This window comes from Panthera pardus, unplaced genomic scaffold (assembly GCF_024362965.1).
Source record: "Panthera pardus isolate Hobbes unplaced genomic scaffold, ASM2436296v1 HiC_scaffold_11, whole genome shotgun sequence".
Classification (NCBI taxonomy): domain Eukaryota; kingdom Metazoa; phylum Chordata; class Mammalia; order Carnivora; family Felidae; genus Panthera; species Panthera pardus.
The window spans coordinates 6,560,354-6,631,520 of NW_026526666.1; the positions used below are offsets into that span (position 1 = coordinate 6,560,354).

The 71,167-nt window shown below is 50.6% G+C and overlaps 1 protein-coding gene across 3 annotated transcripts; it reads right to left on the reverse strand.

The window, feature by feature from the left end:
• Positions 1-14,438: 14,438 nt before the first annotated feature.
• TENT5C (terminal nucleotidyltransferase 5C) lies at positions 14,439-35,992 on the reverse strand. 3 transcript variants are annotated; one of them, XM_019457991.2, is made up of 3 exons: positions 35,858-35,992; positions 34,106-34,229; positions 14,439-20,054 (listed from the first exon to the last, which is right to left on the reverse strand). In XM_019457991.2, the coding sequence occupies exon 3, from the start codon at positions 20,027-20,029 to the stop codon at positions 18,854-18,856; it is 1,176 nt and encodes a 391-aa protein (XP_019313536.1). In that variant the 5' UTR covers positions 20,030-20,054; positions 34,106-34,229; positions 35,858-35,992; the 3' UTR covers positions 14,439-18,853. The 3 variants fall into 3 exon arrangements, with proteins under 3 accessions (XP_019313536.1, XP_019313537.1, XP_019313538.1); XM_019457992.2 differs by lacking the exon at positions 35,858-35,992 and adding an exon at positions 35,176-35,343; XM_019457993.2 differs by lacking the exon at positions 34,106-34,229.
• Positions 35,993-71,167: the final 35,175 nt, after the last annotated feature.

Here is a 71,167-nt window from a genome sequence, read left to right on the forward strand (position 1 = left end):
AGGAGAAAGGAGTCCGGGAACAGTTGTAGCCACCTAAGTCTGGAATCTCCAGGGCTAAGGCATGTACTGTTAGGTCGGATGTCCCTGTTCTAGATTTGTCAGCTGCTGGGCTTCTCGGAGCCTCCGGCTCAGGACCTCTGGCCTCCTCTCTGACCTGCTGGCTTCCAGAGCTGCTGACATAGGAGTCCTTCACTGTGCAGGCTGCCCGATCCCTGCTAGAGCGAGCCGGACACAGTGAGAACCGGTCACATGACTGCCCAGAGCCCAACAACAGAGAGCTGAGGGCCGGGGAGCCAGGACAGAAGGGGCTGTGCTCAGAAGGGCAGCCCAGTAGGGTGGGAACGTGGGAGCTTACGGGACACACCAGCACCAGCCCAGCCGCTCCCCATTTGGAGAATAAACTCCCTCCAGAGAAACTTGCCCGTTGTGGCTCGCACACTAAATTCAAAGTCATAGACAGGATGTATTATATAACCAAACGCAACTGTTCCTCTTGGCGTCACTCCAGAATTTCATTATTAAAAACAGCTAAGACCATTTACTGAGTTATTACTACATTCCAGACATTCTGCTAAGCACTTTATGTACATATCTGGGTCAATCTAAGTCAATCCTACCTGCCGCTGAAGTATTTTTACCAACCGTTGAGAAAACGAGCACACAGGGAGGTTTGGTAGCTGTCAGCATTACCCGGTCGACACAGGTGAACCCAGGTCTGGATGGCTTCATCCAATCCACGGAAGTAGCCACAGCAATCACGCTTGCTTCTTGCATGGGGCAAGCCCACCATGACCGCTGCCTGTGCATCTCAGTAGCCTCCTCCACCGTGCCATACTTTCCCCCCAGTGACATGGTTTCCAGTGTCCCGCTCTCCCCATAAACATCCATCTCCCTAGCCTTCATTTTCTAGGGGCTACCTCCATAGCTTGGTGTGAACAAGCATAGCTCGTTTCTGTGCAGCCTCCCACGAATACAAATGCTGCCAATGCGGGGTCCCCAGTGAGCCCCCAAGGAACCCAGCTTTGGGGGACCCCAGGTCAGTTCTCAGACTTGTAGCACTTTCCATAGGTGTGTCTACACTGATGGCTACAGTCCAACACTTGATGATCTTAGTAATACCGCCAAGTTACCAAGAACTGATAAAATTACACCCGGTAATCTGTGTGTCTTAGACAAATATTTAATCTCCCTCTGTGTGTTTTCTTACCCACAAAATGGTGATAATGCTTGTATATACATCACAGCATTGTGAAGATTAAATTAATACATGCAAAGCACTTAAAATTGTGCCAAACTCATTTAGTGTTATTATTATCATTATTGGTGTTGTCAGTGTATCACTCTTACTGAGGCAGGAAAGTATGCAATGACTGTTTAAAAAATGTTTATTCTGAGAAGAGAGAGAGAGAGAGAGCGGGTGAGGGGCAGAGAGAGAGTGAGAATCCCAAGCAGGCTCAGTGCTGTCAGCACAGAGCCTGAACGGGACTCGATACCACAACCTAAGCCTAAATCAAGAGTCAGGTGCTTAACTTACTGAGGCACCCAGTCACCCCTGCAATGACTTTTAGAGATAATTCTGTCAACAAGGTAAAAGTTTTGAAGACTAGAGTTAGTCTTTGGATATGTAAGAGAGAAATTGGCCCAGTGACTCCCATTGCCTGAGATGAGGGACAGCCTAGAGACAGCACCATAAGGCCACCAGAGATAAGAGATAAAGGACTGGGGAGTCATTCAGTTAGCTTGATTGCTCTCAAACTGCCAAAATAGATTCCCTAATTAGTAATACACCTTCTTCCAGTGTCTGAAAGAGATTGAATGACAGTTAGATGAAGCTTTTTAATCAGAAAAACTGCACTGATATTGTGACCTCTTTTTCCAATAATTTCATTGTGCCCTGCCTCCTCCCCTTTGCTACACTTTCCAAAGACAGATCTGGCCTTCCGACCTTTGGGTGAGATCAGGCATGGCCTCCCCTGCCGATTCACTGACTCTATCGTTCAAGGTCCCATTCTAGGGGCAGGGGTGGGGAGATGACATGCCCTGCTGGCTGGCTCCATCAAAGCTGGACCCAACCACAGACAGAAGAGTTGTGCATGATAGTATTTGTATCCGACCACACTGTTGTGGAATCTACTTATTCTGAACACTGCAGGAATAAAGGTTTTTTAAAATTAATAATTGGTTTGATTCAAAAGACATCTTTGGACTTCCACTTCCAGACAAGAGGAAATAAAAAGGACCATCTTTGCCCCCTTGGCTGAAAAATGTAAAACCGGACAACATATGTGAAAGACACTGGACATCAGGCAATGAAAGGTAGTATGATTCCTAAGAGATGGGAAACAAAGGAATCGAGCCCTCTGGCTGTCTCAGCCCACTGGCAGGAGAGTTTCCACGCTGCCAGTCAGGAAGGAGGAGGCCAAAGGGAGCTGAGTTCTGGAGATGGGGCCAGGAATCTGGGGGAATGCCAGGCAGAGCACCAGAAAGGAGAGAGCTGCGTAGGGAGGGAGCTCCAGAGACCTGCAGAGGGTCTCCCTCCGTCTTCAGCTGAGTACTGAGCAGTGCATACATGTGGGGAAACTACTCTGGGCTGGGGAAGAACCACCCAAAAGGATTGGAGGGACGAGCTCCCTTGCTCCACAGAGCCAGGAATTGTTCCTAGTCCATCAGCCAGCGTGTAAAACCTTGTCATTCAGGGGGCATTGGATGGAGAACTGACATCAATGATAGAATTGGTAGACAAGAACATTTGAAAAGTTATGATACTCTCAGAATTGCTAAAGCCCAAAGCACTGACAACACCAAATGCTATTGAAGACGTGAAGCAACGGGAACTCTCACTCATTGCTGGTGACAATGCCCTGTGGCACAACCACTCTGGGAGACAGCCTGGCCGTTGACTACAAAACGAAGCCTACTTGCACAATGTGATCCAATAACACGTTTGTTAAAACCCACAGAATGTATACTGCAAAGAGTGAGCCTTAATGAGAACAATGGACTTCAGTTAATAATAACAATGCATCAATACTGGCTCATCAACTGTTAACAAGTGTTCCACACTAATGGAAGATGGCAATTCATAATTGGGAAATGGTGTGGGGGTGGGCAAAGAAGGGAGAGGGGGTGAACAGGAACTCGGTACCTTCTGCATAATTTTTCTATAAACCTAAAACCTAAAACTGCTGTAAAAAAAAAAGTCTTGTAATAAAAAAAAAAAAAAGATAAAGAACAAAACTCTAGGGGTGTATGGATGGCTCAGTCAGTTAAGCGTCCGACTTCGGCTCAGGTCATGATCTCACGGTTTGTGAGTTTGGGCACCGCACTGGGCTCTGTGCTGACAGCTCAGAGCCTGGAGCCTGCTTCAGATTGTGTCTCCCTCTCTCTCTGCCCCCCACTCCCCCTCTCAAAAATGAATAAACATTTTTTAAAAAGAACAAAACTCTATTATAACTCTATTTCAATTCTCAAAAAGACAGAGGAAAGATTGACTACATTAAGTAAAGAAGCAGAAGATACAGTAAGAACTGAACTTCTAGAAATGACAACTACAATGTGAGAAATAAAAAATAACCTGGATGGGGATGGGTAGGAGAGGGGAGGTTTACGCTCTGCAGAAGGTGGGTTGGAAAGGCTCAGGATTTGGGGATATCAGCAATAGCTAAGGGGATTCTGGGATGCGATTCTGAAAGTGCAGATTAAGTGAAAGTCTACACATCTTGCTGTGAGCCAAGCTCGTGCCTCCAGATCTCAGCATGGCTGAAAGATTCATCTTGGGAAAACTGGCCCACCCTGGAGAACATACCTCCAGATATCCACAGCGGGCATGACAGACTGAGCATCTGTCTATTCCCCTTCCAGAGACAGCTAGGAGACCATAAGGAAGCCTTGTGCATCGGGTAGAGCTTCTCCTTCCGGTCTAAGTGACTCACTCATTCCAAAATGAGAATGGACAGCCGAAGGTCATCTGCCTTCTGAAAACAGCCACAAAAGTGAAAGATGGGATAAGACACATAAACACAGAAAAGGAACTTGGAGAAAGGAGGGTACAAGGACTATGAGAAAATATCAGCAAAACTTCCTAGTGCTATTCTTAGAGTGACAGAAGACATCACATCTGTGACATAGCAGTAGGAAGCTCTTTAACTTTCTGAGGTTGGTTACACTTGAGGTGGGGCTGAGGGGGTACCAAGAGTTTGGGGTTGGCTTGGGCGAGGCAGAGAAGAAAGCTGAATTGGAAGGATGGAGTGAGAATATTCTAGGAGATAAAATGCAGTGACTGATGAAAATAAACAAATGTGCCACATGCCCATGAGTCTACGGAATGAACTCTAGAACGTTCTTTGTGATGACACTCACGTTTGTAAAGGGCTCTGTAACCGTTCTGTGCCCGCACGTTCAGGCCCACACCCTCTTGCCGTGTGTTGTCTGGACCACTGCTGCAGCCTCCCTGTGGGTTTCCCGACATTTCCCATCTCAGCTCTGTGCCTCCATCCACCACACAGTGGCCACAGCAATCTTTCTCACACTCAAACCTGGTTGTGTCACCTGCTCAGCAGCTTTCAATGGCTTTCCATTGCCTCCCCATTCCCCGACTGTGTGAAGCTGAATGGACCCATCCTGCAAGGCCCAGCTTCAGGGCACCTCTGTTGAGGGGCTTTTCTCAGTCATTCCCTTCTGTTGAGACCCTAGTATTGTCTCCTCTGGAAATTGCCCCTTCATTTCAGGATGTGACACTTGTGTGTTTTTACACGGTGTTTCCAAGAGTCCATGAGCCCCTCACAGGCAGGGACTGCTTCTCACCCATCTGAATCCTCAATGCCCAGTACAGTACCTGGCATGTGGTAAGCACTCCTCACTCAGTCACTGGATAGAATTGACCTCTTTCTCCCTCATGAGAAGGTTGGGCTCAGAGAAAAGCCCCAGGTATACTCATTACCAGCATGAGTAAGGGTCCTACATCATGTCAGCCCTTCTCGGACTCCTTCACAGCTTTTCACAAAGGTCCTTGTGGCTTTAGGCTCAGTGCGGAACTGTGGGCTAAGGCCCCTAAAGATGGGCTAGTCCAATGTCTGCATTTTGCAGATGAGGAAACTGAGGCCTAGTGAGGGCCGGTGTCTTGCCCGAAGCTCCGTGAGCTCACACACCAGAACAGGACGTGGTCTCCTGGCCTCTAGGCCAATGTCCCGCCAGCTCTCACCCCATGTGTAAGGTGACTGGTGAGAAACTGGTGGCTGTTTTCCAGCTAAAGTGAGTGCCTCACCCCATCTTCCCTTCTCACCACCGTGGACGTGTTAGTGGAGGCCCCCAGGGACAGGGCAAATAGGAGGCAGACTTGGAAGGGGATTTGAGAATAGGCGAACTTGACCAGAGCGGGGCGTCCATCTGAGGAGAGGGGGATGTGCAGACCACCGGGAACCTGCTACCACTGTGATCTGTCCTGGGCTCGTGAATGCCACAGCCAGTAGCGTCCAGCAATGATGCAGGTGTGTGTCACCTCAACAGACGGGTCCTCGCTGGGAACTCTCTCAGCAGATATGAAAACTGAAAGAGGAGATCCTGGAAAAAGCGAAGCAGGGCATCTGTCCCTGGATTCTGTGACCCCAACCTGGGAAGGGTCAAGAGGTCAAGGAGGTGGCCTTGAGGGAGTAGTGACAGCAACTGTGGGCCCCGCCAGTGAAGGCTGAGATGCGAGGCAGCTTCTAGAAGCCAGAGCAGGGCGCTGGCCAACTGTCTAGGGGACCATCGGGAGCCAGTCCTCTGTCCACTGTTGTAGTTTAGAATTCTTTCTATATGTATTTTCCTTTTGTTCTCCCTTAACATTTAGTAAAATGTCCTTTTGAAGCATCCAGCTTGTCTCGACTGGCTTCGGGGCACCAGGGACATTTGGTGGTGTCTCTGCAGGAAAGAGTGGCTTCCTGAGCGGAAGTAGCAGTGTCCTGAGGACAGAGGCTCCTGAGGGCCCGGAAGAGCTGCTAGACCACCTACCCTTCCCACCAGAGGATTCTCCTTCCACAGTTAAACCTCCAAGACTGGGGATTTCATCACGGGAAGTGAAAATCTCTTACCACCACCCTCGGAGTGGAGTTCTTGGGCTCAGTTGTGTTCTAGAAACCACAGATCCTCTTAATTCTATTCCTATTCGGCACACGGTTCCTCTCCAGGCACATGAGTTTTCAAGATCTGAAGTAAAAATGCTATGTGTTAACAATAGTCAGCTAAAACCCCAAAAACAAAACTGTCTTTCCACACCCTGACCTAATAGTCTAAGGAAATGACAGGCAGATTGGTCTCTCTTATTGAATCTGTGTGGGCAGGCCTTTAAAAAACTCCAAACTAATTCTAAGTGTGGGCATCTAGCTTGTTGGTCTGATGTTTCTGGTTGCCTTGTTTTCTTGCTGAGAACTGTGACAGGGGACCCCATCTTCAAGGATTTTCTGTCCCTGGGGAGGTCATCTTCTGAGCCTAGGATCCTGCCGTCCCTGGTCCTGTGGTATATCTCCTCCTTAACCCTTATGCAGTGGTATCCAAACTCCAGAGCACACGGGAAAAATCTGAGAACATTTCCCTGGCCCTTTCGCAGACCTACTGAATCAGAATCTTGGGATGGCATCCTGGGAGTCTGAATGTTTGACTAGCACCCCAGGTGACCTTAACCAGGCAAGCCGAGTACCCAAATGATGACCACTACTTTACTGAAGAATTGTCCTGGTTAAACACACACACACACACATACACACACACACACAGGCTATCATTTATTAACCATCTCCTTAGTGCTAGGGTCTTTTCACTAACTTTATCTGCTGCAGTCCTTATACTAACTGTAGCAGGTTACCATCCCCATTTTTATAGTCGAGGAAACAGAGAGGTTAAGCAAGTTACCAAAGGTCACAGAGTTGGGAAATGACCATGCAAAGTCCATCTGGCTCCTCAGCCCTCACTCGGGTCTCATTCTCACTGCCGGCTCCCTCCTGAATGGAAAAGTCAGACACCCAGGAGGAACCAAGCACACAGGGAGTGCACCCAGGTTCCCAGCCTTTTCTGGGAACACAGGAGAAATTGTGACCCTGAGAGGGAGAGGCGCTTCCCCAGCTGGCTGAGAGGTACAGTGGAAGGTGGGCCGAGAGGACCATCTGGGGCCCCACTGCCGTGACGCCCACGTGGCTAGAACCTCCAGGCCCAACTTCACAGTTGGGGTGACAGCAGGTCATGCTAGCAGGTGCAATAGGCGACCACAACCAGAGACCGGGATGGGAAGGGGTGGAGGGAGCTGGCATGAGGCTGATAATACACAGGTAACAAGACTGGCAGTCTGCAGCCCCACCTGTTTGAAAGACATGGGGGGGAGGGGCAGAAAAAGAGGACGAGGGTTACGCTGCAAAGCAGCCTTCGTCTACACCAAGGGCCAGCAAACTACAGCCAGTGGGTCAAATCTCTCCTGTTGCCTGTTTTCATAAAGCCAACACACAAGAGTGGATGTGCACTTAAAATGGCTGGGGAAAAATTGGGGCGCCTGGGTGGCTCAGTCAGTTGAGCATCCGACTTCGGCTCAGGTCATGATCTCGTGGTCTGTGAGTTCAAGCCCCATGTCGGGCTCTGTGCTGACAGCTCAGAGCCTGCTTCGGATTCTGTGTCTCTCTCTCTCTCTGCTCCTCCCCTGCTCGTGCTCTGTCTCTCTCTCAGAAATAAACAAACATCAAAAAAAATTTTTTAAATGGGGAAAAAAATCAACCTAATAATTTTGCATGCTACATCGAAAGTATATGAAATGCAAGTTTCAGTGTTTATAAAGTTTCATTGGAACACGGTATTAAGTCTTGCTGTTTTTGTGATAACAGCAGAGTTAAATAGTTGTGACTGAGACTGTATAGCCTGCAACGGCTGAATTATGACCTATTTGACCCTTTACAGAAAGATTGCTGACAGTTGAGCTAGAAAAACCCTCATAATGCCCTCAATAAGTAATTTCTCTAGTTGGTTTCCACCACAGTGAGATCAGAAACCTGCCCAAGCTGATCTCAAATGGCTGTGCAGCATCCCTCCACCTCTTTCCCCACAGGTCCTGGCTGCTGACTTTGCCAGAAGTCACCGAATGCTCTTCGGGTGAGGGAGGCCCATGTCTAGCAGAGAAAACTCAGCTGTGCTAGAGAATGTGAGCATGTGAAATCCCAGCTTCTGCCAGCCCTGTTTCTGCCAGTTCCCCAGAGCTGCTTGGTCCTGGGTCTGGGGGAGCAGGCCCCTGGTGCGGGACGGGGGTGGGCTAGCCCTCAGGGCTCAGGCAGCGGAGGAACATCTGAAACAGCAGCTTTGGAGAGAGAGGAAACGCCCCCTCCATGCAAAGTCCTCTTTGTTTATCATCACCATTATTAGAAATGTGCACATCCCAGCAAAACCGGCGGGTCACACATTTACAAAAGAGCCTGCCACACGGGAGCAAGAGGGTTCTGGGCCTTTTCAGCATATGTAGGTTCTAATTCCTAGTACAGGGAAGTTGTTCAGTGAAAGAACAAAATGACTTCATTGTATAGTGAGTTCACTGCAGTTCTCCAGAACAGCGTCTTTCGAAAACTCCCTGTCCAACCCCAGCCCAGCGGTGAGGGAAGTGCTTCTGGAGTTCTGGGGAACTCCGTGAGCCGGAAACACCTCGGGAGAGAGGCTAGCTGGTTGTCTAGTGGGAATTATGATGATATTGCAACCCATGGGCCAATGGGCAATGGGGCGGCCTGTCAGCACAGAGCACTGTCCGGTGCCCCAGGCTCCCAGCCCAGTAGCTGGGCATGGTCCACACCGTCTTGGCTGCAGGTGTAAAAATGGTTCAGCCCGGGCTGATAGACCACTCTGTGGCTGTGTGGGCTGCGGAATGTCACTGGACCTTTCTGAGACATGGGGGTGAATGTGTCCCTTCGAAACAGCAGACCTGTATCCCGTGGATAAATGCCTAGTCGTGCAATCGCTGGGTCGTAGGGTAGTTCTATTTTTAGTTTTTTGAGGAACCTCCATACTGTTTTCCGGAGTGGCTGCACCAGCCTGCATTCCCAAGTGCTGTATTTTTTTTAATGTTTATTTATTTTGAGAGAGAGAGAGAGAGAGAGAGAGAGAGAACAAGTGGGGGAGGGGCAGAGAGAAAGGGAGAGAGGATTCCAAGTGGGCTCTGAGCTGTCAGTGCAGAGCCCCACACGAGGCTCAGGCTCATGAACCGAGAGATCATGACCTGAGCCCAAATTAAGAGTCAGACGCTTAACTGAACCAACCAGGTGCCCTTTTTATGTTGGTGCTTTAAACACCACTTAGTTTCTCTTAGTTCCCCAGGCAAACTGTAAACTCCTGGAGGGCAGAGGATGTCTCGGGGAATTGATATGGTCTCTGAGCACTGCTGCTGGGCTTGGGGCTTTATGGCAAGGGCCTCGTTTCAATAATTCTCAGCAATGCAAAGTCAGCATCGCCATCACCTGTGTCTATGAGGACAGCCGGACTTGTGGCGGTTTATGGGAGCACTGGGCAGCACGAGGCATGCGCTGGGTCCAGACCTCTGGGTGCAAAGCCCCTGGTCTTCTGTCCCCCAGCCCTTCTGCCTCTCTGGGGTTCCTCACCTCACTTCCCTGGCGCCCTGCTGGGTACAGAACTGGCTTCAGGCAAGAGGCTGGAAGCAAAACCCATGGGCTGTGGGGCTGACAGTGACAGTGAGCCCCTGGTTTGACATTCCCCCAAATAGGGGCTGTGTCTGGTTCAGTGGCGGCCAAAATCCAAAAGACAAAGAAAGAATCATTTTCCTTTCAGTAGTATCTGCAGTAGGATGGAAAATAAGGCTGCCGAAAAGCCGCTTCTGCTCCTGGTGCCAGAGAGAGAGGGGGGCTCTGCTCCCCTCCCGTCCCTGTGCTGATCACGTGACAGCCAAGGAAACTGATCCTTCACCAGCGGAGGGACAGGAGGCACGAGGACAATCAGATACACGGGGCCAACCTAATGGGAGGGAAGGACCACAGAGGGCCATTTTACAAGGGAGCCTGGAAGGGCAGAGGGGAGAGCGAGGCAGAGAAACAAGGGGCTAGCCTGGCCCTTCTTAGCCGCCCAATGCTGCTTCGTCCAGCCTCCGGCTAACCTGAGCCAATGTCAAGATTCTTTTTTTTTTTTTTTTGAAAACGTCTTTGCCCAGCTGTAGTGTTTACTTAAGGATAAGATGACCCAACTTCCACTATATTTAGCACATGAAAATCTACAGGTGTTTGACTCCAGGAACTGCTTCAGGTTTTGCTATTAGTTTTCGGAGTCCCTTCCCTGCTCGGTTTTCATTGTCCCAGAGCTCTGGGTGAGCTGGTTTCCTGATGTCTGCGCAATCCTCCCGTACTCCCCGACCCTCGTGCCTCCAGTTTGCAGGTAGTTAAATACCCCTCTACTAGGTAACTTCTTGTTTAAGAGGAAAAGAGATGTTTCCATTTCAATTCTAACTTAAAAATCTTCTGCCAAGCCACAATCCAATATAGGCACCCTATTTTAGCTTAGTCAGTTGGCTTAATTTTTCTTTTCCACTAATCCATCTTTTTTGACCCCCATTTAATATGCTGCTTGCCAACCAGGGACCCTGCAGGGGAGTCATGCCCCTCAAAGGCTCCTGTTGAAAGGCACACTTGCCCCTGTCTCTTCCATGTGCTGTCTTGAAAAATACAGGTTGAAAGCAGAATAGCATGTCGTAGAAGGACTAAAAGCTTGCGCCCCGAAGTCAGACACCCCGTGGCCCGGCCCTGGCTCTGCCAGCCGTGTGACGTGTTGGTTTCCCCTGTAAACGTAACTGTCGCATCTCGGGGCACAGGACTCAGCGCTCTGTGATATTCCCTAAACGTGTTAGCGAGCCAGCAGCACGTCACTTGCCAACCCGAGTCACAAAGCGAGGACTGCAGGTGACTCAACGCGTCTTCGGCCCTTGAGAGGGGACCGGTGTCATGGTGCACACCTGCACGGCGACGCGTGGCTTACGGAGTGCCAGCAGGGTTTATGGCGGTGGGAAGAATGGGGCCTTGGAGTCAGGTGTTCGTGCACAGGCTGTGCCCATCTCAGGGTAAGTAACCCCGGGCAACTCCACAGTGTTTGGAGCTTCCACCTTCTTGTCTAAAGCGGAGATACTGTTACCCACCCCCCAGGGTCCCCAGGTCCACAAGCTGACATTTTTGTAACGTGTACTTGCTAAATCCTAACTAAAGCCAAATGTGAGTGACTGTCACTCAGTTTCCCGTGGCTTTACTTGCCAACACACCCCCCCAGAGCAAAGGCTCCCATGCTACCCAGGTTGAGTGGACTTGCAGGCTTCAGGAGAATCAGAACCAAGTCGCTGCTGAGCTGTCACCATCTATCCCTCACACGCACCCCAGCCTCAGACTCCTTCCCAGCAGGAGCGTCTGAAAGAAGGCAGGTGACTCACTTCTCCTGCCTTCCCCTAGAACCACTTCTATTTTATCTTTATTATTATTTTTAGATGTTTATTTATTTCAAGAGAGCACAAGCAGGGGGAGGGACAGAGAGAGAGAGGGAGAGAGAGAATCCCAAGCAGGCTCCATGCTGTCAGCGCAGAGCCTGACATGGGGCTCGAACTCACGAACTGTGAGATCGTGACCCCGAGCTGGAATCAAGAGTCGGACACTTAACTGACTGAGCCGCGCCCACTAGGACCACTTTTAAGAAACTTCCTACAGTAAAAAGCAGCCCGAGGGTTGACTTGCGTTGATGAAAAAGCCCTGGGGTCCGTAGACCTGTGGTGCAGTCACGGCCACAACAGGTGGCAGATAGCTCTGAGCTAGGTGAGGGATTACCTGCCTAGGCATGAAACCAAGCCTCCTGTTGTGCCCGCCTTCCCTGTCTTTTTGGCAGCAATCACAGAAATGTGCTCGAGAGGGATGCCAGTCAAGCAGCCAAGAGAAGTGTGGCCCATCTGCTAGGCCAGCACATTCTTCTGGATAGTATTTACCCCTGGACCAGGGACACAGCCCCTGTGGTGCAGAAGCAAGCATGGGGCCTGGAGGCAAGAAGCCAGCGCTGGGCCCGGCTCTGCTGTATCGTCAGGGCAGGAGAGTCCCCACCTCTCCCTCCGCCCTCAGCTTTGGGGCAGGGCTGGGTGGTGGACCAGGCCCTCACCATGGGGCCATCTAGCTTCTGACTGGGCCCCAGACCAGGCTCCACCCCTCCCTTGCCTCTCAATTCTCCCTGCCTTCAGGTGCACAGGGAACCGAAGGCCTCGGGAAAGAAGGAAGTCGCAGGCCCGGGTAAGGGAGGAGAGGGCGTGTCACACCAAAGCTTTGGCCTTTGCTTCTCCCAAAGGTTGTTTGGTTCTCGCAGTGCTTCCTAGCATCTTCCAACAGATAGTAATCCCAAATTACAGCCAGGTGTGTTATTAGCCCACCCAACTCACTACTAGCGGTGGAGAAAAAACTCCCCACTAGTTGAAAAAATCCTTCCAGAATCCTGGGTGTTCGAGGTAGCAAGGGAAGCAGCACTCCAGCACTAAGCCATTAACGTTCGGAGGCCACACGAGAGAAGTTCCACTAAAGCCCCAGAAGGGAAGATCTGTGGGGGCGCGAGGGGGGTGGGCAGGTAGGAAGGACACGGCAGAGGGGAAGGTTGCGGCCGTAAGTATTGACCTTGCTCAGGAGGTCCAGAGCCTGCGATCAATAGTGTTGCAGCGTCCAGGACATGACGGCTTATTCCAGGGAACTGACCACCACCGCTTCCCACACAAGGTGCTCTGTGTGTAAATATTGATCTGGACAATGCCTTGGACTGCCGTGTTTTCTGGCACTAGAAGGAGGCATTACAACACATCCAGGTTAATATCCAGGACTCAGCCGTGTCGCTGCTAGTGGCCCAAGTCCAAGTCCTCCAGGGATGAAGACACCGGGTTCAACATTTGAGGCACCAGACCTCTGGCCAGCTGTGTGGGCGGCTGTCGGGGGGGGGGGGGTGGGGGGGGAGGTGTGGGGGGGGAATGAAACACACAGGTGTTGACCACGTCTGCGGAGGCGGGGTGGAGCCTCGCGGATGTGCTAACAGAAACAGCAGGTGGGGGAAGCCGGAGGTGTGACCGCCCAGGGGGGCCCTGGAGAGGCCCACTGCATGGCAGGGCTGCATGGGCAGAGCTGTGTGCCCAGAGCCTGGAAGAAGGGCCCCTAGTAGAGGAGGTGAGGGGCTGGGAAGGCAGGCTGGGGCTGTACAGGACTCCTCATGTTTTTAAGCCTGACATTGGCCCTTGCAGGGTAGGGTCTTAAGCGGGTTTGAACGTATGGGAGGGGCACAGGCACACCTGTTTTAGAAAGAGCCCTTGGGTGAGTGAAAAAACACAGAAGGGAGACAAGCGATAAGACATATGAAATGGCCCAGGCAAAGGCTCAAGGCACTTCTGCCACAAAGGCAGAAGTCGAGGGACATTTCAGAAGGAACACATGGCGTGGAGGAGGAGGGAAAGGATCCCGGAGTTGGCTCTTCGGCAAAGCTAAGATGGAAAAGTATTGCTCTCAATGCTTGTGATGGTGTGGGGAGAAGAGACAAAGTCCCTCCAACCTTCCTGAGCAGTTCTAGATCCAGAGTGTAGCCTGTGCGAGCAGGTGGAGAGGCCACACTGATGGTGTGGGCTGGCAGTGGGGTTTCAGGGGAGGAAGACCACCAAGCATGCACTCCAGACAAGTGACGGGGAAGGACCTCACACCCCTCGGACCCCAGAGAATGCTTATCCTCAGACGGAGAGGTTTGATGAGGAGGGGTGCATGAAGAGAGTTGAAGACAAGGTTGGGGAAGGATGTTACACAAAGATGGATGTTTTCTGAGGACAGTTACAGAGAAGACCATGGGAGTTACACTCAGCACAGAAGAGAGGTCATGGCAGGGGCAGGGCTGGGGGTGCACGGGTTGTGAACTGGCTCAGAAGATTCAGGAAGCTGGTTACCAGGCAAGGTCTACAGTACATCCTCCAAACACCTACCACTTGAACACCACTGTTCACTTCTGTATTTAAAAAAAAAAAAAAAAAAAAAAACATGAAGAAACCATGGTGGCCATTGTATATAGTATAGCTGAAGTTATTTTGGTTCCCTTATTTGGTTTGGGGTCAAGGTCAAGCTCAATAGAACCTAGCCTTTAACACTGAATCAAACAAGATGCCAGTAAAGGCAGATTCCAGGACCGAATCACCGGATGTAAGCATTAGTGAAGAAGCTAGGGTAACGAAGCTCAGATTACTCAGGCACCTTGAAGGAGAGCCCCAGGATTAAGGGACTTATGGCCCCAAGGTGAGCACATACCTCTTCCGGAGAGAAAGCCTCATCTTTCAGAGAAGTATCTAAGGCTGAGAATGTTCATAACTGCCCCACCCCCCTGCCATCACACAACACGTTTCCTGAAATCTTTAGTAGGTTCACTCACCGTGGAGGACACACAAAGAAATGAGCACGACAAGGTTTTGGGGTTTTTTAAATATATCTTTATTTCTCAAACTCAAAGCTTTAATTCATTAACTTCTAATACAGTTTGCATTGACAAGTGATTTCACCTTCATCACATAAGAAGGTCAGTGACCATCACACCAAAGAGGAAACCTCACGCATCTTAGGCATCACTGAAGAATGAACATTTCAAAGGCTTTGCAAAAGCAGAATAACAAAAAGCTTCCAATTTAGTCTAATGAGTATCTTACTTTTCATCTATATCAATTTGGAAATTACTAGCTAAAAACTCTTAATTTTCCTGAAGCAGCTATTTTTTTATCCATAAAAAAAAAATAAAAAAAACCAGATGGCTTCAGTTTTAAAACGCCCACCTATCCATCTTATTTAATGACTTCCTCTTTAATGGATGGTCTTCTCACCTCCCTATACAAACACACATGACAGTTTTGTACCAACTCGCACCAGCCCAGGCAAACCTCCAAGCATTTTCTTTAGCTTACGCTTAAACTATTTTTGAAAAAGTGATAGGTAAACAAGATTTAGAACTCACAAAAACAAAACAAAAACAAAAAAAACCCCACAAAAAAACACACACACACAAAACATTTTCTTTCCTGGTCCTCACCTTGGGGGGTTTCCACAGATAACCCGGCAAAGTTGCCAGGTTTAAAATACATCCTCCCTATGTACCTCCCTTGGTCCTCTGAATGGAATTGGCTGAACTGGAATAGGTTCCAAAACCAGCTGTGACATTCTGGTCTCTGCCAGATTAAGGATCCGAATCTAACCCTGGCAAATGGAAGTTCTTGACCTCAGAGAAGCCAACCGAAGGGTTCTCCCTGGTATACAGCCCCAGTCGGACACCCAGGAAATAATGGCCCCGGTGAGCGACAGGCTCTCTCCCCACACAGGGATAGCTATCAACACATTTGAGCCCAGAATCTAGCTGCGTCGTAAAACAAGGCACCAGTACCAGGAAGTGAACTAGAAAGGAGGTGTTCCTACAGTTAGGAAGCTGCTCTTCAGCGGCACCATTTCTCAAAGTCACCAAAGCAGTGCGAGTTAAAACCCTCACCTACCATGCAGGTAAGCAGCTAGTGCTCGCACGGACGTGGAAGGACAAGCAGATTCAGGGCATCAGCGATGGGACTGTTAATGTGTCACCCCAAAAAGCGGGTTCACACACAGCTCACAGTGACTCAAGTCCCCAAGGGGGGAAAAAAAAATCAAACCGGGTGGGGTGGGGGCGCTTGGCCACCAAACCACATCTGTGAGCACACAGCAGGGACCCAGCGTCTTTCCTACCCGACTCTCCCCGCCTCCACCCCCCTGCCCCACACGCTGCCAGGTGCTTCCGAGTGTGGGCCAGGATACAGCCCACATGCAGTTAGCAGGGACCCTGATTTGAAGGTGTTAGTGACGGAGAGTTTAGTTTCAGAGTTGAAGTTGAGTGAGGAATCGTGTCTTCTTGCCAAAGTAAAATTTGAGGGTGAGACTGAAGCGCCAGGCCAGGAATTCAGACTGGGCCCCTCTGCCAACACAAGGGGAAACGGTACTGTTTTAATCTCGCTGCTGCTCAAACGGATTCCAAGCAGCAGGCCAGGAAAACAAGCTGCGTACTTGCAGACAGCATCAGAGAACTCTGTGGAGGCCTGAAGCAAAAACGGATTGCTTAGATTTATATTAGAATTTGTACTTGAACTTTAGTGCCCTTAGCCACTGCCAAGTTTCATGTTACTCAACACACAAAAGAGAGGAACCACTGGTCTCAGTACCAGCTCAGGGTACCTGGTGCTTGTGTGAGCAGTGTGAAAGGCAGGTTTCAGCTGGACTTTCCAAACACCTGAAATTCAAGGTTACCTGGTCTATTCTGAGGCTGGCAAAGCTTGTAGAACAGGTAGAGACACCACCGGACCAGGGCGGGGTTTTAAAAGTGCAGCTTTGGTCAGTGAGGCTTTTTACCCCGATGGTTCTAGAACATGTGTCTCCTTTCAAACTTCAAGACAGCTGGGCTGACCAAAAACTTCAGGTAAGCAGACTGTACCAAAGATAGTCATCGTGCAATGGTAGTAAAGAACTGGGGCAGGGGGTGGGGGGGCGCAAACCTGGAAATTTCTAGCAATTTCTGTGCTTCCCTCCCTCCTCAGAGGAGGACTAGTACCGGATAGCAAAAAAATAGAAGCAGAAAGAACTCCAAGGGCAAACTGGAAATTTAATTACTTGATGTGGTTCTCTGATCCTATCTTCATCTGGAGCCTCGTCACCCTGATCGTCAAGCCTTCTAGTACAGCAGCACTGACTTCTGTTAGCAAGTGCTTATGTTCATGGCTCCATCACATCTCAAAGCTCTGGTTAAACATATCTGTCACTTTTGTGCAAAGATGTTGCCATCCAACCACAATGGCAGCCTTTCAATGTCATGGAGGAACATGTAGTTTTCAAAGTTGGGATTCAGTCCTCATTGCCCCCCTTTTAACCCTGAAGCATGCTGGGCCCCCCTCAGTGTAGAACTGGCCTGGACTCAAAGCCAGTGAATTCAAATGTGACTGCAATTCACAGGGAAACAGGAGCTGGTTGCAGGAGCCGGTTGCCCACAGAAGTGGCTTCTATTCACCCAGCGTAGGACAACATGGATACCAGCTAAGCCTCGGGGTTCAGTCATGACCAATCTCCTTTAAGAGGACCAAGATCTCACATTCCAAAAAAAAAAAAAAAAAAAAAACCACCCTGAAAATACCATCTTCAGAAAAAGGTAAACCACTCGGTTTCTGCTAAGCCGTAAGGCAACTTCACTGCCTAAAGCAAGGAAAAAAGGAAAGCAATCACTCAGGGCTGGGGAATTCTATGGCCACGGAAGAAAGGAAAAATCAGGAGTGTGGATCTGAAGTCACTCTATAAACCAAGCTGGCTGGTGCTACTGAGTTCCTTTGCCCTTAGTGCCCTAGAGTGATGCTTTCTAAGAGATACCACAGAAGTTTCAAAACTCACCATCTACTGGGAGGGCAGCAGCCCAGAACGCCCCCATTCACTGAGCTTGCTTTAGACTGGAGATTAACACTGTTTTCCTTCTAAAGTGCAGACAAGAAACAAGTACGGTCAAATCTACCAGAATAAGGAAGACATTCTTCATGTACTCCATTCTTCCCAGAACACACCAGAATTAATCACGCCGCGCACACAAGGCCCGAGTGAGCGCGAAGCCTCTACCTCACGCACGCCACAGGGGCGGCAGGTTCAATTCCAAAGCAGTTTTCAGCCAAAGAACTCTGCCCACCACAGCAGGTCGTCCCACAGATCATTCAGCCCCGTTGAAATTCCTGAATTCATTTGCTGTCCAAAAAAGTCCGGGGAGGGGAATCGCTATTTTTTGAGTAAAGAACAAAAACAAACAAAAAGCAATCAGCCAAGGTACTCGAGAAAAACAGCTGGTCATACTCGGAATGTGACCAAAATGGGTTTCCAATTAAAACATGGGAAGACCCTCGCGTCAGTTACTGCAAGGACTCTGGACAATCCTTCGTCTTAGGAAGAGCAAAACTAAAGTGATAAGCTGCTGGGGGCGGGCGGGGGGGCGGGGGGGGGGGGAGGTGTCATTCAATAAGAATTCCTTAAAGAAAAAAAAAGGAAAAGAACATTCATGTTTCCTATTTACAATCAGCCCCTCCCCACCCCCACCACAATTCTGCTTTTAACATTATGTTCCACATTTTATTTTGTTTTCAAGTTACATTTCAAGCAAAGGTCTTTTTTTTTTTTTTTTTTTTTTTCCCTCAGCAATATCTCACAAATCCTCGTGAGAGCACAACATCTAAACCATGAACCACTTTCAACCAGATCTCAATTCTCCAGCTACCGGCTTTGGTTTATTGATGAGAAGAAATCCTCAGCTCTGCTAACAGGGAATAAACATACGCAATTCAGTCCCCCGAACAGAAAAATGCAGTCACGAGACCACTCTCATGTCCACCATTTTCTGCCTGGCTAAAATTGGTACAAGAAAATAGACTATCACCATAACTTTCACCTAACAGCTGAGAACCCCAAGTGAGGGCCTATAGAGCCAACCGTAGGCCCGAGTGAGAAACACCGCCCAGGAACTTTCCCAGATTCCATTAGCGCACAGAGCTCCAAATGTCCCCGCGCGGATGTTTGGGACGTGACATGTTAGTGTCTCTCTCGGAAAGATGTGGATGGGTCCTACTTCCTATAGCGTTTTCCAAAGTGGCACTGGAATGATGGGGTCCCTTCAGGGTTGGCTCATGATATACTGTAGACCCATTCCAATGGGTGCACAAAGAACAAAATAAGCAGAATCAGAGCTGAGTTCCCCTTTAAAAGCCAAACACCTACATCTAGAAGGAGGCTCCCCTACCTGAGAGCCCTTGCCCTATTGGGGTCCCCGCTGTGGAAACCCTCAGGTCTCAGGGTTAGTTACAGGGTAGCCAGGTAGGGTACGGCTGGCTGTAGGTAACTGGGGGGTGGGCAACGTAGTAGTTGTTGAAGTTGCCGTCGCTGACGTACGGAGCTGGCTGGTAGTAGCAGGTGACGTTGGTGGCGTTGGGGATGATGTTTTGTTCTGCCAGCACGCGCAAGGCCAGGAGGGAGATGAGGTTCAGGGTCTGCCTCCGCTCGTGCCCCATGAGGCACACGGTGCTCTCGTTCACCACCCTGCGAAGGATCATGAGGTAGTCGTACTTGCTCCTCTCTTCCTCGGCAAAGTGGTTTTGAAGGTAGGTCTCCAGCTTCCTTTGCTGTTCGAGGATGTCCGGGAAGTCGATGAAAAACCTGGAGCACATGTAACGCTCTAGAGTTTTGATCTCCTCCTGGTCCGTGGGCCTGAAGTCCCGCACCAGGAGGTTGCTGTACTTGAGCAGCCCCCCGCCCCGGATCTCTTCGGGGTTCTTGGTGGCGATCAGTCTGTTCTGCAGGTGGTCGAAGGCTTCCTCAAAGTCCCCGTACACACTCTCCCCGATCACCGTGGGGTGGAGGTGCTCAGAGATGGGGCTAGTGGAGCAGTCGTAGAAAAAGAGCAACGAATCCAAGATGATCTGAAAAGAGTCCACGCTAAACTCGAACTGGCGCCGGATGGAGTCGACGAATTTCAGCTCCACGTTCCTCCCGTTCTTGTTGGAGAGGGAAATCAGGCTCCAGCGGTCCGTGTCCGTGCAGACCTTCACCAGTTTCTGGACGTAGGCCTCCTTCAGGGTGACCGGGCTGATCTTGAGCTTGTTCACACCCTCCGGCAGGAAGTTCAGGAGGGAGCACAGCACCACATCTCTGACCAGCTGAAACTCCGCCTCTGTGGGAAGAGCCACATGAAAGATGAGGTCCAGGTCTTTGCAACCCAGGCCGTTGTCTTTGACCAAGACGTGGCCAGCCGCAGAGCCGTTCAGCCGGACGTCCTGCACTTTGATGCCCGCCTCCTCCAGCCGGCTGCGCACGGTCTGCACGATGTCCTTCAGAGTTATCTCCAAGGTCGGAAAGTTGCCTCGTCCGTGGATGGGTACGACCTCGGTCAGGACCTCATGCAGACGGCTGACCTGATCCCAGCTGAGCACGCTGGAGGACAGGCAGTCCCTGGTATTGCTGTTCTCCTCTGCCATCTCGGGGGGTGTTCTTGCAGGGAAACTGCAAAGTGAGGGGGTGAGAAGCAGAGTTAGGAGTCACTCTTACGCGGCCCAGCACCTCGAGGGACTCAGAGAAGGGGCTGGTTGATCTCTGAACGCCGTCCCGCGTGACAGCGACAACGAGTACCCACTGCTGGGTGTTGCTGATATTCTGGAGAAGTATGTGGGAGTGGTGCCTGTGCGGAGGGAGGACAGAACACACCTAAGCCTACCCTCTCCCAAATCTGAGGACCTCAGAACTCTGTCTGATGTGGGGCTGGCTGGTGTGTCTGCAAGAGGGTGGCGTGTGCGAAGGCAAGTGGACAAACTCGTTAAACAAAGCGACCTAAACACAGCATGACTCAGTAGAGGGCCTACAGGATTTGCTACTCTTCCTTTTTTTTAAATAGAATTACCTCTCCTGCTTTTGCATGACTGACTACATCTTGAACTGGCTGATAAATAAGCTACAACCCCCACACCTCGAACACAAGACCCCGCAGAGAAAGACCTCCTGCACTTCGTGAGGAGGTGAAGATTCCCCTCTGGGCTGCCTGCACACCAAGGAAAGGAAGTCAGATCAGTCCTGCTGGAACCATGGACACAGACACCTCGTGAGCAAGAATCCCATGTCCTTTTCACTCCCGGAAGTGGCCTGTCCTAGAGTTAAGCACCTCGGTTATCCAGAGTAGGACACCAAGGAGCTGCCTGAATGACAAAATTCTTGGCGACAAAGGCCGGGGTCAGCGTGAAGGAACAGCTCTGCCAGCTAAGAGGCCCTCTGCGCGAGGTGGGAAAACTTCCTCGGGTCAGTGTGATCTGACTGGATGTTGAAATCGAGTACCTCAAAGCTACCCAAAGAGAAAGAAGTTAGCTCTCAGTCCTAGGAGAAAAACATCCTGCGTCACACGTCACTTGTTAGAACCGCAGTTACCAAAGTAATCTCCGACTAAGTGATACGTTTCAGAAAATGAGACACAACAGATCTCTGGAAATCCTGATATGTAAAAACAAATACTGCCGTATTAGAAAGTCAAGGTGCTTGGGGATCCACATGTGTCAAATGTTAGCTAGACAGACGTAAGAGCAGAAACAAAATGTCAAGGTGCTATCCTTGGACTTCAGTGACAGCGCAGAGTCTTCATGCCCCCTTCACCTTCCTGACTTGCGAAGCACACGTAAAACCCATCCCAAGAACTGCTGCAGTTTTATGGTTTGGAAACCGCTGTCTTTGCGTGCACACCCACCATGCACGGTCCTGAGGTTCCAAAGTGGATTTTTAGCCTCGCGCTGGTGCCAGGAATCCTCGCCTTAATCGCTCAGGTCGGTGGGATGGTTGTCACTCACCGTTGCGGGGGGGCACCACTGGACACACCGAGACCGGCTTTCCAGGAGCTGGCCACGAAGAAAGTGGGTGCAAACACAACATAGCAATATAGGGCCATATGCACTAGAAAGAAAATGGAATGTACAGGTAGAAGAAAGGAGTGTCCCTTGATTGGAGAGGACAAGAAGGCCACAGAAGAGTTCCCTGATGGGGAGGGGACCTAAGTTGACAGAAAGGCAACATGGGCTCTGGGCTGGGGATTTAGGGGCGGAAGGTGGCATGCAGCCAAGACCTAGCAAATTGTCCAGTCTAGCCATCATGCACCACTCAAGCCACAGCACAGGCTCCCTTCACTATGTAGGTTAAGGGGCCGAATCTGCTTGGCTCGCAACAGGAGGGGCGGTCACGTGATCCAAGCAGGCTCTACTCTAGGAAGCCCAATCTAGGGATGAGCACTCTTGTGCTTGCCACAGGAGAATACTTGCCAGTGGGCAGACAAAAGTTTCCCTTCAAACCTGTTTGGACAGCGTTAAAAAGCCCTCGACTACCTAGATCATTTTACCAAAGCACTCCTAGGTTAAGGATAACAAAAATTTGTGATGAAATACTGAATGTTTATTGTGGCTAGCACTTGGCTTCAAGTCAGATTTGGGGCGTCTTTTTAATGTGCTCTCTGTACGTTTGGTTCTTTGTGGCCCCTCAGTGATCAGCATCGGTGACCAGTACGCTGCGCCTAACAACATAGGGTGCTGCCCAGTTCAGTCCAAATGGCCATGGAAAGGTCTGGTGCTAGCTTTGTTTTGAGACACCGCTAAGCCACCTGTGATTCGGTGACACAGATTTCCATCGGCTGTGCTGACCTACCTATGAAAACACACTTTGCTCTACCTTGTGCATTACCTGTTATTGTGCTTCTGAGTCTCGTGTTCACAATACAAGGTAGGAGAAGTCACAGTGACAGAGGAGTCACAGTACTCCTCTGAATCAGTACTTGGAAGAGAAGGAACAATTTATTGTGATACCTCTAGGAAGAACCTCAATGTTGCAGAGGAAAATAACTATAGGAATGACTTTTGACTCATACTTTTTTTTTTTTTTCTTTCTTTAAAGGAGTTGTGGGGGAAAAAATTTCTAAATTAAAGGCAGGACTATTGCCACCTTTAGAACAGTGGTTCCTACACAGGAGGAACATCTAAATCCAGTGAGAATCTGATGGGAGCCATCATTCCTCCTCCAGGAAGGGACTGGAGAGGGAAGGGGATGACATATACGGGAGGCTTTTCATGTATTTTTAAATCTCTAAACTTGGTTCAAAGTTAGAATCTGTTTTAGATTGAAAATTTGTAAGGTTCATATGGGAGGAGGGGCATGAATGGCCAGAAAAGTTATGAGAAACAAGAATGATGTACATACTAGCCCCATAAGAGATATCATGAAGCCACAATAATTGCAACAATGTGGTATTGGTACAAAAAGACAAACTGATGGAACAGAATTTTTAAAATCTAGAAATAAAATCCAACACATAAAGGGATTTGGCATATGATACAGGAGAGGGAAAACGTAGAGAGAAATAGTAGAGAGCAAAAGTCTAGACATGTGATAGTTATCTAGATTAAAAAAATAATAAAGTGGCTCCTTGTCTTGTGCCAAACTAAGATCTGGATGGATGAATTAGACTTAAGCACAAGAGGACGAAACTTTACGGGTTCTAGGGAAACATGGAATTTGCATACACGTACATAGAGTAGGCAATCCTTTCTAAGTCACATAAAATCTCAAAGTCACAAAAGTCTGATACCCACAAAAAAACACCTACATGGTAAAAGCACCACAAAGACGTCACATGAGCAGGCTAGGAAAATATTTGCATGATGAGGCAAAGTGCTCGTTTCATCAATGAAGGATGAGCTCCTACAAATCAGGAAGACTGGCACCCCAATGGAAGAAGGGGCGAAGGGCACGAACTCAGATGCCTGACACAGTCACCCTCACGTTAAGGGATGGGCGTGCTAAAACTTCAGTGTATCATCCTTCCCCATCAGGTTAGCAGAGATCAAGCAGCAGATACCTTTGGGCACCCTGCCCATGAGTTCTCTCTGAAGAACAGTGTGGATGCCCTGTTTTAAGTGGACGTATTCTCCATACCAATTCTACTTCTAGGTCCTTTTGATCTTATCCTGTGGGTATACTTGCGAGTGTGAACAAGGATGCTGGAGAATTATTTATGAAGGTACAGAGTCCTCAGCAGAAGGTTAAATGACTTAGTCCATGTATACGATAGCATACACTTAGATGGCAGTTGTCCAAAGAACGGCTCAATCTGTATGAATGTGAAATTCTAGTTGAGACTTATTCAGAGAAAACCAACGCTGTGTGTGTAAAAGCACAAGCCCATGCATGTACAATCATACAGACCTCTGGAAGGAAACACAAGTAGTTCAACCTGCCTCTGGACTGGGAGACGGGACCAAGAAAACTTACTTTATCCTTTTTGAATTTGGAACCTTCCCATGTATTAATTGAGAACTGTTAAAATCTCATGAGCCATTTCCTAAAATCTTTCCCCCATGAGCCTGCTCACTCCCCTGCTGCCTGATTCCTTCCATCCCTTTCCTATCACTTCCCGCCGTCTCTATGTCCACGTGCCCCAATCAAATACACATAGAAACTTCCCCTCTGAGCCTTAAATATTGATCTCTAGGTGTGAGCTGGGGAGGAGGGACTGGTTTTCTCCTAGAATGGCTTTTAGTCAAGTTTCTCTTTCCCTACTGTTCAAAAGAAGATGTCCATTGTTTGTCAAAAATCCTCCAGACTTCCAAAATAATGGATAAGCCATCTCACCTAGTGACATTCCAGGTTTGTGATCCAAAGTGTTCTTCGTAGTTTTGTAAGAATTGCTATTTCACATTTCAAACATAGTATAGCGACCCTGATGATGCTGTTACGTTGACTGCTGGCTACCACGGGAAGACCCCCACTACATGCAATCAACACTTCTCCAGGCCTCTAAGAGGTCGTGGTTGGCATCTTCTATGCCAGCTTCTTCTGACACACATGTGAACAGTGGAGTTAACTTTCAGGAAAAAGTAGTCCCTATAGAAGCATGTTGTGGAACTGGCGAGTGACAAATCTATGGTGTAGCTCTTAATTCTTCCAGTGTTCATGACTCAGAAACAGAGGAGCTCAAGCGAGCGAAGGCTCAAATTTGGGCTGGATTCATATTTGGTACTTAGCTCATTAGAAGAGCCCCAAATTATAAGTTATTGGTGATTATTACAAAGGAACTCTTTGTTTTCCCTCAACCATCCAAGCAATTTCAAATATCGAAAGTATATTTTTTAGTTACTCCAACGAACACTGGTATTACTAGAATAAATCCTCCAACTTTCAGGCCCTGAGGGCTTAGATAACGCACCAGAGCTTAGTGCGACAGTTTGAGTTTTAATTAACCACTTGAAATCAACCCTGATATTGTGAAACACACATTCCCAATTCATGAAAGGCCCAGGTTCAAAGTCAATTCTGTTCAGCAGAATTAGCAGAATAATGACTAGGAAAAAAAAAATCAGTTTGAAGGCTGGTAAATTCAAACTAAAGTGTATGATTTTCCTCTCACTGCCTGAGAAGCAGATTTATTGTATTTTTGCACAGTAGAAACTGGGCAAGGTGGGAACCAGGATTTCTCACTGATTTGGAAATTCAGGCATCTTTTTACAAGTGAGGATGGCCAATTGCCTCCTCAGTTCAAAGTACTTAATCTTCTGGAAAGTGGGACTCGTGATGACCACCTACGTCCCCTGAATTCCCTTCTCTTCTCTCATCTGGCTGCAGTGGACAGGTGGAACATGAACACTGAAAGAAAGCACGTTTGCAGAAATGACAGCAAAAGGCGAGAGGAAAAGACCAACTAAGCCCAAAGAAGATTACACCAAGTTCCCTAAGGACAAGTTCATGTCTAATTTACCCATGTTTCCCATAGCCTGGGACAGAGGCCCTCAAAGGGAGGTTGATCTGAAAACTTATGATTAGGCCTTAATTGAAAAGAAAACAGGAGAGAGAGAGAGAGAGAGAGAGAGAGAGAGAGAGGAAGCTAGCTATTTCTAGTCCTGCTTTATAGCTTATCTGGATCCCAGAAACAAGAGCGATGGAGACTATGAAAGCATGGGGAGGACTCAAGAGCACAAGCAGGACAGATGGGCAGACAGGTTGGAGAAGAGCATGTGTAACACTTCTGGGTCTTATGGTCAAGGGCTTACAAATCATCACTGAGTCCTATTTATGCCTGGTGTTAGGCACAGACACCGTCCGGAGAGTTCTTGGTACATGTGGAGATGTACATCTACAAAGTTAAGGACAGTGTGTAGTTAAGTCTTGGTCTATGATACTTAACACGAAAGCTCTAGAAGGTATGGTCCCAAAGGTTTCATGGAAATGCTGAGGTGTGAACGGAGGCTCTCAGCTATGGCAGACCTCCCATCCACTTCAGAGAGAGCTGAGCAACGCCCTCTTCCTCTGACCCTGCTGGGGTGTAAGGATACGAAGGGACCTCAAACACATTTCAACATTCCTTTGATGACAACATTTCCTTTCACTGTTACTGGATGTTACCTCCAAAGCCTGGACCTTCCTAGTAATGCTTTCCAGCTCCAGGTCAGAGACCCAACCATGGGCAATGGACCAAGCCTGGTGACAGACTACTGGAGGTGTGTGTGCAGAACAAAGACACCTGCTGTCCCCAGCTCCTGGCTGAGAGGGGACCCGTGCACCCGCGGCAGGCCTCTTCCCCCTCCAATGTCCAACAGAGGACACGAAGGAAAAAGAAACTATGTCACTGCATATAAAAACCTGGAGTTTAAGCGGAAGTGAAAAAGGATGCAAGACACAACATCATATTCTGTCTCACCAATTCTTTCAGCAACCTGAGTGAATGAGAACCACAACTCGGGTCCTCTTTTCCCTTATAAAACAAAGGTGCAGATGTGCATGCAAAACCAAGGGTGCTCAGTATAACCACTTCACACCCACTCCTAGTTAACCCTCACAAGCACTCTGAGGAAGCCACCAATGTCCCTTGCGTGCAAATTAAGGAACAAGGATTAGAAAAGATTCAGTGAATGGACTCCAGATCCTCAACTCCAGAGCTAAGGTTCGAACTCCTGGAACCAGCAACGGCTCCCACCAAGCTCGCCCGGCTGCTGGCAGGGTGGGAGGTGGGGACAGGGCAGCAGGCTCATGCTACAAGCCCACGGATGCACTGGGATGACCAGTTCTTGCTCCCCTACAGCGATCGCTTCTAGGAGACCATATTGGTCCTATCCAAAAAAGGACCGTGACACCTTATGTCCACCACATACACTGAAAAGAGCAAAGCTTGCATCAATCACCCTTTATTGCCTGCTTTAGAGCAGACTGCAGTTGAGCAAAGGACAGGAGTCGGTGTTCATCTTCAAGGACGCCAAGGTGGTTTAGAAGTGCCCTTCAGAGAGGCACCAGAGAAGGTGATTCATTGGCCACAGTGTGGGGAATTGGATTTCTCAACGAGGACACGCATCAGCTGTTTCATAATAGAAACATCTTACCAGTCCTACACACTCAGAAACCACTTACCACTTCCTCAGAAGCTCCTAGCCGGGACTAGCAGGTGCACAGCCCTCCAGGGCCTCTTCATGTAGAGAGGGCCACAGCCTGGAGACACCAGATGTGACCAGATGGCGAGCCAGGTGCCCTAACATGAACCACCAAACCCTATCTGATCCAGCTTTATCTGGATCAAATCATCTGACACGTACACCAAGGCTACAAGGGAGATACTATTATCCCTACTTTGCAGGTGAGGGGACTGGGGAACAAAGAGGTTACACAAAGTGTGAACTGTCCACGGGTGCCCTGCCGGGAAGTGGCACAAAAGCCACTGAGAGGCTTCCTAGGAGGTGGATGGTTTGGGCGCACGTCTTGGGACTGGGGTAGGGCCCTGAAGATAAGCTAGTTGCTCAGGTAGTTGTAGAAAGTAGACGGCAGCAAGAAGAAGGCAAGAGGGGAAAGGTACAAAGGTCTTTTTATAGGATGGTGGGAAGGAAGCTGGCTAGATGTGCTGAGGCCCCTGAGTGAGGCAGGCCAGATGGCAGGTACCGGAAGCAAAGGTAGAAACACTCAGAGCGTGAGTTACCTAACAGCTGTCAGTACAGAGACCCTCTCCCTCAAGGTCACCCTGGATTCGGGGAGGCATGCAGCCTGGCTGGAGCCACCAGAATTGAAGGTAATTATGGATAGAAACGGTAATCATGGCGCTCAGGTTTGTTTCAAAGGAGCAATGGCTGTGAGGTGAAGGCCTCGTTCCGCACGTTGAGGGGGCTCCCTGATGCCAGCCAGGCCACAAGGCTGTGGCTCACAGAGGGCTCAGGGACAGCTGCAGGATGCGCTCTGCTGGCTAGAAGGTCAGCAGTGTCGATCTACTGATAAAGCCACAGAACAGGACACTCTGAAGACAAGAGGGCCATTTTCTCAGATCCCAGGAACTGACAACCCAACTGGAGCTGCAGAGAGAAGGTAGGTAAGTTCGCAAGAAGGGACGGGAACCCTCGGGCTACCTGGGGAAGGAGAGCTGGAACAGAACTGAACCCAAAACAGCCTGGAACAGACTAACGAACACACACGTGCTGAAACTGAGCCTGCACACCTGTTACTTTTCCCAACCGCACAGAGTTTGGCCCTTGAGGTTCCTATGCCCTCGAGAAAAAAGCTGGGCGCTCTGCATGACCGTGGACTTGATAAACACAGCAGATCAGCGGGCAGAAAGGGAAAAAACCGGGGCCAAAGTAGATTCTTTTTTCTGAAGAGAAATCCTCCCTTAATCCTTGAATGTCTCGTGAAGGCCAGGAGTTACCAAGGCCCAGGGGGCAGCCCGAGGAAGCCCCTGTCTGCCAGCCGCCAGCCCCTCACCACCAGGGAGGGGGCCATGTTCTGACCCCTCTGCCCCAAACACGTTACAGACAACCGAGAGGCACATCAGTGCTTAATATAAACATACACGAAGTAAGACTTCACATTAGTAGGCAGCCCAAAGCAGGAGAACCATATAATGCCTTGTTTATTAAAAGGACAATAAAATATATTGTGTTAGCTTTTTCTAAGAAGTTATTTTTACAGTTGCCCACTCAAAACACCCACAAACAAACAACTGCCCTGGGCCACAGAACTGTGCCCAGAGAAGACATTTCTAAGTCGGTGACACAGCCCATCGTGCAGATGGTCTGTTCTCACTCTTAGCTTGGTCACATTCAGCCGGGCGTCTCAATCTATTTTCTCAGGGTTATCAGCACCCTCTCAGCCATTCAACACTGACGTGTACTACAGCCAAAAAATTTGGTGTGATTCCCATGGCAACAGGGGTGCTGCCTGAGCTGAAGGAAATGGGGTGTCCTGGACGGGAGCAGAAGCGGGCCACAGACCCCAGTGACCCCAGCTTTGCTCCGAGCTTTGAGTTTGGGGGTTGGGGGAGGCCCTCACAAGTTCCTCCCATCTCTGCCAGCGTACGGTCCTAGTGGGTATCAGAGATCGGGCTCTGTCCACAGACACCCGCCCTCAGAAGACTCCACGCGGAAGGCACTAGCCCGTCTTTCAAAATAGGATGCGTAAGCAAGTGTGGCTGGAGAGATAACGCTGGGAGAACTCACGCTGTGGCTGCAAAACAGAGGAAGATGGAATCAAAACATGGGCCCAGACAGTTGGGACACCACAGTTGGGAGTGCTTGAAGGAATACCCCGAAGGCATCACAGATGTAAACATTCACAAGGACAGAACACAGACATCTTTACGTGGAAGCTGAGCATAGAAGTCATGATTTTTCCAAGGTGTCAGCAAATTACGCACTACGCACACCACTCGAACTGGAAATAATCCCTGTTCAGCTTGGCGCCCCACTTCCTCCTACCAATTGCCTCTTTCTAAATCAGAGAGGCTACTGGTCTGACTCATTTAAAGAGATCTCCAGAGCTGGCCCCACCATTTTAGAGATTGACTATACTGAGAAAATAGAAGGACTCCTAAGAGGCTGTTTACCATGAGAATGAGCAAGTTTACATACAGTCCACAGGGTCCAAGGGCTGCTGGCCTCTGGGGTCTATCAAGGGTTGCATCCCACCTGACTCTCCAGCTTAGAACTTTGAACAGTTGTCAGGTTTCCAGAAGGAGGGCCTCAGTTTGCTGTCCCGTCACTAGCAGCATCCCTGAGCCTTATCAGGAAAGGGACAAGCTCTAGTGTAGCACTTATCATACTTTAGACACATACACACACCCCATTCACATATGTCTAAGTGTGAGCTGGCTTCCATGCCTGTGAGGATACTAATTATGCACAATCCATCCAGGTTTCGGTCTTGCACAGACCCGTCCCTGTAGCAGACACCTGACCTCCAGGTCTGAGCACAGCAGCAGCCTGAGTGTAACATCACCAGGCTCAAGGGTCCCTCTGGCCTTAAAAATGTGTGAAGAATGGAAATTTAGGTGGATGGGCAGCATGGGGGGTGGAGGGATGCATTAAAGTGAAGGAGAAGACCATGGGGTGTTACCTATTCCTGTACCAACTGCACCTGAGGCAGCCAAGCCACCTTGAATTTGGTATCCCTACATGTGTGGAGCTTTGCACGCCATGAATACGGCCCACTAGGATGATTAAGCTAGCATTTACCGAGTCATGTGTTGGTGTCATTTGGCAACTCATAGACACCCCTTGCTTGAAAGTTACTTCCTCTTGCATTTTCAAATTTTGGTCATTGATAAATCTTAATTGTTGATAAACGGGTAGAGTCCTGGTCCCCTGCCAGTGTCAGATTTCCTCTGAAGTTCTTTGAAATTCTATTACCTTGTAACTATTCTCTAAGAAACCACCAAAAAATGGAAGAATGAGCACTGGACTAGAAATCAAATATCCTGTGTTTTAGTCTCAGGACTGACTCCCAGGGTAAATGGGTAGCAGCAAGTTGGCCACGATGACTTCATTTCCCTTTGTTCTTCCCAGTATCTGAGGGCTTACTATGTTCCAATTGCCATTCCAGGAGTTTACGATCAGTTCACTGGTAAGCAAGAGACAAAGACTCCTGCCCTTGTGGTGCTCACAGCCTAGCTCACACTCTTCTTCCATAACTTGCTATTGCTACCTCTTGGCTCCCACTCATGCAGAATCTAAATTTGAGAGGGAGACACTGGACAGCTGGTGTGGACCCATGCTGCTCAATACCGTATCCACAAGCCTCATGCGGCCCTTGAACACTTGAAATGGGACAAGTCCACTTTGAGGCATGCTGGGAATCTAAAATACACCCTGGATTTCAAGGACTCAGTATGAGGAAAAAAAAAAAAAAAAAAAAGAGTAAAATCTCATTTATATTCTTTATGTTGATTACATATGGAGATGTCACCATTTGCCATGACATCTCCATGGCATTACAAGATCACAAATAACATCGTGGCTTGGACCCATCTTAAGGACATGGGGGGGCCTCTTTAACCCATGATGGGTAAAATTATTAAAACTCTTTTCACCTATTTTAGCTTTTTGAGGACTTCTAAAAACTTAACTGTGGCTCTCCTATTTCTACTGGACGGCACTAGTCTACCACCCTCATACAACGAAGAAACGGAGGCCTGAAGCAGGAAAGGCACAGCCGGGACCCAAACTTGAGCACTGTCACATGTCAATGCAGCCTCAGAGGCCGGGGGGGAAGGAAGACTAAAGAGCACGAGAGGCCTGGGCACCGGAGACCACAGCAGCGCTCACTCCCAGCCTGGGGACAAGTGGCCACCAGTGCCTGGACACGTGGCAGGTGCTCACTTAGTGTCCACTTCGTGTCTCCCCCTGCATCTGCACTCTTCCCACCGCAGCCACCTTACAGTTACCCCACGTGAAGGCCACAACTGGCCGAGACCACACACGGTCAGCCAGCTGCGATGCCCACCTCCCCAACCACCACGAGCACCGGTCAGGGATGTGTTTGGGGGTGGGGTGTAGACAGCCAGGCAAGGTGGAGGATTACCCTTTCTCCCACTCTCGCAAGGGCTAAGCCAGGGGAGAGAGACGTATGGCAACGTGAGGGGGTGGGAGCGGTTCGAGATTCATGGAGAGTTTTCTTCTCAAAATGGGTCCTCTGAGAGTAAATAGGGAGACAGTTATGGACTTTGTGTGTTCATCCGGTAAAGCACAGAAGAGGCGAGTAATGAGATATGAGGACCCTCAGGCGGGGTAACATCAGAGCCTCTCAGAAGGATCTAAAGCTAGCTAAAAATGTAGTTTGGTGAGACTGAGTTGTTCTTCAAGCAGCTGAGTATGAATTCTGTGAGGCAAGGTAGGGCAGTTAGGAAGACTCATCCAAGGGAAGTGGAGAATAGACGGAAGGTCAGAAGGGTACAGGTCCTGAAAAGGAACTCAGCATCCAGAGGGATGGGCAGTTCCTGGGAGCCCTTCAGGTGGTGTTTGAGGGGCATGGGATGTGCGACTGGCCAGAGAGGCTCACTACTGCTCTCACGGAGTCGCTGTCTACAGGGCCCCGAACCAGGTCAGTGACGGCAGTGGGAAACAAAAAGTTAAAAAGATAAAAGGTCAGCAGAACTAGCAGCCTAGTGAACTGGAGAGAGAAAGGCTGAGCGAGCCATGTGAGGCTGGGGTTGGGGTGGATGGGTAGGAGGGGAAGTGCCGGGAGAGAGCAGGTCCGGAGCTCAGCTTAAGGGATTTCAGCTGCTGGCCAATTGGTAGTCCCTGCCCTTCAGCTCCAAGCCCAGCTAACTGAGGCCACCATTCAGAAAAAGGCCCAGACGCTACCCGGCACTTTAGGCTGGAAGCATCCAACCCAAAAAGCTTCCGGCACCTTAACCCACCAAAAGGATATCTACCTAAAGTGCACTTCCCTCTCTGAGAGCAATGGCAGCTGAATGCTAGCAGAGCACTGTATCCAATTAACAGGAGCACTGTCTGTGCACCATGCCCGGCTCTAGGTGCTGGGGATTCAGCAGTGAGCACAGACCCCCGCCTTCCTGGGGCTCACAAGCCAGCGGCGAAGACAATCGGGCAAAAACCAAGTGCCCAGACCTTCTGAAGCCAACTCAGCTCCTCCTGCATTCTCCAGAGCACCTCCCCAGGCCTTTTCACCTATCGCTGCCTTGGCCCCTGCAGCACCTGGCATACACTGCAGCCTGGGGAGCGTTTAACTACTTACTGGCTCAATCACTGTTATCCAAGAAATAAACACTTGATGCAGTTCGGGGACCGAGACTCCGCAAGGCTCTACGACTAAAACATAGGCTACACGGAGTTACTTAAAATCAGCAAGTGTATTTTCATATTAGCTTTTTCCTGTTATTCCAAAAAGTTCTGCAAACAGTTCTAGGATAGGCTACAGGGGCCAGCTGTACAAAATCCACTGATTCTAAACAATTCCTGAGGCTTTTTCTTACATAGCTGGGTTATACAAAGATGCTTCCTCTAAACCATTTAGATTCCAAATAAGAGCTTCCTTATCATACATGCAGTAAAAGGATAAAAAGGCTTGAGACCAGAAGTCTTAGAAGCATCACAGGAGATCAGCACTACCGTTGTATCTGTTTTCTTCAAACACATGAACATTTCTTTAGACACAGAGGTGGCTGCTTCATCATAATATAGCTTATGCCAACTTGGTAGGCTACAGTCAAAACACCAAGATGGCAGAACACATTTTTCTACACTGTCTTGTGTATTTCAGTGACATCACAAAAAAGCAATGAACCTTATCTAACCAAAGTAATGTTTTATCCCAAGTAACACCTTGGACTCCATATTACTTCCCTTGAACCCCTAAACACACACACACACACACACCTGTTGTGAGACCAAGAAACCCAACACGACAAGTTTAACTTAACTCATCAAACTAGTCTTGGCCTTCCACAACATCTCCTGGTAACACATTAAAGGTTTACCACACCCATTCGGAGCCCTTGGCTGGTCATTCTTTGGTGACTGGCCCCCTACGCCAACATCTCCAAGATGAAGGCAAGGTACCACTTACTTGAGCAGTTTTAAAAAATCATGTTGTTTTCTAACTTTGTATCAAATGTGTCTGATTGCAGGCACTGGAAGAACAAGGGCACCCCAGTCCACGCTAAGTTATCTTCATTGCTAGGCGGTTCTCTGGGCTTTCAGAAGTACGAGGACTTCTCTGTTCTTTGATGGGTAGTGCAAGATGTGCACAATTTGCCCTGGCCTTGAACCCTGCGGGATGGAGGCCAAGTGGGGCCTATTGGGAAAAGCAGGGGTGAGGGGTGCTGTAACTCAGGAGGGGATTTCGTGAGCTACTTGTACTCACAGTACAGCTGAGGAAACCAAGGAGGGAGAACCACGGGTGCTCAACTAAATCACACTCATTCTGACAAACAGGCAAGATCCAAGTCGTTCCCCTCAGAGGTACCCCAACTTAATCTCTGGATACAAGGTAGGTATTGTGGAAGAAACTCAACATAGAGTGCTGCTGTCGGCTCTGTGTATACCCTGTTCTGAAACTAGGGACCTTTGTTTTGGGTAACGATTGAGAGGCCTCCTGGCGGAGAAAAAAAACTTTGTTTTTTTGTTTGTTTGTTTGTTTTTAATGTTCATGCTATGTTATGGGGCTCTCCCTACAGCTACCTGAACGATTGTATACAATCTACCAAAACCTTCTTTCTAAAAACTCCTTATTGAGATGAGAATAAATGAACTCTAAAGATATGCGTATACCTTAAGACACAAGGTTTCAGTTATCTCAAGTAAAAGCTTGACTCCAGAGATATTAAGGTTTCCATCTTCACAAACAAGAATGTCAAAGGACAGAACCCCTGCTGGTACAGCTCAGACCGCCTCCCTGAAAGCGAAGAGAAAAGTCAGCATTCTCCAGTCCACACCGCACCCCCTTCAATGGCAGGGTCTCATGTGTGGGTCTCCCTCAAAAATACCTTTGGGGATTTAAGACACAGCACAATTCTTGGTAAGCGCTCCTACCTCACCCCGCCCCCACCCGCAGCGCCCCAGGCTGCCTGGCTTGCTTCCTTGCCGGCTTCTTTGCCAAGTTACTCCCGTGGAAAGGTTAGTGTAGCCAACAATGGCCACTCTCATCACCCCACCCCCTTGGAGGGCAGCTGGGCCAAGCCAGGAGTCTACTTTAGAAGGATTTAATAATCTTTTTTTTCCTGAGGAGGTTCAGGTTCCTAACCCACCTACCAAATAGCCCGAATATCAACCGTCACAATACAAATGATTACAACAGTCTGCATAAACGCTGACTGCAGTAAGTGCACTTTAAAGCACTCCATTGCTTGCATGCTGTAACCCCATAAAAAAAATTTTAAAAAAAGTTTAAAAAGGCAGCAGGTCGCCACCTAAGACAAGGGCTTTGCCAGCCGTGCGGAAACCTTCCTCCAGACAAAAAAAAAAAAAACCTTCCTCCAGACACAGCTGATCCCTCCTCCGGGGTCCAGCCTTATCGGTTGGTTCTAGCGAGGATGGGTGAGCCGGCGAGTCCTCCAGGGAAACTTCCCAGGCTCTTCTCCGGGAAGTTCTCCCTTCCTGCGAGGTAGCGCAGTTTTGTTTTCTCTCCCACCTGCGTTCTGTGTTTAGGCGTACAGCCTCCCAACCCACAGCGGTCGAGTTCACAACCCTCCTCTGAGTCTCCTCCCACCTCTGCGATCTGGGGCAGCCTCCCGCGGCGGCCGCACCGCTGGCCAGCCGAGTCAACTCACTGTCAGCCTTTCAGTCTACACGGGTAAGCAAGTTTCATTCCTAAAAGGGGAGGGACCAGGCAGGGCACAGACCCCGTATTCCCGAGAAGTTTCCAGGAGAAGCGCAGCGCAGAAGTCACTCGCTTGGACCACTTTGCGGCTCACGGTGTCCGCAGCCTAGTGTGAATCCACGGAAAGTTAGGGATCTCTGCCCTGGTCTCAAACCCCGGGGCTTGGCGCCGAGCCGGGGCAGCGCCCCTCCCCTCGCCGGCCGGAGACGAGCCCCTGACCGCTGCGTCTCCAACTGCGCCTCCCAAAACCGCCGCGTTCGAATTCGCGCTCCGCCGGCCGGCGGCGGCGTGCGTGCCCGCGGGAGCGCAGGCGGGGCGGGGGCGGCGGGGGCGCCGTCGAGCCGGGACGGAGCTGCAGGGCCCCATCGCCCGCTCTTCGGCCGCCCCACCCGCGGGACGCGCGGAGCAGGAACTCGCCGAAGTTTGCCAAGCCCCGGCCGAAGTCTCTGGAAAGTTGTAGCTCCCTCTCGGGGCGTCTCGACTGGTCCTCACGGAGCGGGGGGGGCGGGGGAGGTGTGTTGTCGCAGGAGCCGGAGGGGCCCGGCACCTGTCTGCACCTCCCCTCCGGCTCCCGCGCCCCCACCAAGCTCTGGGAAGACTTGAGAGCTCCGCTCGGCGGGGACAGACCCCCCCGAAGGCGGAGCGCGCGGTTCTCTGGGGCCGCCCCTTCCTCGCACCTTCAGGGGAGGGGGCCAGGGACTCACCTGGGCGGCGGAAGAGGAGACGACAGAGGTAGGTCCTTGGCGAGGGCAGCCCCCAGCAGGAGCGGCGCGGTCACTACAGCCCCCAAGCAGCGGCACCGAGTGAGCGTTCTTGCCGCCGCCCCCTCCGTTCTTATACGGCCTTGCCACGCCCCCGCGGTCTACCCCCGCCCCCACCCCCGCCCCTAAGCCTGCCCTCCCGGGGGAGCGAGGGGCGGGGAGGGGCGGAGCCGAGCCCACGGGGTCCTTCCGCCTGGGCGTTGACGGCGAGGGCAGGGCGAAAGCTGCCCTCTGATTGGCTCCTCGGGTGAATGGTTGCCGGGAGACCAGTAAATCTTCGGCGGCGGGAAGGGGAGGGGTGCTGAAGGAGGTAGCACTGCGCAGGCGCAACACAGGGCGCCCGGGTTGACGCCCCCTTAACTTCGGAGTTACCGAGACTCTCTTTCTACTTTCCACCATGCTCTTTGCTGCTGCTGCTACCATAGAACTCTTCCTCCCAGGCTTTTCCCATCTCCGTCCTGCTCCCACTCCCTCTCAGGCCTCTTTCAGGCCTCTTTTTCTCTTGCTTTTCTGAGGATTTTCGCGTTGGTTATCTCTCTCTCCAGGAGTGGGGAGTGAAACTCCTACGCCTACCTCTGGCGTGTGTTTTGAAGTGGAAAAAAAAACATAGCGTTTCTGGGCCGGGGGAGCAGCTTCCCTTTGCCCCGAGCAAATTGCCTGGAGGCCATCGGGGAAAGGGCCGGCGCCATTGGTTCTCTGGCTTAGTTACCACCTGTGCGCGGTTAGTGGGCCTGCGGGCCTCGAGGAATTCGTCGCCAAGCCTGGCAACCGCGACAGCTTGGGCCCTGCTCGAAATGCCTTGTATGTTATGTAACATTGCAAGCGGGGCTTGGACACCATCCACTCGTTCCATAGCCAGCGGTGTAGAGTCCAGCTTCTAAATTCAGAGCAGTCTGGGTTGGGATCTGCACTCACCACCTATATCTGTAAGACTTTTGGCAACAAAGTTAACCAACCCTCCATTAATCTGTTTCTTCACCTGTATGACGGGACTAACAGCTTTCTGAGTTACTTAAGTATTAAAGAAGAACATAGAAACCTGTTAGTGGCAGCCTCTGTTGTAAAGCATGTGGTAGATGTTGTTTATATCAAACAGCAGCTCATGTTGTTTGTCAATAAACATTTATTGAGCTTGTACTCGTCTTCTACTGAGTGGTGGAGAAAAAGATTACTTCCCAGATGCAGTATTTCCCTATCCCTCCCCTTCCATCCCTACCTGAAATATCAACGTCTCCCAATATCTCAAGAGCGCTCGAATGGAGAGAGGGGAGGTCTCCTGCAATGTTAATACGATAGAGTATCAGTATGCATGCTTTTAGGGACAGTCACAGTGACTCCATTGTTGGACATGAAATCCGGATATATGGTCTGATTTTTTTTCTTCACTTTTTGAGGTATAAAAATTCAGTATAGTGCACAAAGCTGGTGTGTACACAATGATGAATTTCTACATATGTGTTCTCTCATGGGGCTACCAACCAGATCAAGATGTAGAATATCTCCAGCTTTCTAGTGACCCTTCCCATTCAGTGTCCCACGAGAGGTAACACTATTGTAACCTCTATCACCATAGATTAGTTTTCCAGTGTTTGAACTTGATGTGGATGAATTACATGTATGCGCATTTTTGTGTCTGGCTTCTTTCACTCAGCAGTGTGTCTGTAATATTCGTCCATTTAAAAACTTTTTTTAATGTTTATTTACTTTTGAGAGAAAGAGAGACAGAGCACGAGTGGAGGAAGGGCAGAGAGAGAGAGAGGGAGACACAGAATCCGAAGCAGGCTCCAGGCTCTGAGCTGTCAGCACAGAGCCTGACGTGAGGCTTGAATGCACGAACTGCAAGATCATGACCTGAGCTGAAGTCAGATGCTTAACCGGCTGAGCCCCCCAGGCGCCCCGTGTAATAGTCATCCATTTTGTTGCATGTGACTATGATTCGTTCTTTTCCATTGCTGTATATTACTTATATAAATATTCAGTAATTTATATACTCATTCTCCTGGTGGATGTTTGGGTTGCATCACGTTTTTGTCTATCATGAATGAAGTTGCTACAAACTATCACGTTTTTCTAGTTTCCTTGAGATATAGTTGACAAAGAAGAATTGTATATATTTAAACTGAATTACATGATGTTTTGATATACATATACATTGTGATATGGTTACCATAACCAACCTAATTAACACAGCCATCACTTCACCTAGTTACTTTGTGTATGTGTGTGTGTGTGTGTGTGTGTGTGTGTGTGTAGTGAGAGTGCTTAAAATCAACTCTTTTTGCAAATTTCAAGCACATAATATAGTATTATTAATTATAGTCACCATGCTGTACCTTGGGTCCTCGGAACTTATCCATCCAGCATAACTGAAACTTTGTACCGTCGGGCCTACATATACATGCCTTTTATGTTGGATTTATATTCAGGATTGGAATTGCAAGATCACAGAATATATACAGGTTAAGCTTTAAAGATACTGCCAAATAGTTTCCTGAAGTGATATAATAATTTGCATTCCAACCAGTGATAAGACACTGCCAGTTGCCCTCCACATCTTTGCCAGTGTTGGTATCGTCAGTCTCTTCAATTAAAAAAAGCGGGTGTGTATTTCATTGTGATTTAAATTTACATTTATCTGATGATTAGTGATGTTGAGCAACTTTTTATGTGCTTACTGGCCATGTGATACCCTTTCAGTGAAGTGTCTGTCCAAGTCTTTTGCCTGTTTGTAAAGAGTTGTCTATCTTAGTGATCTGTAAGAGTTCTTTACATATTCTGGGTGAGTCCTTTACCCAATATATGCATTACACATATCTTCTCTCAGTCTGTGACTTTCTTTTCATTCTCTGAATGTTACCTTTTGACAAACAGAAATTCTTCAGATTAAAGAAGTCTACTTCATTCATCTTATTTTTTTTTATGACTAGAGCTTTCTATGTCCTGTTTAACAAACATTTATCTGGTATAAGGCCATAAGTATCATCGCCTTTATTTTCTTCTAGGAACTGGATTGCTTTAACCTTAACATCTATGATTCATCTCAAATTAATTTTTTGTGCAGTTTGGGATCAAGATTTATTGTCCTTTTTGGCTACCCAATTAGATCAGCACCAATGGCAAGTAGTTTTGTTGAATGAATGAATGAATGGATGGATGAATGAATGAATATTGGTTGAATGAAAAATTCAGAGAACAAAGCAGCCAGTTGCTTAAAAATCCAAAATGTCCAGAAAAACCCAAGCACATGATCACAATAAACTCAATGCAAAATTTTATATTACATTGACTCTTGAACTGTTTCTATTTTTTCAGTACCTTGTGAATACCATTAACACAAGTAGCCTCAAGGTAAAACACAGTTCAGAAATTCTTACTTAGAATTTGATCTGGCATGGTTTGGTTTTGCCTTTGTTTAAGTAAAATCTTGTTCAGCTTCCTGACCGTTAGGTAACTTTGACCATTAGGGAGGAGGGGAGAACCAAGAGCCAGAAAAGAAATTAATTATTCATGTAGATGTATATATGTTTCCTTGGGCCCCTTTTTATTCTTGGGGCATTACTTGACTTTCCTAGAATTTTTTTTCTGATTGTGTTTGTTTGTTTGTCTATGTTGTTTTATAAAATACACATTGTTCTTTCTACCTCATAAAACTGTGGCATCCTAGAGCCGGAAGGACTCTCGGGACGTCATTGTCCGTTGGACACAGAACCAGATATTGAAACTGTCTTTTCAAGATTATTGGAGCCTCCTTGCCAAATTCCAGCTCCTGCTGGAACACATCCAATCAAAATAGTTTAACGACCTTTGCATTTTGAGCGGTTCACTTATCTGTACCCGGGAAAACTGAGGAAAGAAAAACCAGAGAGAGGAAGTAGTCTTTAAAATGCAGGTGTTTCTCACTTACGGCCATGACCCTGAAAATGTTTTATGTCTCAATAGAATCTTATTTTTTAAATATTTAGGGAAGCAAAGAAACTCCATTATCAATTATTTTTGTAGGGCAAAAACCTCACTTCTGTTTAGTGCCCAGATATCCTCATTTATTAGTTTCTTGAGTCTTAAATTTTTGTATTACCTTATCTCAAGGTGGACCACCATGATAAACACTTACCAAAATGCCCTCCTCTAAATATCTTATCTTTCTTATGATGACTTTTAAGTGAGGTTTCAATTGTGTACACTGACGTATAGAGAAGCACACAAATCGCAAAAGCACGACTCAATAAATTTGTACAAACTGACCAACCCTGTGTCACCAGCATGGAGATCAAGAAGCGGAGGAGCCCCACAGCACTGTGGCCCTGTTTCAAAACCACCACGGTGGCACTGTCTGCATCCTAGTGAGTGTCTGGTGGGGCCAAGGCGTGACTTGGCTTCCCACCTCCCACCTAGAACTCTTGCCAGTAAATCTCTCTCTCTTCTCAGGCTCCTTCAGGCCAATAATTTTTCTTGGGTGTTGCAGAAAGAGAACTTGGCTTGGAGTAAGAAGGTGTACATTTTATTTAGAGCAAAGCACAGGAGGAATGGACCTACGACTAGTGAGATGTGTTGGGGCAGGAGGGAGGGAACCGGCTGCATCTTTGGGCAGTGTTCTAATGGCAGGCCCAAGTATATCATGGCCTTGGAGGCCCTGGGGAGCCAAGGCAGCACGAAAAGAGTAAGATAGGGACCCAGAAAGGGGGAGAGGGTGATGGCGGCACTTCCAGAGAAAGGAAGACACCAAATATGAGTAGTACCAGCTCATCTCTCTGAGCTAGTGTCTCTAGATACCCTTCCTGCCCACCTTCCTGACGGTGGTCACTGAGCAAAGGATATAGGAGTTAGTCAGATGGCTCATATCCCTGACAGATGGCTCAACCTCTCTGAGTCTTAGCTTCTAAATCCAAAAATGGGAAGGGTAATTAACCTCTCTGCTTTGTGGAAGTATGCCCCAATCAGATGAGGGAGTGAATGCATGTGAAAGCAACTGTCCCCTCTTTTTTAAATCTTTTTTTTTTTTTTTTTTGAGAGAGAGAGAGAGAACACATGTGAGGGAGAGGGACAGAGGGGGAGAGAGATAGAGTACACACACGTGAGGGAGAGGGACAGAGGGAGAGAGAGAGAGAAAAAAAGAGAGAGAGAATCCCAAGCAGGCTCCATGTTCAGAGCCCAACACGGGGCTTGATCCCACAACACTGAGATCATGACCTGAACCAAAATCAAGAGTCAGACGCTCAACTGACTGAGCCACCCAGGAGCCCCAAAAACAGTTGCCCCTTTACAATATTTCTCTCTTTGTCAACCGTGGGCCCTTTCTCTTTTTTTTACTGTCAGGATGGCTTGGCAAGCAAGTCTGATGAGGGGGGTAAATTCTCAACACCTTGTTGTGGCTACCTTCACTTCTGGAGCCACAGATTTCTTATCCCCCTTCAGGGAAAAGGGATTCCATGAAAGTGTAAATTGTTAGCTGATCATTTCATATCTCCTGACCAACCGTGTCCACTCTGAACTTGACTTGCATTTAGATCCTGAATGTCTCTCTCGCCACCTGTTGTAATGTCTGAAACTCCTGGCACTGAAGTCCATGCCTATTGGGAAAGAGACTCCAATCATTCCCACATAGTTTGCCAGAAGAAGACGCTGCCCACCTGCTAGGAATGGCCAACTCACCTGCCAGCTGTGGTTCTCAGTGTTCAAACATTGGTCTCCCAGTGCTCACGGCAGCCTGAATTTGGAGTTGCAAGCATTCAAAAATGACTCTGGAAGACATAAGCAAAATGAAATTTACTGGGAAGATACTGGGGAGCCCATAGCATCTGTAGGCTGGCTGGAGAGTTTGGCCAATGAGCTCTGCTAGCAGGAACAAGGCTCAAAGATCATACTGCAGAACTGGTCCAGGGAAGATGCCATGATGTCCTGACAGACATGTCTCATGCGGCCACTACTGCCTTTGCAACCTGGACCACCACTGTGGCCGCCACCCATTGGCAACTGGAATCTTTGTGTCTCTTGTTTCTTCCTACCACTAGCTTCTGATTCAAAATCTGGGTGGGAGCATCTGATAGGCAGAGCCCAGATGGTGTGCCCAAGCCCTGGTTGCAAAGATGGCTCAGAAACAGATTATGTGATATTTTCAGCTTTAACTGTAGACAGTTGGCTCTACCTCTTAACCCAGGGGATTCTCCAAAAAGAGGCAGGCTGTTCAGACGCTAGATGGCCAGAACACGTACCTTTTCCTTTCAGCCTTTACAGCCATCTCTTGTGAGCGTTGCTTGAGTGAATCAGCACCCTTTGATCCATCTAGCTCGGGGACACAGACAAGTCTACAAATTGGAGGACCAGGAAATGGATTCTTGAGAAGCTTCAAGGATGGAGGCCATCCAGTTCACGCTACCCTGCCAATATTCTCTGGTCCTGGCCAAGTGACGCTTTTCCTCTTCAAAATTCTTAGAATAGGCCCTGAGTGGATGTTTGGTGTGAGAGTGAAAGGAAAAGAAAAAAAAAGAAAGAGGTCTTGGGTAACACCCGCCCCCACCCCCCACCCCACTCCCCACCAAGTCTCGGTTTCCATTCCTGGCTCTGCGTTGTATTAGCCACCACTCTAAGTCTGAGTTTACCTGTCTGTAAAAATAAATAAATAAATAAATAAATAAATAAATAAATAAATAAATAAAAGGACTTACCTGCAACGCCTACGGCTCCAGCAGTGACATGAAGGAGGTAACGAGCGTGCGGTGGGCCTGCCCAGCACATCATGGGGTTGGCTGCATATAATGACAGTGTCCCAGAGCTGGCGCTTGTGTAACAGGCGGATTTACCGAGAGGGGACGACTGTTTGCTCAGCAGCCTAGAAGTCTATAATTAGACTGTCACAACATCAGCAAAAGTACAGGATCAATGTAATCAGAGAAGAAATGGAAAAGAACACAGCATCAGTCAAAGCCTCCAGTGGGTCCCCGTGGTTTCCGGAGCACTAATCGCCCAGGCAGATTCAATGTCCCGCTTGTGGGTTTCCTCCTGGTGATGACCAGGTTGGTTTGGGCCTCCGCTGACTCCCCCTGTGAGCCACCCGCCCTCCCCCTCCTCCCTTCCTCTGCTCACTGAGTCTTCGGGATGAGAGTCCAAAGGACTTGTACCCAAAACTTAGTGGCCAAGGCTCTTCCATTCCTCACAATGTGTATGCGTGCTGGAGTAGAGGAGAGCCAGCTTCTTTAAGATGAGATTCCTGGGACCCATCTTGGCCCTATTGGGGCCCTATTCCAATGCCTTGGAATCTGCATTTAGCGTGTGAGGAGATGATGCTGTGCACGCTGAAGCTTGAAGGCCACCGGGCTGAGCTATCCTCCTGCGCCCTGCTTCTACTACACACCCAGCACGGCCATAGCAGTCAGGACGGCAGCAAGATCCAGGCAGCCAAGGTCAAAGGGCCACCTCAAAGCCAAGGAATGAGAATGGGCCTCTTATTTTCTTTTTAATCACATTAAGAATTCCAAGCTGCAGACACGTTTATCTCATTAATCCCCATGACACCTGATCTAGGGGTAACGGCCAGTGTCTTTAGTTTCCCTCAACCAAAGTGGATCGGGGCCCAGATCTACCCCCAAAGGACGTGGATCCGATGGCTTGAATCCTCTTAGAAACAACTGGATTTCAAAAACCTGTGATCCTTTATTTCTTACATGGGTTTTTAACATAAATAATTCATATTGCATTGTATAAAAATCGGAAAATGTAGAGAAGCAGAAGGAAGAGATACATCACTGCTAAGCACACAACAACATTCCCGTTAACACTTCCTTCCATCCAAGTGTGTGTGCACGTGTGTGCGCTAACACACACATAGGCAGCTAGGAAGGGGCTGCCTGATGGGAGCCGTAGCCTCTAGGTGAACGGTGACCTGGAGCCGGAGGAAAAACACGTGGCTTCTCATTCTCCGTGCTCTCTGATCTCCTTGCCTGTGTCCCCCTGTGGCCAAGCTCAAGCAGAAGGCAGGTAGGTGCAGTCCCCAGAGGTCAGCCTCCCTGAGACACAGAGTGGGGAGTTGGAAGGGAGCAGAGAGGGTCTAGATGGGTGAATGGAGGCTGCCCAATGTGCTTTCCTATGTGCATTGATGAGTGCAATGGATGGTTTTCAATTTCTAGAGTTCCAGATCTAGAAAACGCAGTGTTCTGTGTTAATTCTCTCCTTGACCACAGCGAAGGGGTGAGCTGTTATTTTGTGGTGTTGCCCTCAACACACTGAGTTGGGAGCCCTGGCTACGAGCTCTGACTTCTCTGCTCCTTTGAGGCAGAGCCAGACCTTCAGTTATTCGGTCAATGTGGCCTCCTTCCTGATGTAAGACACAGTGCCGGGCACCAGGGAGGAGTCCAGAGGACCGGCCTCCGGGAGCTCACAGCCTCACGGGGGCTGAGGGGCACACACCAGTATCCATAGACCAGGCAGAGAGGCAAGCCCCATGTGGAAGACACAAAGATCTACATTTATAATAGTGACTTAGAAGCTCAAATCTTAGGCCAATAGTGATTGCTATTATTTACTATATACTGGTGCTGTTCTAAGTTCCTTATGGCATTTATATTATTTAATCTTCCAGCAGCCCCATGAGGTAAATTGTATTATGATCCTCCTTTTGTAGCTGAAGAAACCGAGGTATGAGAATAAGCTTGAATGTGAACCCAGACAGTCTGATTCGAAGGCACGTTTTCTCAAAATCTACGTTCGACTACAATGAGTCTGGGATCAAAACTACTTGACTAATAGGGAGCACCTGGCTGGCTCAGTTGGTTGGGTGTCTGACTCTTGATTTTGGCTCAGGTCATGATTGCAGGTTTCATGGGATCAAGCCCCGTGTCAGGATCTGTGCTGTCAGCATGGAGCCTGCTTGAGATTCTCTGTCTCTCTCTCCTGTCTCTCTGTCCCTCCCCCATTTGCACTCTCTCCCAAAATAAATAAACTTAAAAAAAAAACTTAAAATAAAACTGCTTTAATAATAATTCTAAGTCATTTTTTGCCTTTTGAATTCTCATTCTCTCAGCAATGCACACTGGAGTCTCCAGAGGCTGTATGACACTTCATGACATCGGTCGGAGGCTAATGGAAAGTGTGCTGTGTGTTCTTGTGTTTTAAAACTTCCTTAGCTTGGGGGCACCTGGGTGGCTCAGTCAGTGAAGCATCCAACTCTTGATTGAGGCTCAGGTCATGGTCAAAGCGTTCATGAACTTGAGCCCAGCGGTTGGCTCTGTGCTGACAGCGCAAAGCCTGCTTGGGATTCTCTATCTCCCTCTCTCTCTGCCCCTCCCCTGCTTGCATGCTCGCACGCTCTCTCTCTCAAAAAAAAGAAATAAATAAACATTAAGACTTCCTCAGTTTGAGTGTCTCATATAGTAAATACCCATAGAAATAATTCACATAAACAAAAGTTCTTTGGTGTTCTCAGGGGGTCCTACGGGGTCCTGTGAAGGGGTCTTGAGACAAAAAGTTTGAGAACCACTGCATTACTTTTATCCTGCGGGGGTTCAGAGTAAGGGATCCCATTGGATTATTGGATAAAATTTATCACCACTAGTTTTCTTGCCTAAATCATAAGACGGTGTAAGGCAGATTCTACACAAGAGAAGAGTAGAGCCCAAAGGAACCCAGAGAAGTCATCTGGTCCGTTTTCTTGGCTTTGGGGAGGACTGTGGGCTTCCCTGCCTCTGGCCACCTTATGGACCTGCTTATGGCCAGGGTGGCCCTGTTCATCTTATCCAGAAGCCCTGGGCCAAGTCTATACTAGGTCAGGGTTCAAATTCTCCAGGGATTTGAGAGTACCCAGTTTAAAGATGGCCCTCGTAATATATGTCATCTCATTTGTGAGAAAGAGTAGAAGTGATTTTCGGTAGAATAGTACAGTTTTAATTATCTGACAAGATTTATAAAACATGATTGCAGTATGCCCTTTTTTGGTCTATGAAATGGGAGGTAATAGTAATTGCTTTTTAATTAATGGACATTGGGAATTGTAGCAAATGAATTTTAGCCAGTCATGGGGAAAGGCTAAAACCTAACACTAGGGAATAGTATAAAATCCTTGATGTTCCTTACTTAAAAGTGAAAAAAAAAATCACTCAGCCATTAAAAAGGATGAGATCTTGCACTTGTAACAACATGGATGGACCTAGAGGCTATTATGCCAAGTGAAATAAGTCAGACTGAGATAAATATCGTATTTCTCTTATATATGAAATCTAAAAAGAATAAAATAAAACAAATGAATAAACAAACAAATGGGAGAAACAGAGCCATAAATACAGAGAAAAAACTGATGGCTGCCAGAGGATAGGGTACTGGGATTGGGCAAAATGGGTGAAGTGTAGCGGAAAATACAGGTTTCCAGTGATGGAATAGATAAATCACAAGACTAAAAAAAGCACAGCACAGAGAATAGAGCCAATGGCATTGTAATCGCATTGTGTGGTGACAGACGGTAGCTACATTTGTGAACACACCAGAGTTGTGGAATCCCTATATTGTACACCTGAAATGTAACACTGTGTGTCAACTATAATTAAAAAAAATAATTGTTTTAAAAAGTGAAAAGAAAATAGGAAATGTATGTAGTGAGAATTCTAGGCTGGTGCCCACTATCCATTTCTCCTTCCCTGACTGGGGAACTGCCATGATGCTTGAGTAGAATTGATGTGGGCACCCCCAGTATCCTAACGGTGGTCCCAAGCCATCAGTTTACTTCCATCCCCTTGCCCTGGGATCATTCAGGGATGAGAAGTTATCTCACGCCTGTGTTCAGTGGTTGGAGGGAAGGAAGTGGTGAACATTCACCTCTTGTCTGGGCAGGATGATGTGTAGATGTGAGTTGCGGAATGGGTGCCATTGTTTGCTGTCTTGAGAGAAGGCGACATGTAATGAGACCTACTCACCGGCAAGAGTGGGACCAACAACTCCAGGACAGCTATGTCAGAAAGCCACACTGCCACCAAACATTTCTCTTCAGTGGCCCACAATTCCCTGTGCGTTAGCTAATTGAACTGTATTTTCTGATACTTAGCAACCAAGAGCGTCTGACATGGTAAATAACTGTTCTTTCCACCTCAGACACTGTCACGCAGAGAAAAGGACCGTCATGTCGACCAAACAAAAATTGTCAGGTCTGGCAATTTAAGGACGACCCTGATTGCATATCACCCTCCGTCAAGCTGAACTTCCAAATGACATCTCCCTTCATTGTCCCAAAGTCCCCTTGTTCCTCCTTCCACATAGGCAGTTCTCATACTACCGTTGTTTTTCTTTACAAATAAAACTGTCCTTCCCTGATTTACTGTGTAGTGACCAAGCATCAGAAGTTGTAGCCTTAGCGATGCCTGGGGGGCTCAGTCAGTTAAGCGTCTGACTCTTGGTTTCAGCTCAGGTCATGGTTTCACAGTTCGTGAGTTCGAGCCCTGCATTGGGCTCTGTGTTGATAGTGCAGAGCCTGCTTGGGATTCTCTCTCCCTCTCTCTCTGCCCCTTCCTGGCTCTCTTTCTCTCTCTCTCTCTCAAAAAATAAATAAACATTAAAAAAAGTAATTTTAGCCTTAGCAACCAACCAAAGTTTCTCAAGTGTCAGGGAAAACAGAGGCCTAGGAGGGGAGCACAACACACACCATGATGATAGTTAAGCCAGCTCGACTGCCAGTTCTCTGCAGCAGGACAAAAGCAACGGCGTTGAAGGGCATGGTTCACATGGTGGTTGGAAGGATGAGCTTCCAGATCAGACTGGCTGCGTTCAAGTCCCAGCTCTGCCTCTTTCTTTCTTTCTTTCTTTCTTTCTTTCTTTCTTTCTTTCTTTCTTTCTTTCTTTTTTAATGTTTCTTTATTTTAGAGAGAGAGAGAGAGAGAGAGAGAGAGAGAGAGACAGCATGAGCAGGGGAGGGGCAGAGAGAGGGAGACGCAGAATCTGAAGCAGGCTCCAGGCTCTGAGCTGTCAGTGCAAAGCCCGACACAGGCCTCGAACCCACAAACTGTGAGATCATGACCTGAGCCACAGCTGGACACTCAACCACCTAAGCCACCCAGGCATCCCTGCCTGTTTCTCTGAAAGCATCATTTGACCTTGCTAAATCTCAGTTGCCTTATCTTAATAAGATGGTGATAATAAGAGAACCTCTCTCATCAGGGCGTCATGAGGATTAAATGAGTTAATTCATGTTCACTCATGAGTATGTAAGGCAAACAGGAAGTTTTCAAAAAATGTTATCTAGAGACAGTCCCAAGAGACTTCCCCTCCCTGGGACTCAGTGTCCTCTCCCGACAAGGGATGGGGAATGTTCTAGAAGATCTCCAGGGTCTCTTCTAGCCTGACGTGCCCAGAGCCCATTTGTGCAGTGTCCTCAGAAGCGTTGCAGGGGCTGTTTGTCCCCAGGGCCCTCAGGGAGGACACCAACGTCTGTTTTGTTTGTTGTTGTTATTGTTGTTGTTTTCAGAAACTGTAGCAGGGAAACACAGGGCCAGTCCATGCTGGTCATCACATACATAGCACAAGAAGAGCAGGGCCATGAACATGGGCTGGAGAGTCTAAATACTGTGTCACTCTGCCCTCAGGCCCTTAGGGTGCTCATCCATAAATAGGGTCACCCTCCCTTTCTCTCTGAGGGACCTTGAGGATTATGCAAAACAAACCACCTGATGTCAGAAAGTGCCTGTCAGGGGTGCTTGGGTGGCTCAGTCGGTTAAGCATCCGATTTCGGCTTGGGTCATGATTTCCCGGTTTGTGGGTTCGAGCCCCGTACCGGATGGCTCTGCTCTCAGCACAGAGACCGCTTTGTGTCCTCTCTCTCTCTCTGCCCCACCCCTGATTGTGCTCTCTCTCTCTCTGTCTCTGTCAAAAATAAATAAACAGGGACACCTGGGTGGCTCAGTCGGTTAAGCGTCCCACTTTGGCTCAGGTCCTGATCTTGCAGCTTGTGAGTTCGAGCCCCACATAGGGCTCTGTGCTGACAGCTCCGAGCCTGGAGCCTGCTTTGGATTCTGTGTCTCCCTCTCTCTCTGCCCTTCCCCTGCTCACTCTCTGTCTCTGTCTCTCCCTGTCTCTCAAAAATAAATAAATAGATAAATAAATTTTTTTTAAGTGACTGTCATACCACGGTGCCTTGTTGATATTTGTTTCCTTCCTCCTTCTGGAGCCACCGGCCACCACTATAGGGAGTGGTGGAAAAGAGTTCCACCTGAGGTGGTGGCAGACCAGGCTCTCTCCCTAGGCTGCAGACGGCGAAGGCTTGTGTGAGAGCTGCTGGGGTCCCGAGGAGACAGGAGCCTCGCAGAGACCCCAGACAGGGCACAGCTGTCCTCACGGTGCCTGGCACCTGGCTGGGGAACGAAAATGTGATGGCAGCCCCAGGGACTCCCTTTTCTCCCTGCCCCCTCGGCGCATATTAATGATCTCTGATAATTAATAAGACATTGCTCTTTTCTTTTCTACAGGCTCCTCCCACCACGAATTCCCAACGCGTGGGCTGTGGAGAATTTAAACTCCCGGAGAGGAAGTCTGAGGGGCAGGTAGGCACCGGCAATTCTACGTGGGCACGCGTTTTCTCTCTGGTGGCTTCTAGGCTGGCCTCCCCGGGCCAGATGTGCTCAGCGGCGGTCACAGGGATGGGATCACAGGAGTACAGGTGCTCCGGGAACTGCAGGGGGTGCGGGGGCGGTCAAGAGCCTGGGGCCATCAGCTACAGGGAAGGCAGGCAGATCTACACGCAGCAGTGTGACACAGCCATATGCGGGGATAGGCTTTTCCCTCCTTCCTTTTTCATTGTCTTGTTTCGGGCCCACCCATCCCAGGCCAAAGATCCTTCCCCATCAAGCTGGTGCCATCCCCAAAGCAAAGGGATTATTGTGCTAGTAGAGCCTGGGAGCTGTGATAGCCTGTCTCCCAAAGGGCTTGTTTTTGTATGAAAGAGCCTCAAAGAATCACAGGCCTGGAGCTTGCACACTGTACTGAGCAAGTTTTGTCACCGCGTGGGTCCCAATCTTTACAAATTAGCTAAAGCAGAGGGCGAGCTGCCTGTCAGGGCCCAGCCCCTGGGGACAGGCATCCTACGGTGGCATGGAGAAGCTGATTTTGGAGCCATCTTGCTCACATCCACTGGGGGAGGTGAGACCGCTCCCTCCATCTTGCTGGTGGGAGCTGTGACAGCATGGATGGCGGAAAGTCACAGCAGGAAGGGAGTGACCCGCCGTAACCGCGGCCAGAAGAGGCTCTGGCCGTTGTGCTGAGTCAGCACGCCGCACCTACTGGGGGTACAGGATGGGGCTGTCATCACAGGGTCCCATCAGTCCTAGTGTCAGTTACCTGGGGAAGAGGTGCGTCCATCACACTGGAGACAGCCAAGCTCCTGGGACAGAAGCCCTGCCTGCGGGTCTTGACCCGAAGCGCCAAGAGAGGGCTTCCCATCCATGGGCATTGTTGGTTCCTTCATGGAGGACTTTGTTCTTCAAACTTCAAGACCATTGGAATCACCTGGCATACTTGTGGTGTACATTCCCATGTCCCAGCCCCAGAGGCTTCCATTCCGGGGTCTTCGATTTTGACGAGTTCCCCCAGTAGTTCTGACCCAAATGACCAAGGACCACACCTCAAGAAACCCGGGCTAAGAAGAAGGGTTTGCTGTCAGGGCGGCCTGGATTCATAGCCTTCCTCTGTCTGCCACTTGCTGGCTGCATGGCCGTTGGCAAGGTTTTTCATCTCTCTGGGCCTCCCTTTCCTCTTCTGAGAAATGGGGACAAGTAATACCCACCTCATCGGGGCCTTGAGGAGAATAAAGGCTATGAGGTGCCACTCTCAAAGGCATGGGAAGGGTGGACGCGGGTGACAGAATCTGTCCATGATCTCCCTTGCAGAACCGTACTTGTCAGGGGGCGCTGTCTGCAGGAAGGAACGTCACTTCGAATGTCCTGAAGAAATACCAGCTTAGGACCTTCCGTTCAGAATGTTCACTGACGAGCGAGTGTAGCCTAGCTGGCCCGCACCCCAGCACCCGCACCCCCGCCTCCTTCCTCTTTCAACGGGACCAGCCCTCTGCCTGGAAGCCTTCCGGACCCTGTTGTTTGGCCCCAAACACGACACCTGTCAGGGGGGAGTGTGTTTCCGCACTGACACCACAACTGTGCAGACACCTCACGCAGATTCCGCAAGGACTCTTAGGTCCTACACTTTGGTTTTTCAAGTAGTATTCCAAGGTCTAGTATCCAGCCATCAGGCAAATAGCTGAGAGATGGTAACAATCGGTTGTTTGGCTGGTCTTACACACATTCGTGTTTGAGGATGGCTGCTTTATACAGAGCATCTGGCAATCCCCGAACTCCACTAGGCATACTTAAATCTTTGACGATTAGAAAGTTACTTTACAATCTTCCTGTTTAATAATTCCAGTTCAGGACAAACCAGCTTCTACCCAATTAAGCCTACGACCCTGGTGAACATCTGAGGATTCTGTCTGTCCCGCACAAAACAAGCTGGGGATCTTGGTGGGATTGCTTCTGAGCCTTGGGGTCCCCAACCACATGGCGAGGGGCTCCCGTGCCCTCTAGCCTGTGGTCTGTGTGTGCGGGTGAGGGAATTGGCATTCATGTTTCTGTAGAGTGATGCCTGGTCTTGGTGCTGCCTCGCTGCCCATGACCCAACACGAAATCCTCGCTGCCAATGATCCAATACAAAATACATTTCTATTTGTTTCGCACTGAACAAATTCCCCAGGTCAGCCACCTAAGCAGAACAGAGTTGGTGGTGATGGAGAAAGCCCAAGATGAAGGCACAGTTATCGGCACTAGGAACATCAGCCGTGTCTCCCTAACACCAGGAGCGTGGGAGGAAGAGTGCACACGTCCTTGTGGCGCCTGGGTGGCTCAGTCGGTTGAGCGTCTGACTTGGGCTCAGGTCATGATCTCGCGGTTCGTGAGTTCGAGCCCCGCGTCGGGCTCTGTGCTGACAGCTCAGAGCCTGGAGCCTGCTTCGGATTCTGTGTCTCCTCCTCTCTCTGCCCCTCCCCTGCTCGTGCTCTGTCTCTCTGTCTCTCAATAATAAATAAACGTTAAAGAAAAAAATTTTTTTTTTTTTTAAAGCATGCACAGCTCCTCTGGGCACCCACTTGTCTGTCCTGACCGGTGCCTCTTGCCACCACACTGATGAGAGTCCCCACTTGTCTTGCATTGTGTAGGGGAGACACAGCTCTGAGAAACCACGTGTCTCTGCCACCCACCGTGCCCCTCCTCTGCGGTGCGTGTCGAGAAAAGAGCAAGGCTAGCTTTGTAGTGGCCATCATGTCCAGGGCAGCATTGGGCAGTGTCAGCGGAGGGTGGGGTCACAGCCTGGCTTGTCGCTTCACCTGGCCAGCTCTCCATGGGCCCCCAGTCACATAAGGGAAGGCTCTGAGAGAGGATTCCAGAGCTTTGGAGCAACGCTGACCCAGTTCTTCTGTTGGGTTTGCCTCATCGCCACACTAGTCCCTGTGCCTGTTTCTTCCCAGCTGGGTCTGGCCATAAGCTGTGGGGAAGGAGCAGCTAAAAGGAGAGGCTGCCAGAGTCAATGACAACAATAGTCATACTAGTAGCTCACAGTGATTAAGTGCTGTACCAAAGGCTGTTTCCTTGGAGGATTTTATTTGGAAAAACTGAGGCAAGAGAGGTTAAATGACTTGTCAAAGCCGCAAGGCCAGAAAGCCGAGGAGAGAGCATCTGAGTGCACATCATCCAGCTCCAGGGCTGGCCGCTGTTGAAGAGCAATGCCTTTCTAGAATTTTTGAGGGCAGGGGGCATCTTCCAGAGTCCTGGGCAGCTCTGATACAGCCCCTTTCCAGCTCCTTTCTCAGAGCTTGATGCCATGGCCTGGGGAGAGGCAGATTTCTCTTTTGGGAATGTTCCACTATTTGCACAGGGGTGCAAATAGGTTCCTTTTCTCCTGAGGGGCTTGAGTACAACAACCTCAGCTTGGAGCTTTATAAATGCTCCTCACGCTGCCATCTGGGGGGGGCGGGGATCGTTAAAGATCGTTTCTCAAACCCACCTCCTGCCTTCTAAATCAGAATCTTAAGCATCCAGAGGGGTTCTTTGGAAAACCCCTAGCATAGGGAGCAGAGCACCAGCTTCTAGGCGGAAAGACTTGGGCTTATGTGAAAATCAGCCAGCTACATAACCTCTCTGGACGTCCTCTGTAAAACAGGGCTAACACTACCTGCCTCATCCGGACCACAGCTTTATTGTCAGGGTGACGTGTGATCATGTACGTGACAGCGTCTTGATGAATTTTAACAATTAGCTAGCATTTACGAAACTTGCAAACGGAGGACTCAGCAAGCATTCTCTGTGTGTTTTTCGGTGTGCAAAAGGCAGCGCAGAGCAGTTCAGGAACGGCCCGAGAACCCACTGCGTAGAAGCCCAGGCTCGCTCTCGGCTCTAAGTCAGAGCTGTCGACTCCCTTTCCAAGTGCTGGTGTCAGACAAATGCAACGCGGTGGTGAGCCGGTGCCCAGGCGAGGCAAGCCCACGTTCCAGAAAGCAGGGTGGAGCCAAGATGCTCCACAGAAGCGTGAGAGCTGCCCCACTTATAGGGGAGCCTGAGAAACCTCTCCGGCCGATGGAGCGGCCACTTCGGTCACTAGGCGTGGCCGTGCCTCTCCTCTGCCTGCAGACAGGGAGCGCCGGGTGACTAGAATCCTCAGCCAGGCCTGAAGGCAGTCGTGTCCCCTGCTGCCTCAGTCACATGTTTTGTGGGAAGCATTCCCAAGGAGCAGGGAGACACCGAACTGGAACATGGGCCCTGGCAGCATCATCCCCCCCCACCTCTGTTCCCTCTGCCCCCCAGCTCCTCACAGCTGAGACCAGTTCACAATGTTCAGGCTTATCCACCCCAGGCCTTCAGTCCCCATGGAGGGACTTAATGAGCTTCCTGAGAACACAGACACAGACCAAGGCCTTGCTCATAGACTCCCGGGAACCTCATTCTGCAAATGAGTTCTTGTGCCTAAGTCTTCAAGCGTGAGTCCTTCTAGGGCCCCCAGTCTGTGGGATTAACATTATTATTATTTTATTAATAGTACAGCAAAACCTTGGATCGCGAGTAACTTGTTCTGCGAGTGTTCTGCAAGAAGGGCAAACGTTTCTAATAAATTTTAACTTGATAAACGACCGATGTCTTGCAATGTGAACAGTACGTGAGGCCGAATGTCACATGATCACAACGGAGCCAATGGTTCTTCTCTCTCTCTCTCTCTCTCTCTCTGCCTCTTGCTGCCGGATTGTGGGTAATTGCCTCCCATGCTCAGATGCTCGGTCTCAGGCTTGGTGTTTGGCAGAAGTCAGTGATTTTTCAGAACATTGGAAGGTGCCCACAACTGGCACTTGTGTATTTTCTTGTCACTACAAAGCACCTTTGGACAGTCCTTTATTTTTGCATACCAGAGTAAGCTTAGGAAGGTTTTGCTTCATTCTAGGTCAGGCTGCCTGCAGATACAGACCCTTTCCTCTACTGCGTTATTTATTGCCAGTTACATAAAATACAGCATATGACAAGAGTTTATTAATCTGTACTGTAGTACACATCCGTGGGAGTATATACAATGGCCCCCGTGCAGAAAAAGGTTGAAAAGAAAGGTAGTACGGAGATATTTACGGTGAAAGTTGAGAAGGAAATCATCAAGAAGTACGAATGAGGTATGGGAGTGGCTGAGATTGCAAGATTTTATAAGAAGTTAATGTCCTTATCTCGTCTGCAGGGGAGGAGAAAAGGCAGAGGAATCCCTCACTTCAAATGAGATTAGGGAGATGTGCAGAATGTGGGAAACAGTGCAGAATTTTGTAGAAAGGCATCACCTGAAGGCTGTAGCAGTACAAGCGATGAGTCTGTTTAACGACGAGGTAATGTCACATTTCCATGAAACCCTCAAAAGGAAGCAAAAGCAAGTGTCATTGGACAGGTTCCTTGTTAAAGTTGCACGAAAAGAAAAAGATTCCATTGTGCCAATAGACAGCAGTGATTCCATTAGTGATAGTGAAAGTTGCCCTTCACAATAACCCTCCTCTCTCTGGTCTCCTTCACACCAGCCACGAAGGTTTTCAAAGGTAAGTGCAGGTTAATGTGTTTATTTTTCTTCATATTTTGCATTTCCTTTATTATTTCATATTACAGTATTCTAATCATTTTCATGTGAATATTTTTTGTGCTGTGGAACGAATCATCTGAGTTTCCATTAGTTTTTATGGGGAAATTCACTTTGATGTACAAGTACTTGGATGACAAGCTGGTTTCCAGAATGAATTATGCTCGCAAACCAAGGTTTGACTGTATTCGTTACAAAAGAGTGTCACTATTTAAGCTGGGGCCGACTGCATATTGGGCATTGTGCTGTGCTCTCTGCCTGCCTTACTTTAGGGACATTATTGTTCCCATGGGACAGATAAGGAAACTGAGGTGCAGAGATATTAAGTGCTTAGCCAAGTTAAGCCAGCTAATAAGCGACAGAGCTGGGGCTGTTGAACTTCAGGCAAAGCCCATGCCCCACCGATATGGCCACTGTCCTGTACTCTTGGTCTGATGATAACCTGTCCCCTGCTCCAGGCTCTGCCATTCCTTTGCCCCCCTGGAAATCAGGGTGTGGCACCTGTGGAGAGACCCGAGTCCCCACCTTCCTGGACTTGGTTCCTTCTCCACTCTACCAGCAAGCCCAGCTGACCCCCCACCGGGCCTCCATAGCCGGCTGTTCTCGAGCCACCTGTCCCCCAAGTCTGCGTGCCTCCTTAGCCAGCCCTGGGGTGTTTCCAAAGACTCCCAACCTGTCTCGTGGCTCCCAGGTTTCTCATACTTCTATCCATCCTGCCCGTGGCTGCCAAAGTCGTCTTCTTGAATCGCTCGCACTCCTTCCTCGGTGAGACACCCCAGACCTGGCTGCAGGTTATGGGGTCAGACCAGACTTCCAGCCTGGCCACGAGGGCCTCCCAGTCTGACCCGAACCCCCGTCGATCTGCCTCCCACGCTGCCCTTCTCTGGTCTGGCCTTGCCGGCCTCCACCTTCCTCCTCATATGTGCCTAATGCTTTTTCCCTGCGTTCCCATCAATGCACAGACTGCTCACTTCGTCACTCAAAAATATTTATTGAACACCTATGTGTGCTGAGCATCTTCTCAGGCACCGTGAGGGCCAAAAAGCTTCGCACTATGGAGCTTAGAGATTGGCTGAGGAGGCACACTGGTGTCTTTAAGGAACCGAAAAGCCAGAGTGGTAGTTCAGGGCGGGCTGGGGAGTGAGGCTTGAAAGAAAGTTGAGGACGTCAGCGGGGACTGGGTCATGCAGACGCTTGCAGGCTACACACAGGGCTCCCTGTGACTTCTGGTGCAAACAGAAAGCACTGGAGGGTTTTAAGCAAGGAAGTGGCATGATCTGACCCCACAATTCCTGCTGTTGCTGTTGAACCATTCCCGGCTTCCGGTCTGATCTCTCCACCAGAAGGAGAGCTCCTGTCCTGTAGGCACTGGACCGTGGGAGGAAAGTGGGAGTGATAGTGGGGTGCTGCGGTAGTGATGGCTGCCAGTCCGCGGTGGCCCTTGCCAAGTGTCAACCCCACCGAGGAGCAGTGTGGTGATGCCACACGGAGAACAGTGCAGGACAAACCATGGGCAAGGGCCAGTCCCCATGGCAGGACCAAGGGGCACCCTGGAAAAGAAGGGTGAGTGAAGCTTCAAAGGAGGAGCTTTGAGTAGCGAGTAGATGGCAGGGGGACTCAGGGCAGGGGGAGCTGGGGACAAACAGGAGGAACTGCCCTGCTGGAGGGGTGGCATGTGTCAAGCAGGAGGAGGAAAAAACTGGGCTAGTCTGACGGGGGACAGATAGTAGAGCTCTTGACTGGTGGACCAGGCCTGATGCAGTGGGGGGGTGCTGGTCGGTGGGGGCAGGGTCCACGAGCGCCCCCGACACCCACACTGCATGCTGAACAGAGCAGCCTCAGACAGTCCCTTATCCGCCAGCTGCTATGCTGTGGGTCGTGTGACCATGCTACTGTGGCCACAGATAACCGGTTGACCTGAGGCTCAGCACCTAACTCCAGAAGAGCCACGTATGGTCATCAGGACACCAGAGACCCGTGAGGTGGCCTGGCACGGTACTCTGTCCAGCTAGGACCAGATGCCAGAAAGAAAGAACTGCCCCAGTCAGTTCGTCTTGGGGGTTTCGGTAGCAGCTGCGTGGAGATGGCCCCGGTCGGGAGAATGCAGCAATGGTGACGAGAGACACCCCCCAACCCCTCGCCCCGAGGGATGGCGAAACAGAAGCCATAACGTCCCAGACACCCTGTGCAAGCAAGAGCAAATGAGACGGAGAGGAGAGGAGAGAGGCTGGGGTGGCGGGCCCAGAGCAGCGGCCGAGAAAAGCTGAGTTGCAAGGAAGATGAACACCCAGGGCCAGGGAGGAGATGGTGTGGCTCGGAGGGACCACAACTGCTGTGCTGGGTGGTGAGGATCCAAGAGGCCGCTCTCCACAAGTCCTGCCCCACGCATCCTGCCAGCAGCGCCCGAGGCTGCCTGAGCGGGCCTCTAGTCCGCAAGCACCCCCAGAACACCAAACACGAGGACAGAGCTGCCGTGAGCTGCCATGAGCTGGGTGGGGGCTGGGGCGCTGCTGGGCCACAGAGGCGGCTTCTCCGAGGACTTTTGTGACAGGCACCCTGAGCCGCTACACTGGACCAAGATCTGCTTGGAAAGTCTTTGGTGCAGGGAGAGCCTGCAGGCTCTGGGTGGTAAATTATAGGGTCAGAGACCACAGAAAGCCACAGGAAAATTCCCGTCAGGGCCAGGAGCAGACACAAGGAGGGGAGAGGCTGTGAATGGCTGCCTGGATGGGAGAAAAGATAGAAACAGCCAAAGTTCAGCTAGATGGTATGGAAAGAAAATGAAGAAATGATGGAACAAATGTCTAGAATCCCTGAGTGGGGTAGCTGGCAGGGGAGAAGGGAACTGTGTGACCAGATGTTTGCTTTGCCTCCTGGAATGGAAAGCACTCCAAATGGAAAACTTGCCCGGACCAGTGAGGTCAGAATCTGTGAGCAGCCCCTCTTCCAAAAGCAAGATGGCGGCATCCGCTAGACCCTCTGCGCCCAACTGGGAGCCCTGCTGGGATCAGAGGGCAGGCAACCTCTCAGCCCCTGCCCTCTCCAGTCCCCTCTGAGTAAAACCTCTTGTGGGCTGGACAGAGTGCGGCAACAAAACATTTGATCCCCAAGTTTACAGACCTGGCTCTGGAAGGAAGACCCACGGGAAGGGAACCACATCCAACCGGAGGCTGGGAAATGTTTCCCTTGGTCTGTGGCAGGGGCTGATGTTGGCGTGCTTCCTTCTTGTCCACAACAGGATGGCACAAGTGAAAGCAAACAAAACAGAAGCCAAGGCAAAGGGCTTCTTGGTCTCTCTCAATGAGAACAACCCAGAAATCAAGGCCAGGAGCAAAGGAGGAGCTCCTGGGGTGGGGTGGGGTGGGGTGAAGAGACCTTGTGGGAAAGCTGGCTAGCTCCAGGGACCTGCTAAGTACTACAATGTCTCGTGGAAGTGAAGGGCAGACAATATTAAGGGTTTCCTTGTGTTTTGTGTGTACATGTTCATGCCTGAATGTGCATGTGTGTGTTTGGCCCCCTTCAATCCCTTCCTTGACTTCAGTTTCCAAGACTTGGCTCTTGTCCTCTCCAGTAGGGCACGAGACATCTTGGAGACCCTTCTTCTTAACACTGTTTGTACGAATCCATTTGGCTGTGGTAACAAGCAACCCCCAAATCCCAGGGGTTCGCGAAGACAACAAACATTTCTTTTTCACTCCCATCACGTGTGGGTGACTGTCAGCTGTGGCTCCCATCCATTCACACTCCACTGGCCAAATCACGTCACGTGGTTAAGTCCAAAGTCAGTAAGGTAAGCATATATGCTTCTCTCAAAGGGGTGGTAGGCATGGATAGGGCATACAGTAATACAACCTGTTCCCTTGGTCAGCTCCGCAGTCTCCTCTGTGCAAGCCGGTTTTGTTCTAACACCTATATGAAATGATAGCAGTTGCAACAGTGATAAATAAAGGCGCTAAAGGCTGTACTCTTAACCTCAGCATGATACCGCTTCTTCCTCTGAGGCCGGGGTCGGAGTAGCAGCAGCTGAACCAACTGAGAAAGGTGATTTGACTTGCCCAAAGATAACGCATCATAAGCTGGACTAAACTACAAGTAGCCTGTGATGGGCATTAAGGAGGGCATTGTTGTGACGGGCACTGGGTGTTTTATGCAAGTGCTGAATCACTGAGTTCTATTCCTGAAACCGATACCGCCCCATATGTTGGCTAACTAAGATTTAAATTAAAAAATTTAAAAATAGGGGGGAAAAACCCCCAAAAGATCAAATATAAAAAAATAAAATAAAATACAAATACAAATACCCTTGTGTCTGAAATTCAAATACCCTGGCCCTTTTTGACCCACCTCACTGCCCCAGGGAGCCCACTGGCTGCCCCGGTTTCTGGGGGCTCCTCCAGAGCACTCTTCTCCTCAGCAGTGCCCCCCCCCACCAGACCTGGAGGCACGGTCGTCCAACACTTTGGAGCCTCGACCACTCCTTGTGCTAGAGCCGGACAGAGTGAGGCCCCAGGCACTGTCCCTGTCCCGTCTGTCTGCCTTTCCCGAGGGGCAGCCCAGGGTGGTGAGGAAGCCAGGTCCTGGGGATCAGATGGACCCGCTCTTGAGCCCTGGCTTGACCACTGATGGCTTCAGGCAGGTTCCTCGACCTCTCTGAGCTTTATGTGCCTCTCTGTGACATACGAGCTTATTTAGTGGGTAGGGTCCACTACTGAGTACCGGCCTTGCTGCTCCTCTTCAGCTCCTCCATTCTGCGTCCTGGTACATCTCCTTGGTTAGAACACTTGCATCTGTCTCTGTCACCTTCCACCCCCACTTTTCCACCCCTCCTTCTTGGGCTTGGGTCACTCCCACTGCCCCCTCAGACAGGTTGGTGCCAAGGCACAAGGTGAGGTGGGCGCACATTCCCATCTGCACTTGAACAAAGAAGCGAAATGGACAGGTTCTCTGTACTCTCTACCTGGACACACATACACCATACACAAGTGCACACACGCATGCACACACGCAACCACCCATGCACGCACCTATACATGCACACGTGTGCGTGTGTGTACATGTGTGTATATATTTATACACACAGCACAAACACATATATACATGCATAGACAAACACGCTCATCCACACACGCACACATGCATATATACACATATGCACATGTGGACACAAAAACACATGCATACGCACATATGTACACAGAGAGACACAAGACACATAGATGCACATAGGGACACACATGTGCACACACACATACAAGAACACACGTATATGGACAAACACACATATACACACCTACACACATATGCTCACGCGTGTACATACACACATACCCACAGAGATACCCACATCTATACACATGCACATATATACAAATAAACACATACACAAATACAGACGCACATGCGCTTCCCATGCATGCACAGCCCCTGAACAGGGTGTGGCTGGTGGAGTATGTGATGCTGTCTGTCCACCCACTTCCTCCCACGCAGGGTAGGAAGTCAGGGCCTTCTTCTCAGGCAGAGGACACCGGCATGAAGAGGGCCCTTGGCGGTCCAAGTCCTTCCCCTGGCCCCATCTTGTAGGTGAGGAAACTGAGGCCCCAAGAGTAATAATAGCTAACACACAGTACTTACAACATGCCGGGCCCCGATTTAAGCTCCTTGGGTGTATTAACCCACTTAATATTCACAATCAGCCAGAGAGGTATCTCTTCTCTTGTTTTTCCAAATGAGGAAGTCAAGACCCAGAGGGTCATCGGCCAGTGGTAACACAGGGGGGGATGGTGTCAGGGTTAGGCCCCGTGGCTCCAGTACCCATGCTCCCAGTCACTCAGCTGGGCTGCCTCCCTGCCACCAACTATAATCTCATGTCCCTGGGCAAAGGCCTTGTGATAGCAGAATCTGGGTTAGACCCCAGAACTCTGGCCCCCCACTGCCTTGCCCTGGCTACTTGGCTGAGAGGCCTGTGACTTGACTGCTGGGCAGTTTACAAGGTGGGGCCGAGGGTGGGGAGGGTATTTGGGAGTGTGGTGGGGTCCTCGGTGCTCCTCTCCTCCTGCTTCCCGGGCACAGGGCACGAATGGCCCCCAGTTCCTGAGAATTGAGACCAGCATCTGAACAGGCCAGATGCCTGGCTTCTTTGGCAACTTTGCTCACATTCTCCTGGCTGTGCTTTTTGGGGGTTTGATTCAAGTTTAATTCCAGCCGGAATGACTGGAAATACCAAGTATTTTGCTAGGATTAATGCCTGGCTGGAAGAGCCAACAGCCTCCACCACGACCAGGTACCCTGGACCTCAGAGGATCGTTAATCCCAAGGAAATCTCTGTGACTCAGCTCCGGGAGGCTTCTCGGCCCCAGGAGGGCCAACCCAATTTTCAGACGCCCAAGCCCTGGGCTCTGCTTAGCTGGGGGAGGGGAGAGGGCGGAGCAGGATGGCTGAGCTCCAAGCAGCCCTGTTCTCCCAGCCACTACCTTGAGCTGGTCCAGCCCATCCCCCATCAGCAAACAGTGCGGAGGGAGCGGAGGGGTGGGCAGGCAGTGTGCCCTGGGGGCGGGGTGGCACTGTGCAGTGGTTGGGGGGCACAGCTCCTAGCCACGCCACCTCTTACGGTTTCTCGGCCTTGGCCCCATGCCGTGGTTTCTCATCTCAAAGACAGGATGGTACCAGCACCTCCCACGCAGAGCCGGTACGAAGACTGGGTGAGGCGATGTTTTCAAAACACATAGCGGAGTGCCTGGCACGTGGGAAGCCCCAAATAAGACTAGGGACGGGTATGAAACCTGTCACGCTGGCCGAGGCCTTGAAGTGTGAAACATCCCCATCCCAAGGTGATTAAGCCGGTTTTCCTTCCTACCGGTCCACTCTGAACCCCCATGCTGCTGCCCCAGGCTCGTATCCCTAACTGGTGGTGTTGCCCTACCCCCACCCCCCCCACCCCCCCAGTCATAGCTGCATCTTCTCTGCCCAGGGCTCTTATTCCTGGTTCTGACCAGCCACCCTGCTGGCACCCCAGGTGCCCTCCAAAGTGGGGTCCTGCTCTGAGCCCCACGTGGTGATTAGGGAGCAGTGGGGGAGACTGTCTTTCCTTTCTTAGGCCTAGCTTCCCAGCTGGGTCCTGCCACCACAGAGAGGTCCCCTCTCATCCCTTGGGCATCAACTGTCTCCTGAGGTCCCTGCCCTGCACCTCGCCTCTCTGTGAGCTGCTGACGCAGCTGGAGAGCCCGCTGCATGGCTGGGGAAGTCCCGCAGTGCCTTGCGCCCGGTGCTAGACCATCTTAGAAGGGGCACAGTGCCAGGTGAGGGAGTTAGAAAGAGAAGAGGTCATGGGGAAAGGATGGCAGGATGCAGAATGCCCTCGAATGCCAATCAGACTAGTACGTACTGCAAGGCAATCAGTGAAGAATTGCCCACATTATTCTCCAAGATGAATGCCTTGCTCCCAGGAGTGACCCTTGGTCGCCCAAGCAACCCAGCAAGACCTCATCAATGATCATAGCTCTGTACCCATCAGGTACCTTCAGACCTTCCGGGCCCTGCAGATAGAGCTATTCCCTCTGCTAGAATGCCTGCCTACCTTCCCTACTATATACAGTGAGTGAACCCATATTTATCCTTCAAAACCTCCACTTGAACGTCACCTCCTCCATGAGGCTTTCCCTGAACGCTCCCTCCCATAGTCAATCATGCCTCCTTGTGGTGTCCCACACTTTGCACTTTGCACCTCTGTGTCTCTCTGGGTTGGGGTTTGTTGACTATGCCATCTTCCCTCGCTCTGCCCAGGGCAGGGAGAATGTCTGGTCCATCTCTACGTCCCCAGCTCCTGTCACAGAGTCTGGCACTCTGTGAAAGCTCAGCTACAACAATGACGTCTTTTGGCTAATCCTTCATGCCCGCCCTCAACCCTGTCGAAGCAAATCTAAACCCCAGCCCGAGCCCTCTATGGGGCCAGACGTCCAAGATGGACATCAAGACAAAGCTCCAAACATCACACGGCCTCAGGATGGGCCACCTTCAGGCATGGGGAGTCAGAAAGAAGTTTCCAGAGGGGCTCACGAGTCACCTCCTGGTGTCCTGCCATGAGAAAGGCATCCCAGCAGGTGGAGGGCATCTGACGTGCCAGAAGCGCGAAGAATGAAAAAGCAGAGTGTGGCTGGCACTGAGAGGCTGGCACTTGTGGGCTGAAGCAGCCAGAAGAGAAGCTCTGGACCTCCCTTGAGTCTCTCCTCCCTGACTCACCGCCCCAGGTTCAATCTCAGCCTCGGTCCCCTCCCACCTAGAGTCCAACATCCAGCCTCTAGGGGCTGGCGCTCTTCCAGGCCTGCCCCCAGGGCAGACCCTGTTTAAGACTCTCCCCGTGTCACCCCTCCCCTGGAAGAGGCAGCTTGGGGGAATGAGGCAGGGGTCAAAGGCACGAGAACTCCCAGCCCGGCAGACTTGATGCCCTCTGCTTTTCTCTCCAGCCGCTTCTCATCACTCGCATTGAATGTCCTGGCCTCCCTTCTCCACCTGCTGCCATCCCTGTCTGTCCCCACTGAGTGCGGGAGGAGCCCCCAGTGTTCACAGCCCCGGGCCCCACACCTCTTTTACTTTCCTCTCAGGCTCAGAGTTCTGAGTTTCAATAACAGAGCCCCGGGGATACAACCATGAGCGAAACGGTCTGTTTTGTTCACAGACTGGATGGAAAGCATACCTTGTACGCATACGCATATGCATATGATGTTCGGTTTTAGGGGGGCACGCTGGGGATTAAGCGGGGAGTAAGTGCCAGTGGTGCCTGACATAAGACCCCAGGGGAAGAGGAGCCAGCCACGTGGATAACTGAGGGACCTTCCTGGGGTCGTGGAAATGTTCTATGTTTTGACCACGGTGGGGGTTATGCAGTCGCATGCATTTGTCCAAACCCGCTGAGCTGGACACTTATAAACGGTGACTCTTACTCTTACTTGAATTGGACTGTAAACCTAACATCATAAAAGAGTGTCCCAGACAACAGACACCGGGAGGCAAGAGCGTGGCCGGCAGGATTGTGCAGGGTTCAAGGAGCCGCAAACCGGCCACGGTGGAGAGGGCAGAGCAGGTGCACGGAAGCAGAGCTGCGAGTGTGCGTGTGCCTGTCGTCTTCCCTCAAACGTCTGCAGCTACGCCAGCAGCATAGTTCCTGCTTGTCGGCATCTGGAAGCCGGGGGAAGGCAGGGATGGGGATACTCTCGCCTCTGCACCCCCAGGTCCCCCCTCACTGCCTGGCACCCAGGAGGTGCTCTACATGCAGTGGGTGGGAATTAAATGGCATTGATTACCACTGAATCACGTCCGAGGGATGTGTAGCTGTCTGCGGTGGTGGCTGTCCCCCAGGCTGCAGGAGGGGGGCCCAGCCAAGCTCCCTGTGGATTTGGCTGGGACAAGCCTGTCTCCGGGGCTCACATGCTCCAGGGCAGGGGGTAAGGAGGGGATGTGTAAGTCAAAGCCCGCTGTCGGAGACTCGCTAGGTGTGTGCAGTCCCACACGCTGGCCGATGCCGGGTTCTCTCCACTCCCACCTGACACCACAGGCTCCAGGCTGGGCACGAGCTAGCAGCCCGTCTGCCTCCTCTGTCCTCAGGAGCAAGGGAGGAGGGTAGAAAAAGCCTAGTGAGCAACTCAGAGGAGATTAAGTGAGGTTGACAGGCGGAGGCCTTACATGCCTTATCTGTGTGCGTCACTGGGGGTTAGGTGACACAGCTTTGGAGGCTTGAGAACAGAGCTGTGAGGAGAAGGGAGACGGTCCGAGGGGAGTGAACCCCACATTTCCAGGCCTGGAGCCAGCGCTTCACACACGTCCTCATTGTCTCTTCGCTACAGCCTGCAGGGGGACTGGGTCGTGTTTCACAGACAGGGAGCAGAGTCCCAGAGCGTGAGTCACTGCCTGCAGCTGGACTCAAACCGTGTCTTCCTGCTCCCAGGTCAGCACCACCTCGGAAACCAAGGAAGGAGGGGGACGCTGTGAGGAAAGTCCTCACTGAAGTGATGGGGTGCGTGGGGCTGTGGTGGCCAGGAGCCATGGGACAGGTCTGGGGTTCAGGGCAGGGGAGCCATGTCTCCCAGGCTAAGGCCAGTAAGCCTGGCAGGGCCTGGGGTGGGAGTAGGGTCAGCCCAAGGAAAGGACAGTGGCGCCTCAGAGGGTCTGAGCCAAGGACAGATGGGAGCACAAAACAGAGAGGATTCTGGGGGACTTTATGTTGAGCCTGAGTACCAGAGAGCCCTGTGACTGTGGTTCACCAGCTGCAGGGCCTCTGACGTCTATGCGGCAGGTGGTACTTCCGACAGGTCCCTCAAGTGTCTGCACGTGACTATGGCCCATCTCACCAGCGGGCTTGCGGGGTGTCAGAGCAGACGAGGGGATGAGGTGGGAGAGTTAAGTGAGTGCACAAGGTTCCACGGCAAATCAAGGCTCAAGCAGGCCCAACGAAGGGCAGGGTGCATCCCGCGTCTGCTCCTGTAACTCGTCCATGTGCCCCTGCAAGGGCCGGATTCCCAGGCGGGGTTGCCCTGGATGGCGGGTGAAAGAGTGCTGCAGACTGGATGTTTGTGTCCCCCAAGAGCTCCTATGTTCGATCCTAATCCCCAGTGTTATAGTATTTAGACGTGGGGCTCTGGGAGGAGATTAGGTGGTGAGGGTGGAGCCCTCCAGGAGGGTGTTAGTGCGCTTATAAAAGAGAGCTCTCTGGCCCCTTCCACCATGGGAGGACATCCCGAGAAGACAGCCACCTATGAACCAGGAAGGGGATCTCAGGAAGCATGGAATCTTCTGGCACCTGGATCTTGGACTTCCCAGGCTCTAGGACTGTGAGAGAGCATGTGTTGATGTTCAAGTCACCAGTCTGTAATGTTTTTGTTAGAGCAGCTTGCAGGGTCTAAGAGAGAGGGTCCGACCAGGCCAACGGTGCCAGAGTTCAGCTTTTGGAGGAATAATATCGCCCTCCCACCTGTGGTCCCCAGGGCTCATGGCTGAGTCGGCCAAAGCAAGCAGTCCCAAGTTCAGTCAACTGTCGTTTGGTTGGGGAGCCACCAAGGGACATCCCTTTCAGCACCAGGGCTGGCAAACAAGCAGAGAGTGAAAACCATCCATCCATCCGCCCATCCACCCATCCAACAAATGTCTACAGAATCTTGCTCACTGCTTGGCACTGGGGATACTGGGGTCAGGGCCTACAGCCGAGTTGTCATGAAGCTTTGCAGCCTAGTCAGGGAAGCAGACGTTAACTGGACAGCACAACCCGAGCAAAATTCAGCAATGGCAAATGCTTCCAAGAACAAGGACGTGGTGCTCATAAAAAGAAGGTTTGACCTGGTTGGAAGATCTGAGAGAACAGTGGGTGGTAATAAGCAGAGAGGAACTGGAGGACCATTCTGGAAGGAGGGAGCAACCCCTACAAAGTCCCCTGAGCTGTGAAGCAGCAGGCCTGCTGAGAGGAACGGTGGACGGTGAGGGTGGCCCGGGGCTGACAGTCTGGTCAGGGAGGCCACAAAGATGAAGCAACGAAGGCCACCAAGAATGGAAAGGTGATAAGTCAGGTCTCCCTGGGGTGACAGCCAGGGCAACAGGAAGTGTGGTTACTGTTAGACAAATGCGGTCCTCATGGCCAGCACTGCTGAGAAGGAAAGCTAAGGTGCTTGCCCGTGTCTGGGTAATGGGATGTCTGTGTCTCCCCAGCAAAGACCTGGGAACTCCAACCCAAGGGATGTGGGGGGACCATTCCCTTCACCCCAGCAGCATCCATCTCTACTCAGTGCCCCTTTCATTCTGGATGTTTGAAGGCTGCAAGGGGCAAGGGCAGGGTTCCCCAGTGGTCGAGGGGTGGGGGCCACTGTAATGGGCAGGCCTAACCTGTGGGCCCATGTGGGCAAGGAGGATGTCAGAGGAGGATGTCAGAGGAGGCCTCACCACCGCACACCCACTTACCGGGGTGCGGGGGTGGGAAGGGCCAGCTTAGGTGCTGTTGGATGACTATTAACATAGGCATTTGGTTTTCTGGGCCCACATGGGCCATCGTCAGGGTCTCCAGGGGACCCAGCTTTGCTTTCCTCTCTACCCTTCTCCCTCTGAACCCCTTCCCTTACTAGCTTCTCTCCAGAACAACTAGGACAGTCAGCAGCACCCCCAGACTCCCCACCTTACAACCCCCCTTCTCCACCCCTCACTCTATACCTCCTGAGCCTTCCCACCTTCCCCTCCCTTGACCAAGCCCCTGGGGGGGACGTAAGTCCTCAAACAGAACAAAGGGATCGGGCTGCGAGCCACCTGAACAGTGGTTTGTCCAAGAGGGGAAGGATCCGGGTCACTGAAGACCCCAAGGTCTCTGGCTGCCAGCTCTCCTTCTGACTCCCGCTCTGTGCTGCCCCCCCCCCCCGCCCCGGGGGCCTAATGACAGAGCAGGAGAAGAGCATGAGCTGAGGCTGCCGGGGATGCCTCTCCGAACTCCCGTCCACCCGTCTGCCCATATTCCTGCCAGAGTCTTCTTCTGGCTCATGAGTCCCAGGCAGGATGGCTGAGAGCTGCGGGGCTCGCCACACGCACAGCCCCAGCACGTGTGTGTATTTGCACAAGTGCACATGCGCGTGTGTTCACAAGGAGACCTCTGATCCCCAGCTCGTCAGGCTAGTCGTGGTCCTCAGAGGTTACCCCCAAGGCCTCAGCATCCCTTTGGGAGTCCGGGAAACAGGAGCCTCTCTCTGGCCTGGCTGATAGAAGCTTGGATGGCAACTCTCTGCTTCCTGGGCACAAATGGCTGGTACCTCCGGGCTGGGGAAGGCTCTGGGAGAAAATAAAAACGACCTTCATTCCTGTCCCCGCTTTTGTTGATTTACTTTTTCCCACTCTCACCTTTAAGCTTCCCCAAGTTCTCACACAGATGTCCAGCAGACACAGGCCCCAGGGCCGATGGGCTCGGGGCATCATCCTGGAGGCCTGACACAACCCCCTCCTCAGTGCAGGCTCGGGGACAGTCCCCGAATACAAGGACCGCACAGAGTTACTCACTTTGGTGCTTGCCAAGCATATTGTCCCCGGGTCCCCCCTGGGGCGTGTGGCACTCACTAGCTTGGGACACTAGCTGCCATGGAACTCATTGGAAACCCCTATGCCCAAGAAATGCCCTTCCAGGGGGCTCCCATTCCCACTCTGCACGCACACCTGCAAGGCTCTAGGAATCAAAGTGCTTTCTCATAAGAGGCGGTTTTGAGTGTGCATCATGGAAAGTAGCCTTTGTGTTCCCTTCTTCAACAAATATTTATTGAGCTCCTTTATTACCTTTCCCTTTGTTAAATAATCGCTTCGTATGTACTTTGTAGGAGGTAAGACTTTCCCACCGGGACCCACACGTTCCGGAGCCTCCAGCCCTTCCCTTAACTGCCCCCTTTGTGGAGCTGGAGGAAAGCTCGGGATAAGGGATCCTGGCCAAAACAGAGCCCAAGAGATAAAGCCCAAGGCCAGGGAGGCAGAGATGGGTGTGCTCGGGGGCCGGGCTTCAGAGACACAGAGGGTGGCCCTTGTCAAACAGAGGCCCTGGGAGGAGGGAAGCAATCCTGGGGCGAGTGTGGCAGACGGGCTCTGCAGAGGCCCAAAAGGCTGATGGAGCTGTGCCCTGCGAAAAAAGCAAAGGAGAAAAGAATGAGTGTGTCCTTTCTCTCCATGGGACAAGGGACCCCAGAAGTTCGGGCCAGGCTTGGGCACCCCTCCGGAGTTGAGGGCTAAGGATGCAGAGGTGGTTCTGGGAGGAGCAGCAGAAGGGAAGGCCCATGTGACAGAACCGTGACAGAAACCAGCCATTGCAGTGACAGCAGGTGTTGAGGGCCTGCACACGGAGCCACATGAGAATCACCAGCCAGCAGAGGCTCCCAGAGCCCTGTGCTGTTGACATGAGGTCCGAATGGTGCCAGGCCCTACCGCCGTTTGGGGTGGACTTGAGAGAACCTAATACAGTGGTTCTCAAAGTGCAGGAACCGATTAGAGATGCAGACTCATAGGCTCCACCCCAAACCTACTGAATCGGAGACTCTGGGTGTGGGCCCAGCAGCCTGTTTTAACAAGCCGTCCAGGTGATTCTGCACTTAAGTTTGAGCACCTGTGGCCTAATGGGATCCCTGGTCTCCACCCCCCACCCCCAAATCCCAGAGGAGGGCTGGATCGAGGGCAGGCTGGGCCTGTGGGGTTGGGCCCTTGAGGAACAAGAACCCCAGGACCCTTGCACAGGAGCACAAGCTGCAGAGGCAGAACTTGAAACCATGCTACAGGGGTGCTGCTTCTCCTGGTCTCTGCCCTAATTCCCTAGGTCTCCAGTGTGAGGATACCTGTTCCCCGTCACCACAGCCAGGGTGAGTGCAAGCTGGTGTCACAGTGGCCTCGGGGGTTCCCTTCCAGGGATCAGCGTTTGACTTGGTTCTCTCATCCCAGAGCATGTGAATGTGGATTTGAATGTGTCCAACATCTCTCAGGAGTTTGCTTATGGGAGGAGTCTCCAATTCTAAAGCCTCCCCTCCTGGCACTCCCCGAACCCTGACCCACTGCTGGCATCCGCAGTGGTGTGCGGGCTGGTGGAGACAGGGGACGAAGGTGAACCTTATTTCCAGTGAGTCAGTCACGGGGCCGCGCTTCCCTGGGGCCCGGTTTTGTGCTACTCCTGGGGTCTCATTTGCACTGTGTGTGCTCAAAGACCGCACCTCTGGAGGAGGACAGGTGTGGCGGGAGCGTGGGCAGGAAACCGCAGAGGAGACTCATGCCCTGTCTGCCCCCATCGCTTGCGGCAGCCTCCTATGCTGGCAGGGAAACCCCACCGCCACCGCGCGGTGATGCTCCGGAGCCCTGGGCTCCGCCTGGCGTGAAGGGTCAGCCTGTCCCAAGGCATCCAGGAGGGCCAAGCCCAACGCTTTGCAGGAATGGTTAGCAGTGCAGATTCTCGGGCCTCTTCCCAGATCTGCAGAATCAGAAACCCTGGGGGTGGGCCCAGCGCTCCACTGGAACCAGCCCTCAGGTGTTCCTGGACCCCAGGAGGGGTCCCTGGACGGGTCGGTACCCCCGTGCACCTGCCAACCTCTTCTCTCTGCACCAGCCCATACCCTCACCTGTACCCCCTGCTCCGCTCACATGTCTCCTTCACCTGGCATGGCCTTTAACCACCTTGTCACTCTGTCCCCACACGCAGAGGCTCCCTTCACTTCCTCTCGCCGCTGTCTCCTCACTTTCCCTTCCTCGGGATTGGTGTCTTTTTTCCTAACTCCAAAATAACTGAATCCTCGGTTCTTATGTTTGATGATCTCACTGCCCCATCTCCACGCATCACATAGCATTGGGCCCTGGGGACACGACAGTGGACGTACACAGCTGACAGTCCTGTGGGGGCTTGGGATAGAGAGAGGACTTTAACTGAGCATCTGTTCACTTACATTCCAGGCCATTGGCCACCTCTCTGAGCCCGTGCCTGATTGGGTGCCAGGCCAGCGCAGGGCTTCCTCCCCTCCCAGAGCGCCACCAGCGCCCCAAGTGCACGCACGCATGCCCACAACACCTCACTCCTGCAGCCGGCCGAGGGCCGAGGGAGGGGGCAAGAACCCGCACAGCTGGGCAGCACCGGGGGGATCCTGGTGGCCACATCGGTTCTTCGTACCGCTCACTGTTGGTAGCACAGGGAAGAGCCCCAAGGAACGTGCCCCTTTACTGAACGCAGAGGAAAATAGATGAAAACCATTTTCCATCTCGGTTACATCTTGCGTCCTCTGATGAACACCAGCATCTCAGTAGATTGCCTCAGTTGTTCCCGAAGCTTCTGTCGTGTGCTGTTCTGAAAAGAATTCACCAGAAGCCACCGCACTCATGGGGTCTCAGGTCTCTGCACCCTTCAGCTAATTGCAGACTGGTGGACCAACAGTGCCCACTGCCTCGGGCAGGCAGCATGGCAATACGGTGTGGTGGGTGACGGTGTGGCCCATAAAGTCAGACTGTCTGGAATCAAATCCGCTCCCCCCTCCATCACCTGCTTACTGTGTGACCTTAGAGAAGCTACTCAACCTTTCTGTGCCTTCATTTCCTCATCCCACTGTTAAAATGGGCATAATAATAAAGTCTACCTCATGGGATTATTATCAGGTTTAAATTAACTAACACACAATTTATTGAGTAGGT

Excerpts from the sequence above, each read along its gene's own strand:
- TENT5C (XM_019457993.2), bottom strand. The coding sequence starts at position 20,029 with ATGGCAGAGGAGAACAGCAATACCAGGGACTGCCTGTCCTCCAGCGTG.